A 60,948-nucleotide genomic window follows, 5' to 3' on the forward strand; every position below is an offset into this window, starting at 1 on the left:
AGATACATCTTGATTCTGAAAACAAGAATAAAGTGGTCATTTATATCTGTTTTGCCTCAATAAGTTATTGCTTAATTGACAAAATCTAGATCTCAGTCAGGGCTAGTTTCTTCATGAAGAAATCTGAGAGATTAAGGCATCCATGCTTACAAAATTCAAATTTTAAGGGAATAGATAGATTTCCATACAGTCTCCTTTTATATTCTGGAATCCTTAGTGTACTAAGTGATTCAACATATGAAAATGTATTTACACACAATTCTTTTGACAAGTCTGTCATGTCCAAGAGAATTTCCGTCTTCACTGAGCAGAAGGTCTATAGAAATCATAAATTGCTGATGTCTTATCACTGGTCACATCACTCACATCACATTTATTTACATTAGCCCTGGATTCCTCTTTCAGTTTAGCATTTCATTTTTCAGACTGTAAGATTCAGAAGGTAAAGAAAAAAATCCAGACTTTGTCATTTCCATGTGTCGTAGTAGATTCACCTAAAGTGATTACCTAAACTATATATTCTCAGCTTCACTGGCTTGGCTAGATGGTGTGTTTCTTTCCTCTATAGCCCGATAGTTTATTTTAGCAAACACTTGAGACTGCTCTAACATCCCGTAAATGAAGTGGATGAAGGCCAGGTTCTTCCTAGGTTAATGATTTTGAGATCACTATTTTTGAAACCTAGGCACTGTTTCAGCAAAGCGAAAAAAAAAAAAAATCAGCAGATGGGAGAGAGGGTCACTATCAGTGATTATGATGGAAATAAAACAATTTACAAAAAAAAAAAAGGACAGACCACATGGCTAAGTTTAGTTCTTCCCCATAGTTCAGTGGTAATAGATACAAAAGTGCATCAGGCCTGCCTGTTGCTTCAGAGAGTCTTTAGCAAAGGTAAATGGTAAAATGACATGATTATTTTCACGCTTTTCAATTTGGCAGTGTTTTACTTCTTTCACTTCAGTTCAGTTCAGTTCAATCACTCAGTCGTGTCCGACTCTTTGCGACCCCAGGGACTGCAGCTCACCAGGCCTCCTGAGATTACTCAAACTCATGTCCTTTGAGTCAGTGATGCCATCCAACCATCTCATCCTCTGTCATCCCCTTCTCCTCCCGCCTTCAATCTTTTCCAGCATCAGAGTCTTTTCCAATGAGTCAGTTCTTTGCATCAGGTGGCCAAAGTATTGGAGTTTCATCTTCAGCAACAGTCCTTCCAATGAATATTCAGGACTGATTTCCTTTAAGATGCACTGGTTTGGTCTCCTTGTAGTCCAAGGGACTCTCAAGAGTCTTTTCCAACACCACAGTTCAAAAGCTTCAATTCTTCGGCACTCAGCTTTCTTTATAGTCCAACTCTCACATCCATACATGACTACTGGAAAAACCAAAGCATTAACTAGATGGACCTTTGTTGGTAAAGTAATGTCTCTGCTTTTTAATATGCTGTCTAGGTTGGTCATAGCTTTACTTCCAAGAAGCAAGTGTCTTTTAATTTCATGGCTGCAGTCACTATCTGCAGTGATTTTGGAGACAAAGAAAATAGTCTCTCACTGTTTCCATTGTTTCCCCATCTATTTTTCATGAAGTGATGGGACCATATGCCATGATCTTAGTTTTCTGAATGTTGAATTTAAGCAAGCTTTTTCACTGTCCTCTTTCACTTTCATCAAGAGGCTCTTTAGTTCTTCTTCCCTTTCTGTCATAAGGGTGGTGTCATCTGCATATCTGAGGTTATTGATATTTTTCTTGGTAATCTTGATTCCAGCCTGTGCTTCATCCAGCTCAGTGTTTCTCATAACGTACTCTTCATATAAGTTAAATAAGCAGGGTGACAATATACAGCCTTGACATACTCCTTTTCCTATTTGGAACCAGTCTGTTGTTCCATGCCCAGTTTTGACTGTTGCTTCTTGACCTGCATACAGGTTTCTCAGAAGGCAGGTCAGGTGGTCTAGTATTCCTGTCTCTTTAAGAATTTTTTACAGTTTGTTGCAATCTACACAGTCAAAGGCTTTGGAACAGTCAATAAAGCAGAAATAGATGTTTTTCTGGAATTCTCTTGCTTTTTTGATGATCCAGCAGATGTTTGCAATTTGGCCTCTGATTCCTCTGCCTTTTCTAAACCCAGCTTGAACATCTGGAAGTTCACAGTTCATGTACTGTTGAAGCCTGGCTTGGAGAATTTTGAGCATTACTTTGTTAGTGTGTGAGATGAGTGCAATTGTGCAGTAGTATGAACATTCTTTGGCATTGCCTTTCTTTGGGATTGGAATGAAAACTGACCTTTTCCAGTCCTGTGGCCACTGCTGTGTTTTCCAAATTTGATGACATATTGAGTGCAGCACTTTCACACCATACTTTTAGGATTTGAAATAGCTCAACTGGAATTCCATCACCTCTACTAGCTTTGTTCGTAGTGACCCTTCCTAAGGCCCACTTGACTTCACATTCCAGGATGTCTGGCTCTAGGTGGGTGATCACACCATCATGGTTATTTGGGTCATGAAGATCTTTTTTTGTATAGTTCTGTGTATTCTTTCCATCTCTTCTTAATATCTTCTGCTTCTGTTAGGTCCATACCATTTCTGTCCTTTATTGTTTCCATCTTTGCATGAAATGTTCCCTTGGCATCTCTAATTTTCTTGAAGAGATCTCTAGTCTTTCCCATTCTATTGTTTTCCTCTATTTCTTTGCATTGATCACCGAGGAAGGCTTTCTTATTTCTCCTTGCTAATCTTTGCTCTGCATTCAAATGGGTATATCTTTCCTTTTCTCCTTTGCTTTTCACTTCTCTTCTTTTCACAGCTATTTGGAAGGCCTCCTCAGACAACCATTTTGCCTTTTTGCATTTCTTTTCCTTGGGGATGGTCTTGATCCCTGCGTCCTGTACAATGTCATTAACCTCCGTCCATAGTTCTTCAGGTGCTCTGTCTATCAGATCTGATCCCTTGAATCTGTCAGTTCTACTGTATAATCACAAGGGATTTGATTTAGGTCATAACTGAATGGTCTAGTTCTTACTAAGTGTTATTTTTATAGGATTAGAAGGCCTGCCTTTGAAATGAAGAGGGCCATATTATTGACTAAGTTTCATTTTATAGCATATGGTCACAAGTAATTTTAATTTTTGTTTTTGAGATTTGCAATTGTGTGAAGCATAGGAAGGCTTGATTTAAGTGGATCCAGTGTGACTACTCAAATTCAGCAAAGTATTTCTTGGGAGAGAAAATTCTTTTTAATAGCTATGATTTAAAACAGCTTACCTAAAAACAGTACCCACAGAGACATAGGTGTTTTTTTACAAAGACATTCTGGAAAGGTAATGAGAGTGTGTTTTAAAGAAAGTAAAATATGAAGGATTAATAGAGTACTCTGAACTGCTTTTCTTTTCATTGCACAGGTGTGGGAACAATAAGGACCCACTCTAGCTTCAGGTTTGCTCTCTCTTTTATCTTGATTATTGCTATCACCAGAGAGCTTTATCTTTCCAGCATCATGTACAAAAATCAAATTAAAAGACCCGAGGCAGAAGAGAGGTGAAGGATAGGTACATGAAATGGAATTGAGTATGGTTAAGGATAGCTAATAGGTATAATTTCATGAAGGAAAAACATTCTTTCCTTTCAAGCTTATGTTTGTTTTTGAACTTAGTATTCCAACACCTAAATTATTTTTGATGATTCTCAGAGCATGGTCTGAGAGAAATATTGTACTGGAGAGACCAGGAATATAGATTAAATGTCATGAAGAGTGGCCTCAAAAATTGCACCACATAATTATAAAGGCCTTTTTTATTGGCTAAAATCTTGAGGCAAGTATAGACTGGAAGTTAAGCTGATTCTCACAAATTTTGGACCTCAAAGATGACTGTCAATGTCAGCTTCACTTCCACTTTAGGGTAGGTAGGGTCAGTATAGGAGGAGTAGACCATTCCTTGGATACAAACCAATATTTCTTTATTGATGAGTTTTTTTTTATTGTTATTTTACATATGTCACAGCTGTACAGCATTATAATTCGACATCTGTATACACTACAGAGTGATCACCAGTGATTATCCATGGTTGTAGTTAGCTCCTTTCATGCACTTCACCCAACCACCCACCTGAAGCTGCCCCCTGCTCTGTTAACCACTAATCGGTTTTCTGTATCTTCATCTTTGTTTTTGTTCTATTTTGTTTGTGGTTGTCATTTCCAGATTCCATATGAATGAAACCATATGGTTTTTGTCTTTCTCCAACTGACATTTCACTTAACACAATAAATCCATCCGTGCTGTCAAAAAATGGCAGGATTTCATTGTTTTTCTAAGTCTCATTATTATTTTATTTTCTAAGTCTGATTATTATTTATTATTTTTATATATGCATATATATATATATATATATATATATACACACCATGTGTTATAGTATTTCATTGTATATATGAATCTTCTTCCATTCATCCCCAAATTTCTATATATTGACTTTGTATCCTGTGACTTTACTGAATTTACTTATTATTTCTAAGAGCTTTTTTTGTGAAATCTTTTAAGAGTTTCTATATGCTTTATATATGTTTTTATACTGACAGTTTTACTTCTTACTTTCCAACATGGATGCCTTTTATATCTTTTCCTTACCTAATTGCTATGGCTAGGACTTCCATTTGGAGAAGGCAATGGCACCTCACTCCAGTACTCTTGCCTGGAATATCCCATGGATGGAGGAGCCTGGTAGGCTGCAGTCCATGGGGTTGCTAAGAGTCGGACACAACTGAGCGACTTCACTTTCACTTTTCACTTTCACACATTGGAGAAAGAAATGGCAATCCACTCCAGTGTCCTTGCCTGGAGAATCCCAGGGACGGGGGAGCCTGGTGGGCTGTCATCTATGGGATCACACAGAGTCGGACACGACTGAAGTGATTTAGCAGCAGCAGCAGCAGGACTTCCATTACTATTAATATGTTTAATAACTGTGGCAAGAACAGACACCATTGTAGTTTTTCAGATATTACAAGAAGCATTTTCAGCTGTTCACCTTGAGTATGATGTTAGCAATGGCTTTGTCATATATGGCTCTCATTATGTTGAGGTACGTTCCCTCCATATACACGTGGTTGAGAGTTTTTATCACAGATGGATGTTGAATTTTGTCAAGTGACTTTTTTTGCATCTGTTGAGATTATCATCTAATTTTTATCCTTCATTTTGTTAATGTGATATGAAACTGAATGGTTTGCAGAGGTTGAATCATTCTTGCATCCCCGGAATAAATCCCACTTGATGTTGGTGTGTAACCTTTTAAGTAGTTTGGATTTGAATTGCTAATATTTTGTTGAGGATTTTTGTCTATGTCCATCAAGGTATTGACCTGTAATTTTCTTATTTTTGGTGTCTTTTGTCTCATTTTGCTATCAGGGTAAGGCTGGCTTTATAAAATACCTTTGGAAGTTATCCTTCTCTTTAATTTTTTGAAAGAGTTTGAAAAGGATAGGTATTAAATTTTCTTTAAATGGTTTTAAATGTCAGGGGCTTTTGTTTGTTGGAAGTTTATTATTTACTATTTCAATCACCTTATTAGTAATTGATCTATTTAGATTTTCTATTTCTTCATGATTCAGTCTTAGAAGATTTATGCTTCTAGGGATTTATGCAGTTTTTCTAGATTGTCCAATTTGTAGACGTATAATTGTTAATAGTAGTCTCTTTTGGTCCTCTGTATTTCTGTGGAATTAGTTATAACATACCTCTTTCATTTCTGATTTTATATATTTGAGCTCTATTTTTTTTTCTTGGTTAGTCTAGCTAACGGCCCTTAGTTTTAATGATCTTCTCTATTGTTTCATTTTTGTCCTTTACTTCATTATTTTCTTTCCTTCTACCAATTGAGCTTTTGATTTCTTTAATAGTAAAACTGGAATTCTGGGCTTCTGTTTTCTTTCCCAGATTTGAGAGGCTTTCAGTCACTATTTCTTCAAATACTTTCTATGGCCCCTTTTCTTTCTTTTCTTTCTTTTCCTTCTGGGACCCTTATGATTCCTTACGTTATTCTGCTTGATATTGTCCTAAAAGTCCCTTAAGTTATCTTCACTTTTTTAAATTCATTTTTTCATTTTTTAGCTCTGTTTGTGTGGGTTCTGTTGCTTTGCCTTTCAGCTCACTGATTCACTCTTTACCTCATTCAATCTACTATTGAACCTCCCCAGTATATTTTTCAGTTAGTTATATCTGTTTGGTATTTTCTTATATTTATGTCTTTGTTGAAGTTTGTACTGCGTTCATCTATTTTTCCAGAGTTCAGTGAGCATCTTTATAACCTTTACTTTGAACTCTTTATCAGGTATACTGCTTATTTCTATTTTGTTTAATTCTTTTTCTGCAGTTTTGTTTTTTTCTTTTGCTTGAAACGAGTTTCCCCGCGCTTCATTTTGCCTCCTTCTATGTACTTGTTTCTACATATTGGGTAAATCGGCTATGTATCTCGGTCTTCATGAAAGGAAATGCTCTATGGGGCTCAGAAGCATAGTCTTGCCTATGTGAGCTGCATGTGTCTCTTGTGGCCAGGCCATGATGCTGCCAGACGCTGGCGGGCAGAGTTGTGATTCAGCTGGCTAGGAGGCCCGGCTGAGGTGGTGGTGCTCTTGGTGAGGCACAACACGGGTCCTCACAGATTAGACTGTGACTTCCAAAATGGCACCCGCCAGTGCTGGCATTAGCAAAGCACTATGAAACCACAAAGAGGATGCCTGCCAGAATCTCAGTCCTCAGGGATCATCTCAACAGCTTCCTGCCCCTCCAACGGACACTTCAAGATTGGTAAGTGGATCCCCTTCACCAAGATCCCTGTGCTTTCCAATCTGGTGTTTTATTGCTGGCTTTTGGGTCAAGTGAGTCTATTCAAGAGCCCTTTAGGAGGGGATTCTTCATTCCCTATAATTCCATAGTTTTCCTTAACACAAAACTTATGGTTTTCTACAGCCAGGTGACTTGTTTCTCCTGTGCAGGATCTAAATGTTGGAGTACTTTATACGAAACTCATATCCCTTACTCCTCAGGGAAGATAATCATACCTTTGTAATCCTTCCTGGCCGTGGATTACTATGACTGAGATGTGATTTCCTTCTTGGTGTAACTATATCCTTGTCTCTGCTACTTGTCTTAGTACTGTCCTTTTGCCATTTGTTGTGGAGTGTCTGTTCATCCAACTTTCAGAGAGAATTATTCTATATTTAGTTGTAGAATAGATTTGTTATGTCGATGAGAGAAGATGACTTCAGGATCTTTCTTTGCCACCACTCAACCTCTCCTCTCAATTCTCCCACTGATAAATTTTCAACTACCTATATAAGCTTCACATTAAAACAGAATGATTTGGTGCAAAAGATGTCACAAAATTGAAAATGCTTAAGTTGTATGGATTGGGCTGTAGCTCTGAGTAGTTCAACATTTTTTTTAAAGAAATGATCCGAAACACTTGAGAAATATGCCTTCTTCCTGATTTCCATTCATTTATTTAAATATTTAAACCCAAATATTTATGCTTCATATCCTGACACAATCAAAGTTGCCTGTGCTGATGAAACTAAGTAATGGGTCTCAGAAGAACAAGGGAATAATATTCACACATTATCTTATTTTGAAATCATGTATCTCATATAAAAATTGTAGGAAGAGAACTCCCTATGTCCTTTATCTCTTAGATCATGCATATCTCAAACCCCAACTATCGACCACATAAAAAACTTCTAAATTCATGACGAAGAGCTGAAAGCATAAAGAATCTGTGGGCAATAGCCAATATTTTAAGTGTCTTCCCATCTATCTCAATGTAACTCCAGTATATTCTATTTCTAACACATCATCTTTCAGCCCACTTCTAATTGTCTCAAGGAAAATAATTTCAAAGCCTCCTTTAAGCATATAAGTCAATCAATTTTTTATGTATCTTCATAACAACAAAGCATTGCCAAGTTTTCCATTTGAATCAATTCCCATCCCTTGAAAAAGTAATTGTAGTGAAAAGTTCTGCCTTTGCTCTCTGAAATGCCTTTAGGAATGCTTTTATTTTCCATCTGCAAAGATGTCCTCCATTTTTCCTATAGAGTCACTTTCTAATCACGTTCCCTCGCATTCAGGAAATCCCATCTGTTTACGTTAGCAATGAACAGGCTAGGCAGAAAATGGAGAAAAAAAGTCGGAGGTGGGAATTAGAGTCTTGAAAACGTGTGAGAAATGCTCAGAAAAAAACACACATACATACACATATTTTAGCAGTTTCCTGGAAACAATGGAAATCCCTCCTCTTCTTAAAAAACCTCCCTTCCTCCCTCTGCTCTCCAATTCCCATCCAAAACCCAGTGTTTTAATAGCAGTAATGTTCCCAGAATGAAACAAAGTGTGTTTCAGAGGCAGCATGAGAGACTAAGAGCTGTGAACATACGTGCAATATGATGTGGTACTAAAATATAGGCCTTTTTAATTAGACCCTAAAACTGCTTTTTTAACACTATTTTTTGAAGTTAAAGAATTGTATGGCTTTCTGTCATATAGATTCATGCTACCACCAAGCTTTCTTTTTAATTAATACACAAATATAGGATACATAATAGGTTGCCCAGAGATGGCACATTTATCCTCCCTAATGAGAATTCCGTGTAAGGATGCTCACTTCTTGCCTAAGGCTATGCTGTTTTCAGTTCTTCATCCTTTAATTTCTGAATTAAATAGTTTACATTGGCTTTGTGATTAGGAAAAGGAGAAACACATTTTAGAAGGCTAAAAATCCACTTGGATGTGACATAGTTACAATTTCCTGTTAACACTAAGCCTTTAAAAATTTCTGGATGCATGACTTCTATCTTGCCAGCATTCACCCTCAACCCCGATTCCCAGAATAAAAATCTTTGGTTGAAAAGAATTAAATGGTAAAAATTCAAGCCACTGTAGCTGGCTAATGAGAAATACTGAACCAGAGGCCTGAAAAGAAGTTGGGAGAGAGCAATGATGGCAAACAAATGTCTGGACAGGGCAAACACTGGCTCATCAGGCCTTGAGCAATAACTAAGAGATGGGGCTTTTATTGAAGTTTCTCAGTTTGGTATTTTGCTAGATATAACAATGAACAAAAATAAACCATGCCATCAGACGCTGGACCATCAAGTGAATGAGATGAGACTGATGTAAATAACTGAAATACAAAGTAGGTCAAGGTTAGCCATGAGAGCGTCAAACTGTTAATGACAGGCAAATCTTCTTAGAAGTGGTGGGAAATCCAACTAGTGAAAAGGCTTAGCAAGACATGTGTTTCAAAATTGGGCTCCTAACATTAAAGAGAGCATTTTAATTTATGATTGAGGTTGTTGTTGTTTAGTATCTTTTCCCCTGTCCCCTGTTTGTGTGTCTGATGCAATATAGACCAGAGGATGAAGAAAGAGATCAGTGAGATGCAGGGAAAGGTGAAACTCAGGGATCCAGTAAAGTCAATGGAAACTGAGAGTTGAAAATAGAAGCTTAGGGCAGAAATCTAGTAGTCTGCAAAGAAAGAAGAAAATGAACATCTCCCTTTCTAATATTCCTCACTTTATGAGACTCAGGGTAGGGGTATCCTAGAGTCCTTTCATTCTGCACACACAGAGAAATGTCAATTGGGACCAAATATAACAAATAAAATACCTGTTTGTTACTGATGTATAAAAATATTAAGTTGTCCTATTTCTAGATGGAAATGTGTATGACATAAATTACTTATTGGCATGAGTTTATAAATTCTAATGATAAGGGGGTTCATATGAATAATTTGCATGAATTTGTATTAATATATATCTTGTTTTGTTTTATAAATAGTAATAGCGTATGTGGGTTATATAGAGGAAAGTCCATTCTTATAAAAAGATTGTATCTAAATTGATTGTACAATATCTAGTTAATATCTATCAATACCCTGTACAGAAAAGAACACTTTATTAGAAGGTTAAAAAAAAAAAAATCTATGTTCCAGTCCTGATTCTGTTCGTTAGAGACACCATGTTTTTAGAGAAAGTTCCAAAACTTTTATCTGAAAAATTAACCATAATGTCCATAACTCCTTTTTGTAGCAACTTTTGAAGACTGATAGAGATATTTTATGTTGAGGTGCCTTAAACATTTACACATTAATATTCAATTAAATAGAATCTTATGAATAGAAGCTTTGAAATGTTAAATTAATAACAATTTGAAATAAGCCTTTTACAACCCAGCAGTCTAGTCCTTTTATAACGTGAAAGACCTGATGTTTAAGAATTTCAAGGTAACAGAGTTTTCACATACCTTTGTTTCTTATTGGAGTTAGTTCATTGGCATATCTAGTGCAGACAAAACAACTGGGGTTTTCAACATAGTCATCTATATTGAAGCCATACAAGTTAAACATGATCCTTTTGAAAGTTTCTTTGGAATTGAATTATTTCAAACAGATATATGGGCCAAATATCATTGGATGTAGTTGATCACTTGATTTATAAATAATTCAAATATCACTGCTAGTTGTCTTGCATCATAAATGTAAATCTAGACACTTTCATCTCTACCTCATCTGCCTGTTTTCTAATCAGCACTGTTGTTTTACTTTGGAGTTGAATTTCTGGAGGTCCTTTCTAGATGCTGTACAATGGAACATTTGCTTATTTTGAAGTAATTTAACATTCTTTAAATGAGAAAATCTCAGATAATGAAGTAAATTTTAGTTAAATTTTCTTTAACTAAAAAAGCAATTAAATTGCTGTTAAAAGTACCTATAAAAATCCATTTTGATTCTATTTCATTAAAATTTCTTATATATTGTGTTATTCAAGGATTATATATCTTGTAGCATCTTGTTTGTAAACAGGTAGAATTGAAAATATATAGTTCTGTTTCAGTAGTATGTGGGTTCAGGTTATTCTCAGGAAATCTTTCTTTACTTTTTCAAACATTTGTTTAGGTAGCTTTCCAGAAAAAGCTTTCCAGTGGGGAGGATGGAAGGGAAATAATTGGAAAGTTATCTCACAACATCAAATCTAGGGAAAGCAGTTAGGTTTCAGAGAAGCCAAAGCAAGAACAGGAGAGCCTGCAGAAGCCAAGGATTCTCTCTAGATCTCATTTTGGACTTGCACAAGTTTTTAGTTTTACCTCTCTCTTCACTTCTTCTCCTTCTCTAAATAAATTGCTTTATTGATATATAAAGGTCATAAATGTACAGCAGAAGAAGTTTTCACAAAGTGAATTTATCAATGAAATCATCACCCAGATTGATAGCTAGAACAGTATCCATAGCCAAAAGACCTTTCCTGCCTCTCCTACTCATTAACTCTCTCCTGCCAAAAGATGAATTCTTACTATCATATATTAGTTCTACCTGTCCTTTAACTTCATATAACTGGAACTATACAATATGGCTTCCCTGCTGGTTCACACAGTAAAGAATCTGCCTGCAATGTGGGAGACCCAGTTTCAACTCCTGGGTCTGGAAGATACCCTGCAGCAGGGGATGGCAACTCACTCCAGTATGCTTGCCTGGAGAATTCTATGGACAGAGAAGCCTGGCAGGCTATAGTCCAAGGAGTTGCAAAGAGTCAGATACTACTGAGTGACTAACACTTTCACCTTCATTTTCATGTAATATGTAGTCTTTTATGCCTGTCCTCTGTCACCCATTGTAATTTTTATAAGAGTCATCCATAATGATTCATTTGTAGTTTCATTTGTTTTCAATGCTATGTAGAATTCTTTTGTGAAGTATGTCACAATTTATTCACTCTTTTTAATGAATAAGTGGTTAGAAGTGTGATTTGTTTTTCATTCTTGGCTATTTTTTATTTTTTTATTTTTTGTAGGTCAGACCCTTTTTTTTTCCCATTTATTTTTATTAGTTGGAGGTTAATTACTTTACATTATTACAGTAGTTTTTGTCATACATTGAAATGAATTAGCCATGGATTTACATGTACTCCCCATCCCAGTCCCCCCTCCCACCTCCCTCTCCACCCGATCCCTCTGGGTCTTCCCAGTGCACCAGGCCCAAGCACTTGTCTCATGCACCCAACCTGGGCTGGTGATCTGTTTCACCCTAGATAATATACATGTTTCAATGCTGTTCTCTTGAAACATCCCACCCTCGCCTTCTCCCAGAGTCCACAAGTCTGTTCTATACATCTGAGTCTCTTTTTCTGTTTTGCATATAGGGTTATCGTTACCATCTTTCTAAAGTCCATATATATGTGTTAGTATACTGTAATGGTCTTTATCTTTCTGGCTTACTTCGCTCTGTATAATGGGCTCCAGTTTCATCCATCTCATTAGAACTGATTCAAATGAATTCTTTTTAATGGCTGAGTAATATTCCATGGTGTATATGTACCACAGCTTCCTCATCCATTCGTCTGCTGATGGGCATCTGGGTTGCTTCCATGTCCTGGCTATTATAAACAGTGCTGCGATGAACATTGGGGTGCACGTGTCTCTTTCAGATCTGGTTTCCTTGGTGTGTATGCCCAGAAGTGGGATTGCTGGGTCATATGGCAGTTCTATTTCCAGCTTTTTAAGAAATCTCCACACTGTTTTCCAGGGTGGCTGTACTAATTTGCATTCCCACCAACAGTGTAAGAGGGTTCCCTTTTCTCCACACCCTCTCCAGCATTTATTACTTGTAGACTTTTGGATAGCAGCCATCCTGACTGGCGTATAATGGTACCTCATTGTGGTTTTGATTTGCATTTCTCTGATAATGAGTGATGTTGAGCATCTTTTCATGTGTTTGTTAGCCATCTGTATGTCTTCCTTGGAGAAATGTCTGTTTAGTTCTTTGGCCCATTTTTTGATTGGGTCATTTATTTTTCTGGAGTTGAGCTGGAGAAGTTGCTATCAATGTAATACACCACATTAACAAATTGAAAGATAAAAACCATATGATTATCTCAATAGATGCAGAAAAAGCCTTTGACAAAATTCAACATCCATTTATGATTAAAACTCTCCAGAAAGCAGGAATAGAAGGAACATACCTCAACATAATAAAAGCTATATATGACAAACCCACAGCAAGCATCACCCTCAATGGTAAAAAATTGAAAGCATTTCCCCTGAAATCAGGAACAAGACAAGGGTGCCCACTCTCACCACTACTATTCAACATAGTTTTGGAAGTGTTGGCCACAGCAATCAGGGCAGAAAAAGAAGTAAAAGGAATCCAGATAGGAAAAGAAGAAGTGAAACTCTCTCTGTTTGCAGATGACATGACCCTCTACATAGAAATCCCTAAAGACTCTACCAGAAAATTACTAGAGCTAATCAATGAATACAGTCAAGTTGCAGGATATAAAATTAACACACAGAAATCTCTTGCATTCCTATACACTAACAATGAGAAAACAGAAAGAGAAATTAAGGAAACAATACCATTCACCATTGCAACAAAAAGAATAAAATACTTAGGAGTATATCTACCTAAAGAAACAAAAGACCTATACATAGAAAACTATAAAACACTGATGAAAGAAATCAAAGAGGACACAAACAGATGGAGAAATATACCGTGTTCATGGATTGGAAGAATCAATATTGTCAAAATGGCTATACTACCCAAAGCAATCTATAGATTCAATGCAATCCCTATCAAGCTACCAACGGTATTTTTCACAGAACTAGAACAAATAATTTCACAATTTGTATGGAAATACAAAAAACCTCGAATAGCCAAAGTAATCCTGAGAAAGAAGAATGGAACTGGAGGAATCAACCTGCCTGACTTCAGACTCTACTACAAAGCCACAGTCATCAAGACAGTATGGTACTGGCACAAAGACAGAAATATAGATCAATGGAACAGAATAGAAATCCCAGAGATAAATCCACGAACCTATGGTCACCTTATCTTCGACAAAGGAGGCAAGGATATACAATGGAAAAAAGATAACCTCTTTAACAAGTGGTGCTGGGAAAACTGGTCAACCACCTGTAAAAGAATGAAACTAGAACACTTTCTAACACCATACACAAAAATAAACTCAAAATGGATTAAAGATCTAAATGTAAGACCAGAAACTATAAAACTCCTAGAGGAGAACATAGGCAAAACACTCTCCGACATAAATCACAGCAGGATCCTCTATGACCCACATCCCAGAATTTTAGAAATAAAAGCAAAAATAAACAAATGGGACCTAATGAAACTTAAAAGCTTTTGCACAACAAAGGAAACTGTAAGCAAGGTGAAAAGACAGCCCTCAGATTGGGAGAAAATAATAGCAAACGAAGCAACAGACAAAGGATTAATCTCAAAAATATACAAGCAACTCATTCTTGGCTATTTTTTAAAAGTGCTTCTAGGCAACAAAATAAAAAGTAAATAAATGTGACTGCATCAAAATGAAAAAAAACTTCTGCACAGCAAAGGATACCATCAACAAAACAAAAAGGCAACCTACAGAATAGAAGATATGTGTAAATGATATGTCTGATAAGGAGTTAATAATCAAAATATACAAAGTCATACAACTCAATATCAAAATAACAAAGAGCCTGCTTAAAAAATAGGCTGAGACATTATTGGCACATGACAAGTGCTCAATAAATATTTGTCCCATGACTGAAAAGATTGCAACAGTTTAATGACACTAAATCCAATAGTTAATCATTTCTACCTAACTATATAAATTATTATTAGGAAATTAGATATTTCAATATTGGACAGTCTTTGTCTAGCTCAATGTCAAATTGGTCAAATTGCTTATTTTATTGAAGATCATGAGTAGATCTTTCTTTATTGATAGATTCATTTTTTAAACTGTGATTCTCCGGGACCTTTCTGACATCATTAAAACTGGTTACCACACTCATCTTAAATTGCATTCTTTGTTCTCTTCTCTTGGAATACGCTATTGAGAGGGGCATAGTAAAGTTTGCATGTGTCAATGACACTCCCCCAAAATGTCATACTCTCAGTAGCAATGATAAAATGTGTGTGTGTTAGTCACTCAATTGTATCCGATTCTTTGCAATTCCACGGACTGCAGCCAGCCAGGCTCCTTTATCCATGGGATTCTCCAGGCCAGAATACTGGGGTGGGCTGCCATTCCCTTCTCCAGGGGATCTTCCCGATCCAGGGATCAAACCCAGGTCTCCTATGGTTCTTGCATTGGCAGGCAGATTCTTTATGGCCTAACCACCAGGGAAGTCCAATAATAAAATAAATGACAGTTAAAATATTGACAAAATATTGCAGCTGTGAAATTTTCTTGGAATTGACTCCACTTAAAGTTTTGAAACTGTTTTTTTAATATCTAGCAAATGGTGTCCACCACATAAGCTGACCTAATCATTGATATTTTCTTAACTCTTTACAGTGACAGATGGTTACTAGACTTATCACAGTGATCAATTCATAAGGTATATAAATGTCAAATAATTATGTTGTACACCTGAAACATACATGTCAACTATATTTTAATTAAAAACAAAAAAGAAAGTACTTCTATGCACTTACTTTAACTTGTCTCTGGTGTACATATTTGCGCTTTTCTGTTGGATGTATACCTGGGAGTAGGAATCCTTGATCTTAGATTATCAGCATGTTCAAGTTTAGTAGATATTACTAGACAAATCCCCAAAGTGGACATACCAACAATGTACGGATGCTCCAATTGCTCCACATCCTCCAATAAAGTAAATGTAAACTCAAACCACTGTAGGATGTTAAGATAATATAAAATTAAATTATAGTAGCACATATCCAGGAGGAAATTGAGTATATTAATCAAATTTTTTCAAATCTAGAATTTTCATTTAATTTCTTTTATCTAGATACCTTTTCTCAGCAGAAAGTCTCCCTCTTATCTATTTTTCGAGCATCTTAGTCACAGTTGTATTAAAATCTATGTTGGATAACTCCATTGTCTATATCACCGTGACTCTTTCTGTTGTCTGCACTTCCTCATAGTCCCATCACTTGGTATGCCTTATATATTTTGATTGTAGGGTGATTTTTTTAAAAAAGCGTTGAGAAGCTTTGAAAATGTGGCCTTTTCCACGACTGAATTTTATTTAGGTTCTTGCAGGATGTTAGAGCAAAATGAGACCCACCTTATCCAATCTCACTCTGAATTTATTTGGGACTGAATTTTAGTCTTTTTAAGGCTTGATCTATCTTGTTCATTTGTCTCAACAGAAGGTTGGGCTGTTTACTATGGTCTTTTGACTTTGGTAGGCTCCTAGCTGCAAATTTTACCTTCCAGCACAGTAACTATACTTAGGATTTCAGTCTTTTAGCAACTGTTTCCTGTTTAGTTCCCCAGACTCTCAGTCTGTTTGGTTTATGAATAACGAATGCTTCCGGGGAAGGGAGTGCATACTGCCAGGATTCCTTCTCTGTGCTTCCCTTCTCTTCAAAACATTATTCCCTCAAACTTGAGCTGCTTTGCTATCCCTGAATATCCAAACTTTTCTCTCCAGGTCCACCAGACTCCTGAAGGCTTATTCAGCTTCCATACCCCTTATTCAATGCTTTCTGCTTGATCTATTAGTGGGTCAGGCCATGCTGCCTATGAATCAGCAAATGGTTTGAGGCAAAAACAGTATGAAATGTCATGTTTAGTTCAATGAGTTTCTCTTCTCCCAGAGATGTTGACCCATTAGACACTGGCAGTTTTAATAGCTCAATAGCATTTCAAAGAGATTGCTCTTGTATTCTGCTCAGTCTTTGCAATTGTTTTTATTATGAAGATTGGTGTGTTTTAAGTTAATTCACCATAACCAGGAGAAGCAGAATTCTTCTCTTTAATTATCTCTTCTAGTGTATGCTGACTTTATTTATTATTTATTTGTTTATTTTTTGCTTTTTCTCAGTTTAGGCTGAAAATGGTCTCTCTGGAGCCTCATGACTTGCAAGTTCAATGCTCAGCAGACATTGACAGAACTTTTGTGTGTAAGTTTCAAATTTTCAAGATGAAATATAGTTGGTTGAGTGTTATAACTGATACTGGAGGGAGACAGGGAAAGATATTGTATGTGGGAGTATCATCTGGCTTATTATCTGAGTCACAGGGAAACAGAAAAAATTCTCTAAGAAGAAGTAATGGGATTTGAAGAAGGGAAAAGTGAGAGCAATAGTACTCAAAAGGAAGCAGAATCAAATGGAGAAGAAACGCAGATAGATATAACAAAAGTATGACTTGAAATCTCAAGTTGAAATCTCCAAGGCTCTATTTCCTGACAGGCTTTATGATTTACTTATTTTTTAAAGTGGGGAGCTTCCATGGGAGTCTTTCCAAACTACAATAGTTAAAAAAAAGAAAAAAGAAAAAAAAAAGATATGATGTACTTTATCTAGCTTTTTGTTACATTTCTGTGACACATTCAAAACATCCTGACTAAAACAAAATGATCAGTCTCTAGGTTGGTAAAATCATCTGACAAAATACAGGTTAAAAAACAGGAAGACAGTTTTTAACTCTCTCATACTTGTATTATCCGGTTCTGTTGATCTTCTTTGGTAGGTCCTTGATATTAGCACACAGCTATGCAGTGTGCTAATTTGTAGTATTTTGATTTTCTTTGCATTTCCTATTGGGGCTTCCGTGATGACTCAGATGGTAAGGAAAGTGCTTGCAATGTGGGAGACCTGGCTTTGATCCCTGGGTGGCTTAACATTCGTCTTGAGAAACAAGACTCTACAAGGTGGCCTTCTCATATTTTTTGAAAAGTGCTGGCTCTTTGCCACATCCACGTCATTATGCCTGTGCAGTCTGTGTTAGTTTGTGACACGTGCCTTCTGTGCCTTATTTCCCCAGCATGTATCCTTCATTCATGTAGAAATAGGTGAGGCCTTTCAAAAGCTGCTCAGCTGAAGGAATGCCATTTTATGTGGCTCCATTGGAAACAGAATCCTTCATTGAAAATGGGAGATCTGTATAACCCCATGACTGACCAATGGCTAGGATATTTTCGAAATGATAGAGTATGATGTACTGAGAATAGTTTGTAAAAGCCATGTAGCGTTTATCTGGTTCTCTTCCTCACTTGCTCTGCCATCACATGAGACTCCTTAAGAATCCCTGTGAAGAAGGATAGGTGTTCTTCTACTAATAACCAACAAGAGGGGCTTCTCTGGTGGTTCGGTGGTCAAGAATCGTTCGGCCAGTGCCGGAAACCTGGATTTGACCCCTGATCCAGGAGGATCCCACCTGCCGCAGAACAACTAAGCCTGTGTACCACGACTATGGAGCCTGTGCTCTAAAGCCAGTGAGCTGCAACTACCCAGCCCACGTGCCACAACCACTGAAGCCCATGTGACCGAGGGCCTGTGCCCCGCAAGAAGAGAAGCCACAAAAAACAGACGCCTGCACACCACGACTAGAGAGTGGCCTCCGCTTGCTGAATGTAGGGAAAAGCCCACACAGCTACAGAGACCCAGCACAGCCAAAAATAAATGAATACAATTTATTTTAAAAAGTAATAATCAATGAGAAACTGAGAGCTTTGCTGCCAGTAGCTCCACTAGAGGGTCTTCGAGGCCCAGTCAAGCCTTAGAAGTAAAGTCAATACAACCACAGACAGCCTCAACACCATTAGAGTTCTCAAACCATAATCACCCAGGGAAGTCACCTCAAATTTCTGATCAGCAGACACTGATATAACAAATGCTTATTGTTAAGTCACTCTCTTGGGGTTTGATTTGTTATTTAGCAATAGGTTATTAACATGGTTCCAGGAAGACCAGGGCCAGTGCAGTTGAAATACTGTGAGTGAAACATAGATGATAGACTAATTTAGAGGGAGGTTTGGAAGTAGCTGATACATGGAACTGCAGACTATGATAAGGAAACTTCAGCTGAATGTCATCAGAGTTTTAAGTGTAGCATTAACACACTGAGGAAAAAGAGAAATAAACCAAATTTAATTGTTCATTCATTTAGCAAATATTTGTTAAATGCACGTTTATGGCAGGTATTGAGCTAGGTACCTGTGATACAATGATGAACAAGATATGATATATAAAATGCCTCCTTTATAGAATTTTCATTTCACTGTTCATGGCAATAGCAAACTAAAAGCAAAATGGATACATTTAGATTGGTACAGATTGTGAAGTGTGAGTGGTAATAGAAGGATTAATAGTGTTAGTAATAGTGATAGTGTTGCTGGAAGGGGGACCCCTTCTAGGGCCTGAAGGTGGGCTCTTGTCTAGCACTCAGAAATGAATTGTCTGAGGAGACACACGTGCTGACAACACAAGAGATTTTATTGGGAAGGGGCACCTGGGCAGAGATCAGTATGGTAAGGGAACCCAGGAGGGCTGCTCTGCCACGTGGCTCATAGTCTTGGGTTTTGTGGTGTTGGGATTAGTTTCTGCGTTGTCTTTAGCCAAGCATTCTGACTCAGAGTTCTTCCAGGTGGTGCACGCTTTGTTCAGCCAAGATGGATGCCAGAGAGAAGGATTCTGGGAAGTGGTTGGACAAATGGTGTCACTTTTTGACCTTTCCTGAACTCTCCCAGTTGGTGGTGGCTTATTAGTTCCATGTTCCTTACCAGGACCTCCGGTCCTAAAACCTCATGCAAATGGTTACTATGGTGCCTGGCCAGGGTGGGTGGTTTCAGTCTGCATGCTTCGCCTAATAATAGGACAGGGTTGAAAGAAAGAAACTGCCCTGGGGTCAGGGAAGACAGCATGAAGGTGATAAAGTCCATACCTTTAGGAAAGTACGCAGTAGGCATGGAAAAGTGATGATAATCATCTTCAGACACATTGAAAATGTCTTCAGGTGGGAAAGGATTTGATAGAACAGAAAAGAATCTAGTACTATCAGAGCAGTTCAGGCCAAGATGGGTAAAAATAAGCTTGCAAAAAGAGGCAGGAGCTTCCCTGGTGTCTCAGACGGTAAAGAATCCGCCTGCAATGCGGGAAACCAGTGTTCTATTTCTCAGTTGGAAAGATCCCCTGGAGGAGGGCATGGTAACCTACTCCAGTATTCTTGCCTGGAGAATCCCATGGACAGAGGAGCCTGGTGAATTCTATACAGTCCATGTGGTCGCAAAGAGTCAGACACGACTAAGCACGTACACACATTGGATCATGTAAAGTCTCAGAACCGTAGAATGGCATTTGGACAAAACAATATTCTAAATGCAGGAAATAACCACTGGAAGTTTCTGAACAGATGAGTATTAAGATCTGATTTATATTTTAAGATTTATTTGATGCTATAGTTTTTTAAATATTTTATAGAAAATATAGATAATTTATAAGATACATAAAGTGTTCAAATTTGTATTTTGAGAGGTGACAGGAAAAAAGAAAAAAACACCAGATTCTTTAGTGACTTTTGCAACGCATCTGGCTAGAGAAAATCTGTCCTGAATTAGCCCAGTGGCAGTCTGTGTGAAGAGAAGTAGATGGATCTGGATGCAGGATGTAGTTTGGACCTAGCTGTTGGAATTGCTGCTTGATTAGGATGGGACAATGGGTTAGTGAATGCCACAGGCTCTTTGTCTTTACAATCTAATGACATGATTGTTTTCCTGTCTAACGAATTACATGCAAGTGTTTTAAACACTTTAAAAACTGAAAGCAAATGTAAATTATGTTTTCAATTGCTAAAAATTATAGTATCTCTTGAAATCACTAGCAAAATCAGAAACTACTCAATTAGTAGGCAATGCTAGTTCTTTGACCTTGCCTAAGGTATATGAGGGAGAAGGAAATAGCAACCCACTCCAGTGTTCTTGCCTGGAGAATCCCAAGGATGGGGGAGCCTGGTGGGCCACCGTCTGTGGGGTCGCACAGAGTCGGACACGACTGAAGCGACTTAGCAGCAGCAGCAAGGTATATGAGAAAACAAGGAGAAAGTATATATGATAATGTGCAATAATAAATTCTGCAGGTAGAAAATATCAGAAAGGTCTGATGGGGCAAATGTAATGAGAATGATTTTCTGATGTGGACCTCTGTTTATTTAGAAATTAGATGTTAAACTCCTTCTCTGTATGCACATGTGCATCTATTTATTGTGTATGTAGATACTTTATATGCTTTATAGGTGCTTTTATTTTTACTATGATCAGAAAATCTCATTGCTTTCCTGTCCACCTCTCATACTATTTTAATGTTGTATTTTATATTATCCTCAGTATGTTATTTACGCTTCAACTCCTTCCTCCCATTATTTTAAGGGGAAAAAAAAGAGTATGGGTAGTTTTTATTATATTTCTTAATCCATAATAATATTTCCTCCAAGAATAATATCTATATTGTCAATCAAATTACCTAGAGACTGCTGATAAATATTTGGAATATTAGATATCATGCTTCTTTCTAGGCATTTATTCAAGATCAACTATTCTTTTTTGACAGTTGTTCGAGTTGATTTCCATGACTCTGCCATGTGTTTGCACTTGAAATTTCTTATCTTTTTAGTGAAAGGCATTGCATATTAAGCCATATTGCATTTAAGGAGGCATGTGATAGTTGCTCAGTCATGCCTGACTCTTTGCAACCCCATGGACTGTAGCCTGCCAGGCTCCTCTGTCCATGGAATTCTCCAGGCAAGATTACTGGAGTGGGTTGCCATTTCCTTCTCCAGAGGATCTTCCCAACCCAGGGACCCTGCATTGCAGGAGAGTCTTTACCATCTGAGCTACCAGGGAAGCCTACTATTAAGAGACATTACTAAGTATAAGGAAGCATGGAGACTGCAAAGGTGTGTGCCCAGTTAAAAGTAAGTTGCCTTGTGATAAGACTTTTCTCCCAAGGCCATTCTTTATAGATTTTGTAAGGCAAAACATGAGGGAGAATCTCTACTTAGAAATCTGAAAGCAACCTGAAACTTGTAGTGTGAGATCACAGCCACCCTATCCTCATTTCCAATAAAAATTCATTCTGTATGGTTTTTCCCCTAAAGTGGTATTACTTTCACTGATTACATGATTTCTCTCTTCTTTTACTTTTTATTCCCCTCCTATTCTTGTTCACCCGTACCCTTCATGTTGCTACCTGTAACCCACAGACTGTCTTTTCATGAACTCAGTTACCATCTCCACACTCGTCCTAATCGCATTTTACTCTATTTTACTCTATTCTTTTTTCTTCTTCCTGTTGTCATACCTACAATCCAGTATGTGTATATACATTCTTATATGTGTCCATGTACAAAGGTATGCATGTGTATATATGTGTATATACCAGTGAGGCTATAAACAGACTGATTTCTCACACTTTCTTCTATCCCCTTACCTAATCATTGCTGTCCTCATTTTCTTTTTTAACTTCTCCTGGAGTGAGGCCATGCACCCAGCTATAGTACTCTTGTTTCTGAGTAACAGGTTTTTAAGGATGAGAACTCTACAGTCAGAAACATGAAGCTTCCAGCCCTGGAGATTGTTATTACCACCTGGGAATAGCAGAAGTTACTAGAGATGGATGAGAGGAGCAGGCTTTCTAGCAGCTCTCAGAGGAAATTGCTGAAGTACAAAATCATGCTTGGGGCTGAAATATACTCTCTGCAGATAAGAGCTGTTTGATTGGAGTTTCATTTTTTCTTGATGGTAAATGCACATTCAAGAGAATGTGATATATCATATGTGTGTGTGTGTGTGTGTTTGTGTGTCATACTTATATTTATATATATAGAAATTTGAAGAAAAATAAAAAATTTATTAACTATGGAGCCACAATCCAGTTTAAGAAATAGAATATGTCTGCTTCTTAAAAAATCCTTTTGTGCTCTATCTCAACATAACCTGCCTTCCCCTCTAGGGTAACCAATAGCCTAAATTTTGTACTTATAATCTCCTTACTTTTCTGCAAAATTTTATTACCTATAAATTTGCAAATGCTCTAAAGGGAAAAGCATTGCAAAATGTCATGTTGACCTAATGAGTTTCCTTCTCTTCGGGGTATTTGCCCTGAAAGCCTTTTTGTTTGGTTGACTCTTCTAGTAATTCTTGATAGGGAAGTTGGCTTAATAGGAGCTCGTCTATCAGTTCTAGATGAAGAATTATTTCCACATTTAACTAAAAGTATGAAAATTGCAGTGTGACGTGAAGACACCTGAATTGAGGCTTCTTGTTTGAGAGAACATGGTAAAATATTTAGAGGTTTTCTGGGGAGGAAGGAGAAAGAGCATTTTAGGCAGATGGAACCAGTCCAAGCGGTGGGTATATGGAATGACTGGATATCACTGGGGCTTGACAGAGAGTCTCCTTTTCCTGCCCTCCCCCCTTTCTTTAGAGTGCTGAGGCTTGCCAGCTCCAAGTCATCCTGAAAGCTTGAGTAATATCCCTTTCCCTATGAGGTGGAGAATCAAATCTGCATTTAAAAGGCCAAGATAAATAGCATATCAGTATAAGTTTCACTACTAGACTCTATTTTTAAAACTCCTTCCTTGCTAACTTTCTCTAATAGCCTTTCAGTGTTGTGTGGTTTGCTTCTAGGGCAGTTGTCATAGCTACATGCCTGAACTCACTCTACCAGGGTCTTGCTAGCTTACTAAGGATCTACTGTTTACCCATCACTTTTGCCTCAAGTTGCTCATCATCTAGTTATGGGCCCAAGATCTAAATATACAGAAAGTCATTTCACTTTAACCATGGCTCGCTCATTATGTCTGGGATGGCATGAATCCTTATGGTATAAGATGTATAAATGTGTGCATTTACACCAGGTGGAAAGTGGAAGTCGCTCAGTCATGTCCGACTTTTTCCAACCCATGGACTGTACAATCCATGGAATTCTCCAGGTCAGAATACTGGAGTGGGTAGGCTCTCCCTTCTCCAGGAGATCTTCCCAACCCAGGGATTGAACCCAGGTCTCCCGCATTGCGGGCGGATTCTTTACCAGCTGAGCCACAAGGGAAGCCCATTTATACCAGGAAATGTGTGTAAAAATTATCTGGATGTAATAACAAAAAACTAGGAACAGTAGAAATTTCTCTCAATGGAGAATAAATAAGCTATGATACAAACAGTCAGAGGAATGTTAAAAAGGCAAATTTAATTCCTTCTTTTTGAATATATCTACATGGGTGCATCGCAGAGACATAATGTTGACTGAGAAATAAGTATTGTTCCCTTTTGTATAACATATATACAGACATGTGTACTAATATTAAGATAGCAAGTTTTTGTAAAAAGGATAACATGGGCCTTTAAAAACACTTATATGCATTTTATTCTCATAATATCCATATGCGTTAGACTCTATCATCTTACCCACGTTTTCAGATGAGGAAACCAGCAAGTTTAATAACTTGCCTAAAGTAACACAGGTAGAAAGTGGCTGAGCTGACACCAGAATCTGTGCTCCTCAAGGCCATGCTGTGTTGCCTCATGAAAGCCTGACACTCTTCATTGGCAGAATAGTCACCAACTTCATAATAATTGTTACCTCTCAGGGTGAGGAAGGAGAATGGAATACATGGCAGGACTTTTATTCTATGAACAGCATATTATTTTCTGAAAAAAGATTAAAGGAGATCTATAGGAAATTTGACATGATATTAAAATTTGTTTTATCTCAAGTTTCTCATATTAATGTTTCCCCACTTTTCTGGTTCGTTAAAACATGCAATTAATTGATTTTTTTTTTTAAAAGATGAATTATAAAGGGACTTCATGTCTTATGAGACAAGTAACCATAATAGCAAAACCTATCTTGACACAGTGTTACTGCCATAATTAGCACAATACTTAGAGCACTTGAGTGTTTACAGAGCATCATTACCTCATACATAAACAGTCCTGGGTGGTGAGTAAGACAAGTGTTAAATTTTACACAAAAGCAAACTGATGCTGAGAGAGGGTAAGTAACCTGCTACATCCATGCAGTGATTGGTTGTTGATAAGTCTGGTTTTGTTGCCTAATCCCGTGAAGATAACATAAAAACAGCACTTCTCTCATTAAGAATAGTCCAGAAACACATTAGGCATGGTAAAGTGCTTGGGAGAAAGAAATCCAGTCAACAAGACCCTAACTCATTCCTTTTATGGCAAAAAACCATGATTCCTATCTCTTATTTATCAGAAATCATGAATTAAAGCTTGAGAAACAGCTCTGGGTTCTTTCCTTTCCCATCTCCCCGTCATGACGCCTCCATAACACAATGAGAGGAGGCATAGATGAGGCGACCTAGTCTTTACGAGTACTAGCACAACTCCAGTGCTTTCTTCTAGACCTGTGCTGTTCACATGTGGCTGTTGAAAACTTAAAAACGTGGTGGTGTGACTGAGAAGTTATAAATTCTACCTGATTTAAATTTTAAAACTGAAGCACTATAAAATATATTTTTCATAAAATGCTACTTTATTATTTTTAAGACAGGTCACTTTAACATTTTCTTTCTGTGAGATACTATTGTTGCCTTTTCATGTCCATGTCAGACTTACTTAACAGATAAACATATCAGATTTAATCAGATCTGTCAGTGTAAGTGGGTAGATTCAATTTGAATGACTTTTTTTTTAATGCTCAGGTGTAACATTGTGTTTCCTGTTTAAACATTTTATGCAAGCAGCACAAGTTACAGTGATACCTACAATGTACAGTTCATTTATTTCAGTATTAATATGAAAGTTTAATCTACCTACTATATTACAATTTTGTAAATTTCACTTCATAGTAATGTACTTCATAGAATTGTTTGCATCTGATTATATCATATATCTTAAATATTAAGTTTTTAGAATACTGTCATTCCCCTCAAAAAATTTTACTTTGAAAGTTTAATATAAAAAGCATTTTAGGGGCTTATCAAAGAGAGAAAACAAAAAAGATGCGATCTCAAGACCCGGCAGGTTCAAGACCCGTTCCTTGAACAGCTTTGGATGGTAGTAGAGTTACTTGGCGGAGAAGGCAATGGCACCCCACTCCAGTACTCTTGCCTGGAAAATCCCATGGATGGAGGAGCCTGGTAGGCTGCAGTCCATGGGATCGCTGAGTCGGACACGACTGAGCGACTTCACTTTCACTTTTCACTTTCACACATTGGAGAAGGAAATGGCAACCCACTCCAGTGTTCTTGCCTGGAGAATCCCAGGGATGGGGGAGCCTGGTGGGCTGCCATCTATGGGATCACATAGAGTCGGACATGACTGAAGTGACTTAGCAGCAGAGTTACTTGGACATAATAGGGCCAGAAATTCCCCACTTACATTCTAGGAAGGTAGGAGACCAAGTAGCTTTGCATATCATAAAAGTGGAAACTGGAAGTTTGGGAGTGACTCAGTATAACTTCAGAAAGGTGGGAAGAATCCATGACCCTGGATCTTTGTGGGAGGAAATAGCTGCCCCACTTTGTCCTAATGAAGCTGGGAGATGGGCCCTGTTCCCCACCTCTTAGCTGAGACTTAATGAAATTTTGTATGGCTGTACACACCACTTCCCTGTCTTTCACCCTTGTACATACTCAGAAGCCCAGAATTTCCAGATAGGCTCCTGTGCGCCTGCTTATCTCCCACCTAAATGAAAGCGATGCATGCTCAGTGGCTCTGATCACAGACTACCTCAACACTCTTCTGCCTCAACACTAGAAAGGATGCATGCAGCTCTGTGTGAGTGTGAGTATGCACATGAAGTAACCGTGGCTATCTACTGGACACTATGGACAGAGGGTGGGAGTGGTGGTAAGGCAATTCCTCTTCTCTGCTTTTCTTTCCTGAAGTGGGATAGGCCTAAACAAACAAGGAACAGAGGGAAGGTTTTAGCAAAGAGAAGAAGGGAAGAAGGACATACTCTTTACAGGCTTGGAGTATATCTTCAAGTAGTATGCATGTCATTCTCCAGCCACCAAATGGGAACTGGATTCAAACCTTGGGTCATGATCATTGATTCCTGGCTGAGGCCAGATCTCTCATTCTATGACAGTCCAGCTCTAAAGGAGATCATGGACAGAAACTTTCTCTTGAAAACAGTGATTTTTTTTTTTTTTTTTTTTGCACTTATAATTGTAGTCAGTGGCCTGTGGATATAGAATAGAGTAGGCGTTGGTTTGGTATATATGTGTTGGAGGAGGAAGGGGTTTGGGATGATGACTTATCGCCAATGGGTCGGTACCTTGGGGATGGGAATATTGATGTTGTTGTTGTTCAGTTGCTGAGTCATGTCAAACTCTTTGCAACCCCATGGACCATAGCAGGCCAGGCTCCTCTGTTCTCCACTGTCTCCCCGAGTTTGCTCAAATTCATGTCCATCAGTTTGATAGTGATTGTGATAGTGATGCTATCTAACCATCTCATCCTCTGCTGCCCCCTTCTCCTTTTGCCTTTTGCATCAGTTGGCCAAAGTATTGGAGCTTCAACTTCAGCATCAGTCCTTCCAATGAATATTCAGGGTTAATTTCCTTTCAGGATTGACTGGTTTGATCTCCTTGCAGTCCAAGAGTCCAAAACTAAAGAATCTCCTTCAACACCACAATTTAAAAGCATCAATTCTTCAGCACTCAGCCCTCTTTATGTTCTAACTTATATCTATACATGACTACTGGAAAAACCATAGCTTTGACTAGACGAACTTTTGTCAGCGAAATGATGTCTCTGCTTTTTAATACACTGTCTAGGTTTGTTATAGCTTTCCCCCCCAAGGAGAAAGCACCTTTTAATTTCTTGACTATAGTCACTGTTGGCAGTGATTTTGGAGTCCAGGAAAATAAAACCTGTCATTGATTCCATTTTTTCCTCTTCTATTTGCCATGAAATGATGGGACTAGATGCCATGATGTTAGTTTTTTGAATGTTGAGTTTCAAGCCAGATTTTTCATTCTTCCCTTTCACTTTCAAGAAGCTCTTTAGTTCTTCTTCACTTTTTGCCATTAGAGTGGTATATCTACACATCTGAGGTTGTTGATATTTCTCCTAGCAATCTTGATTCCAACTTGTGAGTCATTCTCTCTTGTGTTTCTCGTGATGTACTCTGCATATAAGTTAATTAAGCAGGGTGACAATACACAGCCTTGTCCTACTGCTTTCCCAATTTGGAACCAGTCAGTTGATCCATGTTCAGTTCTAACTGTTGCTTCTTGACCCACATACAAGTTTCTCAGGAGATAGGTAAATGTTCTCTGGTATTCCAATCTCTTTAAGAATTTTCCACAGTTTGTTGTGATCCACACAGTTATAGGCTTTAGCATAGTCAGTGAAGCAAATTAGATGATTTTGTGGAATTCCCTTGCTTTCTCCATGATCCAACAAGTGTTGGCAATTTGATCTCTGGTTCCTCCATCTCTTTGAAACCCAGATTGATTGTGGTGCTCTGGAGAAGGAAATGACAACCCACCCCAGTATTCTTGCCTGGAGAATTCTGTGGACAGAGGGGCCTCGTCGGCTATAATGCATGGGGTCGCAAAGAGTCGGACATGACTGAGCAACTAACACAGCACTACTTGACTGTGAGGTGCAGATTTTGTCCTTGATGGAAACAGTTTAACCATCAGAATAGGGTACCACATTGTCATTTTCACTGACTTGGCAGAGCCTTGGATATCTTCTCCAAGGACACCAACAATTATGCCCCAAGGGAAGACCTAAACCCTGTGCCAAGGATTCAAACCCATTGAAGCCTAAGTTGCAAAATTCCCCCACGAGTCCTCATCTTGAATAACTCCATGGCATCTGGATGAAAGCAGTTGAAGCCCAATTGGAACAGCTGTAAAGACTAATTTGAAGAGGTTGATAGAGAGAGGCAAAGGGGTGATGTGCTCAGGCACTGAGTCATGGCCAACACGTTGTGACCCCGTGGACTGTAACCTGCCAGTCTCCTCTATCCATGGAATTTACCAGGCACGAACACTGGAGTGGGTTGCCATTTCCTTCTCCAAAAGGGATGAAGGGTTCCGCATGAAAGCTGAAGTGAAGGCAGACACTAAAGCCACATGATTAACCACCACTGACTCGACTCTAGGCCAAAAGGGGTGGAGAGAGCAGGAGCAGTATAGTTCGGCCTGGCACCATCCTACTTTATTCATCCTGCCCTAGATCTCATGTTGCTGACCTAAAAAAGCAAACTTTAGCTACTAAAGAGAGTACACATAGCCTATAGTTCTGAAAGATGGTGTTTTGCTTTTTATAACATACTTAATAATATTGTACATCCATCATTTTATTTGGTTCTCTCAACTTAACTCCAGGTATGCTGAGTTACCTCATAAATGGAAAATCCAGGACTCTAAACCTCAGGGGATGTTCCTTTTCCATGAGCCCATGAACCAAGTCTATCTCACTGAGGGAGAGGTGCTGACTTAAGAGATCTGAGTGACTGGCATTCAGTCACACAGCAAGTCATATCTGGCTCCTAGCTCTTTTTTATCTTGAGAGACACATGGGAGGAGGCAGTCAGGATGCACATACACCAAGGTGACTAGGAAGTGACGTATCCAAAAATGCCCTGGCGGCACAGTTCAGGTAGGATCCCCCACCTTCTCTCTCCCTTTCACAGTTTCCCCTCCGACTTATGACTACAGAAGCCCCCAAAAGCAGGAGAGTTTTTTTTCTCCAATACAGAAAATTTCATCAAATATTTTGTGTAACACCAGTGATGCACAGCTCCAGAGTGCATTATTTATCCAGGTGTGTGTGTGTAGTTGATCAGTCATGTCTGACTCTTTGTGGCCCTGTGGACTGTAGACTTCCAGGCTTCTCTGTCCACGGGGATTTTCCATCAAGAATATTGGAGTGGGTTGTCATGCCCTCCTCCAAGGGATCTTCCCAGCTCAGGGATTGAACCCAGGTCTCCCATATTGCAGTTGCAATTCTTTACCATCTCAGCCACCAGGGAAGCCCAAGAATACTGGAGTGGGTAGCCTATCCCTTCTCCAGGGGATTTTCCTGATCCAGGAATCAAACCAGGGTCTCCTGCATTGCAGGCTGATTCTTTACTCGGTGAGCTATCAGGGAAGCCCATTTATCCAGGAGGTAACATCAAATAAGATAAGGATAGGGATTCTTGGAATCATATACTCTCAAGTCCTGAACACCTAATGTTAGGACAGCAGCTCAGATGCATGAATGGTCTGGTATCTTGGGGATGGAATGAACACAAAGTCCTTTGAGCCTAGCTGCTAAGACTACAGATTAATCTTCTAAGGCAGATTCTGTCTAGGTGAATTCTTATGGGAAACCTCAGTCTTGAGAGTTTCCATTAAGGACTGAAATAAGCTTTTCAAGCCTTGGAACAGAGGCCTAGAAGACTTTGTTATCTATTTGGGTGCCCAGTAGGATAACCCCTGGGAATGTGGTTATTAAGCATTTAAATTAACTATAATAAAATAAAGTTAAAAATTCAAATGCTGCCAGACTACCCACACTTCAGTTGCCCAGTAGCCACGTACGCTTGGTAGCTATCACATTAGTTACTGCAAATGTAGAGCATTTTCTTCCTCAAAAAATATTCTGTTGGAAAAAGAACTTCTGTTAGTCCTAGAACCCAGAATCTAAATTAGCCTCTTCTTTTTCTGTGGTCATCAGGACAGCTTTGGGTTTCATCGGGAAGACCAAGTGAGTAGGTGGGCAGGACTGAGTCCTTATAGACACCTGCCCTCCAGAGAAGGCAGAAATGGTCAGCCTGAGCAGCCGGTGCCTGAGACATTAGGACCGAAGGCCGGGGGTTTCTGGAGATCAGTTCTGGGGGTGGTGTTCATGAACAGGTGGTAACAAGTTCTGTAAGTTACAGAATCCTCTGTGGAAATAGCTTCTCTAACAGGTCTTCTGCCTTGGATTGTCACTGGAGAAAATGTCCAGTTGGGTGAAAAGAATCTTTTGATTATCTAGTGAGCACAAAAAAACCTGCTTATCTGAAGGCAGAATCGTGTAGATTGTCAAAATGTCTTTTCCATCCACAGAGGAGATACCTATCACCTGTTCTGTATGTCAAGAAGAAAAGAAGAGAGCCACATGAACTGCATATGCAGTCCATAAGTTAAGAGCACTTGACATTTTCTATAACACAGCCCCATGATATGAATCAGCCACTGTCCAGTAAATGGGTTATGCTCAACATTTGCATTCATTAGCTGAGCTGTCATAAAGACAGAGTGTTGGGATTGTTACTTCTAGTCCTCATTCTATGCAGTAGACACTTGGAAAACAGGTGAATGTTGCCCACGTAGCTCATAGCAGGTTTCTGCGGGTAAGCAGCCGTTGGCATCTTTCTTCTCTCTTACTGTGCTTTTCAATGAGTACTAAAGAATTGCTTTAGGAGCTGGAGGAAGCTGTCAGATCCCCTGTGAGATTAAATGAACAAGCGGAACAGAAGAGAAAGGCAAAAAGAGACCTACCTGCTGGTGCAGTGGCATCCTTGCTTTGACTCAGAGCTGTCAGGAAAAGAGGGATCTCCAGTGCCAGCAGTAAAAATTGGCTCCTCCTTCAGTCCTCAATGTTATGATTGTCTCAGAAAAGTATAGTTTCCCATGTAAACACATTGGAGAGGACACTTCACCAGAAGGAATTTGCTTTGTCTTCAAAATGCTTCTGATAATATGCCAATCCTTCTAAACAAATAAATTCTTCCTAGGAATTCTTCCCTCCTTACAGCTGCTTCAGTTACTGTTGGGGCCAATTTGTAGATGCGTATATCTCCTTCGGGATATTATTGCCTCCATGCACTCTACAGACCAAGACCCTCAAATGCCACTCTTAAGTCCCCCCAAAAACACTTTCCTGCTCAGGCCCAGCACGGGGGTCTGAAAGAGGATGACAGCATATGATTTTCTTGTAAATAATCAGATTCATTTTGGTGATATGGCACATCTTTGAAACCATGTATCACTCCTAGACACATGTTAACACTCTTCATTCTCCTTTGCTGACTCCTAGACACATGTTAACACTCCTCATTCTCCTTTGCTGGTCCTCCTCATCTGCTCTTTCTTAAAGTCTAAGTACTCCAGAAACCAGCTCTTAATTTCATCCAATCCCCCGACTTTAAGTCCCACACATAGATGCTGCTGCCACCCCAAATTCAAACCCACACTCCTTCAGTTCAGTTCCTTCTCGATTGTCAGTGATTCCTCCTTTCCGCTGAAGGCCAAAAGTCTTAGCGTAACTTTTGAATTATCTGATGAGGTGCTGGTAAATGCTCCACAGTCAACTATCCAGGAAAAAAATAAAATTACTTGTTGAGTTTGCTGATTTCCACTGTGTGGATATTCTCACCATGCCTAGAAGCCATTGATGTGACTTCACCGTGGGCCAAGGTAAGAAGCCATGGCACAGTCAGCTCTCCTCAGCTGGTGTAAGCTGGGCTCCACCACTAGGTTCCTGTCTCTTTCCCTCACATCCCACCTTCAATTCGGAAGTAAATTCAACTAGCACTGCTTGCAAGCCACATCCAGACTCCAACTCTTTTTAACCCCTGCTCTGCACCATTCATGTTCTAGCCACCATCGTTTTCACTTCAAGTTTTGCAGTAGCCTCTTAACTAACCTCCTTTGCCTCATGTGGTCTATTCTTAACTAGAGGAATCTTTTTAAAAGATGAATTATGTCACTCCTCTGTTTGGGACCTTCTAGTACTTTCTATCTCACCGGGCAATTTAAAAGCCATCAAACAGTAGTCCATTCCTGCTTTGTTTTTCTGTATTTACCTTACTGTTTTCTAACATGATAGTTCACTGTCTTATCACTTATTTGCCTGCTTTCCCATTCTAAAATGTAAGCTCTTTGGTGCTACAGATTCTTGTCTCTCGTGTCTGAAGCCCCAGCTCGTGTAAGAGTAACAGACGTATAGTGAGCATTCAGTAAACAGTTGTTGAATGAATGAGTGAATCTTACCTCTTCACTGCTTTGACCCCATTGTTCCTCATCTTGCTGTCCTAATTCCTGGGGCTTGCTTACTCTTGCCTGATTACTGACCCAAATGACTGTCCCTCACTGCTTCAGATCCCACATTTAACAAGTCAGGTCCTCACACCTCCCTACTTTGTACGTGCTCCAGCACTGCCTGTTTGGGTCTGCCTCATTGCCATCTACAACCTGGAGTAACACATGAATATTCCTCTTCGGCTGCCTTCCAACATCTTCATATTTTTAGAAGGTGAATGATCATGTAACCCATTTTCTCTTCTATACTTGGCACTATGAGGATCACTGAAAACATACTTTAGGTGAATAATTATACTTCTGTGTTAAGCAAGTATCCATCATCACTGATACAAGTTCATAAAAAGGCGATTAGTAGATGAGTAAATAATCAGAGTCTTGATAATTAACATGTATTGAACTTTTACTGTATATTGGACACTGTCTGCTTTATCTCTTTATAGCGACTTTCATATCCACTTTTGTTGACTTAGATCAAGAGTTTGAATTTCTAAAATAGCCTTTCAGTCATAATCCATGTTTTTACCTTTTTCCCTTCCGATACTATCATTCACAGTATAATCTCCCTGACTTTTAAAAGTGTTTTAAAATGCTCCTGACCCCTCTAACCATAATTAATAAAATCCAGATTCTTTATCCATATCCAGGGATAATACTTAATATCAGCAGGTGCTTACTGTTTCAAGTCTTGATGGAATGCTTTTCGTATAATTATCTTATTTAATGTCCTCAACAATCCAATGAGGCAGAAAAAGAGGTATGCAGAGGTTAAATGGTTTTTTCAGTGTCATGCATTTCATAAGTGGTGACACTGGGATTTGAACCCAGTCGCTTATTCTGCTGTCCTGTTTCCCCAATGAGTAAACTGGCAGAAAGTACTCCCTCAACTTCATTTCCTACTGTGCCCTCTGCCTATCAAGCTATACAACAGACATACAGACTCCTTTGCTGCTCCTGGAACACATAAAACTAAATTTCCTTTGTCAGTAAGGCTCTCCTGGACCACCCAATCTAAAGTGCAATCCCTGCTCATAACACCCTCTTCTTTACCCTCACAGGGATAGTCACACCTTAAGGGTTTACTTGCATATTCATCTTTGTCCACCTCATCTATTTTAATTCAAAACAGCCTACACCTAGAACTTTTCCACTTCTTAAACATCTGTAGAATCCATTTATGAACTTACTGTCATTAAATCTTCACTATAAACTCTGAGGAAGTGCCACTCTTCATTAAAAGAAATAGTGAATAATTGGCCATAGGTCAAAGAACCTATTCTTGGTGAAGCCTAGATTGCAACCCCAACCCTTTTGATTGCAGAGTACTAGCAAGCTATACTTCTTCCCTAGATGCTCAGGATTTGAGGACCCTAAACAAGGAGATTACTGAAGCAACTGGCAGATGGGCTTAATAATCTCCTCTATAATTATCTGCAAATTTGTAAACCTTGAAGTGAAAAATAAATCCTCCCTCCTCAGGTCTCTTTTTAGAATGATGACTGAATGACCTAAAGGAGCCTCATCCTGGGGGCTTGCATTGAGCAAGTCACAGGGCAAGGAGGCAGCTAATTGCTGAACTTGATTGCAACCGCTAATCACAGTCATAGGGAAAAAAAGTGTTGGGAATTAATTAGGCAAGGACCTTCCGAACAGCAGCAGGAAGCCTCTGAGTGACCTTTATTTACAGTCAGTTAAACAGAAGTGTGACTAAAAATGCCAGGGAGCAAATCAGATTATTAATATTGATTGCTTAAAGAAAATGAATAATTTAGAGGCCTAGTCAGAATAAATATCCAGTGACAGAGATGAAAGAGCGCAGCACACCACATTTCTAACATTCATCCGTCATGTGGCAGTGTCCCCTGCTCGGAAATTGAGAATTTTCACCCTCACAAAGCACAATTAGTTTCATGACCCAGCATGACTGCCACTAAGAACTGTTCTCATTCAGCCAAGTATGGGGAAAATCCAGGGTGTTGAACTAAAGCTTTTGTCAACACTTTGCATGGTAAACTAATTACAAGTTCATGGAAGGTTTGCTTTCTGATTTTTATCAATAAAACATCAGCCAGAAGAAGTTGGATTGCATTTTCTATGCTTACTGAGTAAAGTCCCATGCTTCCGTTTTTGATTACTGTATACATTGTATGGTGCATAGATGACAGAAATATTCAATGGGAAAGGCAAAGGTTTCAGATTGCTTATAAGTAAAGATTTTCAGAGGCTCTCTCCAACTTTTAATAAAAGTTGCCTTTCATAGGCTAGAGTCAGTTTTATACCATACCTCACCAGTGTCATGCCTCTGTCCTAACTCCATTTGATGATAAGACAGACTTGGAATATTTATTTTTAGCAACATCTTGAACAGGTACTTTTGAATTACATATTTTCTTGAAGCAGTGATTTTTTAGACTTTTATGCCATGTTGAAGGGTTTAAGTTGTACTTAAAGTTATGTTCTCTACCTGCAAATATTAATTAAATTTCCTGGTGGGGAGTTATTGCAATAATTATGTTTTAGGGAAGTAGATATTATTAGTTTTGCTGAAGTGGCAGTATTTCAGGACTACCACAGTGGTGGAGAATCCAGGCATATTCACTTTGGATAGGACTCAGAGAAATTAAGCTCTGAGGCTATCAGATTAATGTATCAAATCAACTAGCCATGTTCATGGTAGTCACAATTTCTATATGACAGTAAACATAATTTGTAAACCAACCAATAAAGCAAGTCAAATCATTCATTTTCTCTATCCAGTATAGGCATTAGTATTCATTTATGCCTATATTAATTTATGTCATTCATACCAAGTATGTGTAGGTTCAGTTGTTGAGTCATGTGTGACTCTTTGCAATCCCATGGACTGTAGTCCACCAGGCTTCTCCATGTCCATGGAATTTCCCAGGCAGAAATACTAGAGCAGGTTGTCATTTCCTACTCCAGGAGATCTTCCTGACCCAGGGATTGGACCGGAGTCTCTTGCGCTGGCAGGCAGATTCTTTGCCACTGCACCACCTGGGAAGTCTAAGTATAGATACTAGCATTATCACATACACATACACAAGGCATAGACACTGAGATGAAATGTTTTCCAGTTCTTAACAGTGAATAGAATTGAATTTTTTTCCCTCTTTTAAACACAGTTTGAAGTACATTCCCTTAGTACTCAGCTATAGAATGTCAAAATATATTGCCAGATCATCTCCCCAGGGGTTCCGTTGCCCTACAGTTGGGAAGGAACCAAATGCAAACCTCAGTGAGGCTGAGATAATTTCCCATGTGAATTATTGACTTACATTGCTCTCATTCTATTGCCTGTTAGACTTCAACAAATATTGCCCAACTGTTAGGTCTGACTGACCCTAGGTGAGACCCACGATTAGCCTACTTATGTTCTTGTGGTCAAAAAAAAAAAAAAAAAAAAAGGTACTAAAGTTTGGGAGATTACGCCAAGTATTGCTGACACCTTCCAATATGGCTGTTATTGATCTAAGCATTGATGGGATATTTGTCAAACATGAATGAATTCTCATTTCTCTGTTCACAGGACCGATGGTCCTATTCTAAAGGAATGTTTTTTTTTTTTTTCCCCTAGTAATAGGAATTACTGCTTTTGAACTGTTCTAGGGAACAATAAGAAAGTCATTCAGTTATGCATCTGTCTTGCTATATAGACTTTTTTCATGAAAATTTGCATTATTATAGCACTCCTTTTGGAGGGAGAAAAGGTCATGTGAAAATCAGGTTCCACAGCCCTCTATCATCGAGCACTGGTATACTAGCACCTCGTCGTTCAGTCACTAAGTTATGTCCGACTTTCTGTGACCCAGTGGACTGTGGCACACCAGCTTCCCTGTCCTTCACTGTCTCCCAGAGTATTCTTGCCTTGAGAACCCTATGAACAGTATACCAGTACTGCAGACTGATAATCCTCTGACGGTGACATTGTCCTTCACTTGGTATATTGCAGGTAGATAGAGGTTAGTAGAAGATATTTCTTTGCCCCACAAATTTGGAAAATATCATTATTTATAAGCTACTTGATACTATTTCTAGAATCCAGTATCTTCCTGACTGTTTTAAATTAGCTTGTTTTTTTTTAAACATGTGAAACTAATGTTCAAAAGAAAAGCATCAACAGAAAAAATGCAGATAGCATTCATTAAATGTGAGTATAACGTTTTAATCATATCTGATGTTAAAGTAATACAGTTTTTTTGAGGTGTGCTAAATGATTCAGGTGGTTGGCAGGTTGGTTACCACAAGTCATTAGATTGTGAGGGAATTTTGGGGGCTCTTGTTTGCATCTAGTTACTAGCACACTGAACGTGGCAATCTTTCCTCTCCAAAGCAATTTTCCCTTTTAGAAAACCAAACAGTGCAGTATTATGGCCTCTCCTTTAGATTCCAGAAGCCCACCTCGGATGGGACTAGACTGTGGGTACAAAGTAGAGCTCACCTGCTGATTCTTTTCCCATTTGAAGACAACAAAATGAATCTGGTTCTTTGGAAAGACAATACTGTGCAAATGTGCCTCTTTTAATATATGAAAGCTAACATTAAATACTTCATCTTATGGCATTCTGGTGCTGGGAAAGATTGAAGGCAGGGGGAAAAGGGGACAACGGAGGATGAGATGGTGGGATGGCATCACCGACTCAATGGACATGAGTTTGAGCAAGCTCCAGGAATTGGTGATGGACAGGGAAGCCTGGCATGCTGCAGTCCATGGGGGTCACAGAGTTGGACATGACTGAGCAACTGAACTGATGGCGTTTTGAGACTTCTTGCTTTTGCTACCTGAGGGTGTGATTTTCATGTTAATTGCGTGTCATTTGTAATGGGGAGGCCTGGCTTTACGTGCAGATGTGCCCCATTCTTTTCCATTATGGAAAGTAAATAATATGATTGTAATAATTCCTGGTATCGGATTATAAAAGCAGCATCTTTAGAATCTGCAAATGTGCTGTTTTTATTTTATCCCTTTGTTTATACACAGATTAAAACATGACCCCCATGGCTACAGCCTGTAATTAAATAGTGTTCTAAGGCTGTCACAGAGCAAGGGAGCGGTGCTTGAGTGACTTTGAAATAGAGTCAACACCTGAGGAATACATTTTCTCCTTTGTCTTTCCCTTGGCCTTGAATGTTTTGATAATGTTGAAAAGACACAATAAAAAATGTTATTATTTAATGAGCAAAGAAATGTAGCTAGTCACTACACTGCCTGCTGCAGGAAAGAAAGATTTTTCGATATTACTTGAAGGATCGCAGGGTTGGGGGTGGATATTTTCCATATAATTAATTTCATCTTAATTTGCTTGGTTTTCTGTAGATCATCAGATAGAAACTGCAATATGTTTCTTTGTCTCTTTTATCTCCCTGAAGTCTCAGCATAATTTAGAACTAGGGACAAGCGATTCTTTCGCACTTTACATGCAAGTCACAGTTTCCTTATTGGGTTCCAAAGGATCCCTGGTCTCCAAGCTCCAGTACACAGCTGCCGCTGCATATGTTCCTGCTGAAAACGAAAACTTGCTGAAATAATCATTCCCTGTGTTTTTCAAAGGCTGTGTTTAAAGTATTACTTGACACATCTCATTTCTTTAGGGAACTTGAGTTCATATCACAAAACAGCAGAGCCAATAAAACCCAAAGGTTTATTTTTTTGTAGTTAATATTGGATATTATGAACAATCTTAAGAATCACTAATAATCAAATGAATTTGGGCCTGAAGCATTATATGTACTTTAGTTTCTCGCATGCAAAACACAAAGATAAATTAACACAGTAGTGAATATAAAATGTGGGTACTTTTCCATGCACATTATTTAAAAATGTAAATTCTGATATACACACAAAACTAGTACCACTTTTGTTTGAAACTATTAAAGGCTTTATTAATTGTTTTTCTTCTATGATCTTGATGCTGATTATTTCCAGCGCTCTCTATAAGTAGCAAAAGTAGAAAATAATGTTTCCTTTGCTTTTCTAGCGTATAGGATCCGCACCAGTTACCTTAAATCACAGGATACATGAAATCCGCCATCTAAGTAGAGACACTTCCAAGCCTAGATGTCTGTGGACTTCTGGCTCCTTTATTACATATAAATAAGATAGTAAATAATATAGCTCCCACCCAATAATTTTCCAAAGTTAACATGGAGAAAGAATCATTTGGACATAGCCAGGATCTCCATTCATTTTAAAGTTAGGTTCCTATGGGAGAACATTATTTCTGAAAATAAAAACTTTTGTTATCAGCATCCCTGAGAGATGTAATTAAAAGTATAAGTAAATGGAAGTTAGCCTGGGCAGAATTCAGTGACAGCCCAAAAAGCAAATTAACATTTAGGACTTCCTACCTTTTTCTTTCAAGCAAATAAGAATAACAAGGTAATTTTCTCAAAAGCCCCAAGAATGTTTTGGGAGTTTTGTTTTACCCACCTTTCCCACTCCGCCCCCTCCATTCTGGATTGTCAAACAGAAATAGTAAACATTTCCAAATGTGGTTTTAATCCAATAATCATTACCAGATTGAATTTCAAAGAATTCTGAAGATTTTTGTTTTTATGTTTGAGAGAAAGAAAAAATAAGTTGCATTTGAATAATATTTCAGTGGTTTTGTAAATAATATTTATGTTTAAATTTAAATACAAAGTGTGGATAATTTAAGGTAATAATTTCAGTAATTACAGAGTCCCCTTTTAGCTAAGTCTTAATCAGCATGGAAGAAGATCTTTTTGTGGCTTTAATTCATTCAGATGATGTCAGCAGATTCTGAGGCAGGAAAATAGATATATGTTCCTTTGATGTTTTTCTTGGGAAAGTTGGAAGTGTATCCTGTGGGGAAGATACATTTCCCCTTGCCTGCTTAATAGCCCCTAGAGACACAGGAAGTGACCCATATAGCTATATTTGATTATTATACAGCCATTCAATTTTTGAATAATTCAGTGATTAATTTTTATTAATTAGAAAAGTTATAAGTATGGCCAATATAAAATAATTTGTAAAAATCCCTGTCATTAACTACTTAAAGGTGGGGTGAGGGGAAACTATTTATGACTTGAACCATTTAGTTCTTTTTAAATAAAACTTATACTGGTCAGATACTCTGCTATCAAAGTGGCCTTGACAATTCATGGGCACAGTGTTTATCCTGTTACAGTCCATTTTACGTCTATACTTGATTCTTAATAAATGTGTCTTCCTTGACCAAACCCACTGAAAATTAAAATGATTTCAAGTATGATGGTTACTAGGTTGAGCTGTATGGATTTTCATAAAATTCCTTTTAAAAATCTTTTGTTCACCTATCTTAATAAAAAATTCTAGTAAATAGTATAAACTCTAGAGAAGAACATGTTTAGAATACCACATATGGCAAGCTAGCACTATCTGGAATTAAATTTTGTGAACTTAATCATTCTGTATGAAGATTACACCTCAAAATACCTACACTCTCAAAACAATTTACAGATCAGGAACATTGTTCATCATTATTTAGTATATCTAAGAAAAAATACATTATGTAATATGCTTAATTACCCCCATTTGAAGTTGTGACAGAACTCTTTATAAAATTCTTTACAAATATCTTAATTTGAGAAAAAACATATGTTTTAAAAATATGAAACCTGTTGACTGATTTCTTATGTGGGAGTCTGCATAAGAAGTAACAGAGAATGGGATGTCGGTTCTGCCAATAAAAGAGGGGAGGACTGTAACTGTGAACTGACGGGGCTCTAGCCAGCAGACTGGACTGATCACTTGTGAGAAGCAAGAGACCACAAACCATGAATGACTTTAGACTTGCCAGACTAGATTTGAGTAGCCAAACAGAAAATGATTGTATGAACAGAAATAGGGGGAATGGGAATTTGGGGATACTATAATGAGTTCAGTTTTGAATCTTTTGAGTTTCACTGAACCTCCAGAACAGGATATTTAGATGAGAGATGGAAACAGCTGAATGTTTAAATGTTGAGGCTGGGGAAATAGCTGTGGGAGTCATCTATACCCATATCTATCTCTGTATTTGCTGATTGAAAATAAGAAATGAACACTGGATAAGAGAATGATTACCTATAACCCTGCTATCCAGAAATAATCAAATAATATTAATATAATAAGTAATTCATTCTTCAGTCTTTCCACTACACACATATACATACATAAACGTGTTTTTCATCCACTCACCTGCATGCGTAACTATTCTGTTCTGAAAACTTGTAAGCAGACAGCTACAGTGTTTTAGCATAACACTGTTACAAAGTCCTAGAGTTGACATGTCACGTTGTGACCAAATTGCAATAATAGTAACTAGGAGAAAAGAATAATAGACTGGGAGAGCACCTGATTAAGTGCTAGTAAATGAGTCTTTTTTAGCATAGCGTGTTTAAAAGAGGATTTGAATCCAAAAAAAAACCTTTTCAAAAGTACTGTATTTTAAGTCAACACATCAAATCAAAATTGTCTCACTAAATTCCTTCTGTCTTCCTAATGCTTGCTCCTCTTCAGTCTGAGACATGATTACAGCCAAGTTAATTAGCATAATCAAATAACTGTTTGGCAAATCTTTTATTACATTAAGAAAAAGAGCTTGCTCTAGGTTGGTCTACATCACAATTATGGCAGTCCTGTTTGAACCCATGATAATGGTTTTAGACATTACAGCCTCAAACTGCTGAGTTTCAGAAGTTCCAACCAAAACTGCAGTTCCCTGCAATGTCAGTGCAGGCACACAAGAAGGGGGAAAAAATTACTCAGGGAAGAAAATTATATATAAATCAAAAGTATGAAAAACATTGCCTTCATCTGTGCTTCAGTAACATAGTATAAAGCTACAAAGAACAATGGGTGTGTGCCTCTCAAGTCTCCAGTGAGAAAAACACGCAAAAGCTCACAGAGCTCAAATGTTTTTTTCAAAATGTCCGATTAGGAAAATCAATTAACTATGCATAAGTGGCCCTGTGGTGAAATTGGTTCATTTCGTTGGACTAGGAAGAAAAACTGTGAAAAATCCATTTTTTCTCTTGCTGTACCCTTCCACAAAGCTATGATGAATAGGAAGATGCCTTACAGTGTCTCAGTGTGGTTTACTCTCAGCTACCAGGTATGACGGCTCAAACTCTTTCTCACAGAATTCTGATTTTTACATAAAATCTGAGCAGGTTTTTACTTTTTAAGGTTAACATTGTGTGTTAGGATCCTGGTCTTCCAAGACTAGCTTTGAAATAGAATTTAAGCACTCCAAGTTATCCTTTCTGTAGAGATCTAGAATATAAATAGACCTAAATCTTTCTCTTTTTGGTTTCATTTTTCATACTAACAGTGGGTGAAGGGGCACACAGCAACAATGGCCAAAACAAGTGCAAATTATAGAGTTTCCAGAAATTTTCCAACTTTGTCTTGATGATTATCCCATATTCTGAGAGTCTTGCTGATATCTTTTGCTCCAGAGCATGAAGTTAATCAAATTTTACTTTTCTTCAATCCCTGGATTTCCCTAGATGATAAAGAACGTTTCATTATTTCAGATTGGTTCAGCATAAAGGTCTGATAAAACCTACTGGTGTGAGAATAGATGTGCATCCATAGGAAATTTATATAAGCCTGATTTTATGAGAGTGATTTGCATTTCTGTAGATTACCAGACTCTCTCATCAGATAAGTGTGCCTTCTATTCTCTAAATCTGAGGTCGTAGTAGGGTGTTTTCTCACCATAAAAGTTCTGCACTATCTAAACAGAAACTACAGTCTGGAGTTCTCAGATACTGCTTGGATCCCAATCCTCTCTCCATCAGATTACTGCCTGAGTGAGTTAATCTCTCTCTGCCTTCAGGTCTCTTCTATGAAAAGAGAGATCATATTACCTGCCTCATAGGGATGCAGTGAGAATTCAATAAGTTTATGAGATAAAATGGCCCACAACTGTGCCTTTCACATTGCAAGCACTGGTAATTACTATCATTGTGAGGATTTATTTTGTAATAAAGTTGGGTTAGGCCTACACTGGCATTGTGGTACAGAATTGTGTCCCCCACAAAATTTGTGTATTGAAATCCTAACCCTCAGAACCTCAGAATGTGCCTGTATTTGGAGATAGGGTCTTTAAAGAGATGAGCTAAAATGAGGTTGTTAGGGTAGACTTTAATCCAATATGACTGGTATCCTCCAAGAAGAAAAGGTTAGAGCACAGACATGAAAGGAAGACACGTGAGGACATAGGGAGAAGATGGACATCTATAGATTAGGAGAGAGAGGCCTCAGAAGAAACCAGCCCTACCAGCACTTTGATCTCCAACTTCTAACTTTAGAATAGTAAGTAAATGCTGGAAATGGTGCAGAGAAAGGGGAACCCTCTTACACTGTTGGTGGGAATGCAAACTAGTATAGCCAGTATAGAGAACAGTGTGGAGATTCCTTAAAAAACTGGAAATAGAATTGCCATATGACCCAGCAATCCCACTGCTGGGCATACACACCGAGGAAACCAGAATTGAAAGAGACACGTGCACCCCAGTGTTCATTGCAGCACTGTTTACAATAGCTAGGACTTGGAAGCAACCATTGGCAGATGATGGATAAGAAAGCTGTTGTACATATACACAATGGAATATTACTCAGCTATTAAAAAGAATGCATTTGAATCAGAATCAGTTCTAATGAGGTGGATGAAACTGGAGCCTATTATATAGAGTGAAGTAAGTCAGAAAGAAAAACACCAATACAGTATATTAATGCATATATATGGAATTTAGAAAGATGGTAATGATGACCCTATATGCGAGACAGCAAAAGAGACACAGATGTAAAGAACAGACTGTTGGACTCTGTGGGAGAAGGTGAGGGTGGGATGATTTGAGGGAATAGCATTGAAACATGTATATTATCATATGTGAGATAAATCGCCAGTCCAGGTTCGATGCATGAGACAGGGTGCTCAGGCTGGTGCACTGGGATGACCCAGAGGGATGGGATGGGGAGGGAGGTGGGAGGGGGGTTCAGGATGAGGAACACATGTCAGCCATGGCTGATTCATATCAATGTATGGAAAAACCCACTATGATATTGTAAAGTAATTAGCCTCCAATTAAAATAAATAAATTAATTTAAAAAAAAAACTTTCTCCTAACCTAACATCCATGGGAAACCTTCACAGGGATGATAGCATACCGTTGGTGAGCTTAGAGTTGATTATGAATAGTTACTTCTGTAATTCTGTTTGTGTGTGTGTGTGTGTTGTGACTCTATATTTGAGAACTACTTTTAACAGGACAGAAAACATTTCTGTTTTAAAACAATTGTGGACATCATGAAGCCATAGCCTTCATTTCCCTGAGTCTAGCTGGCAACTAATCTACTTTTCCACAGGTAACATATTGCCACCTGATTCTGAAAAGCGCCCGTCATTTCCACGACACCAGTGGAGGCCCTGGGTGGTGCGGCCAGCCAGCGAGGCCCTGCTGAGCACCCTGTGATGAAGACAACACCTGCTCAGAGGGATTCCTTTTCGTGGGTCGCCATTACCACTAGAAGTATGGTTCATGTCTGCTGCTGACTGGTCAAAGACATAGTGTCAGTTTTTTAATAACAAGCTGGGAGCCCTTGCAAGTCAAAGGAAGGGAGGGAGAAAGCAAAGCATGCCCAGTGTTATTTCAATAGGCAAGCTCCAAAGTCTTCTAAGGTTGACACTGCCTAATTAATGACGGCACCAAATGGAGCCAAAAGCGTGAAGTCTGCAAATGGCTAATAATGAGGGCTAGATAGATATACCCCACTTTCCATGCATGTTCATAGGGCTGGCTGCAGAATGTAATTGAGGTAAATGGGGTTTTCTGCTTGCTTCTTATTCTTTAATGCTGAGAGGGTGTTTGCTATTCTCTTCTCTTACCTCAAAGAACCTCAATTAATTATAGCAAGTTTTATACCTGATGGCATCACTGCTAGAATCCTTGACATAGAAACCCTTGAAGGACATTTTCAGGAGAGGGAGACACCCAGTCCTGTGCATATGTTCAGCCTACATTTATCTCTTTGCAGTTATAGCTGATCGACCCTAACTCTCTCTGGTATTGGGGAGGTGGGTTGTTGTTTCCAGCTCCTCATGCTTGTGAAAACCAAGGAGTTCCATTCTTTCTTTTAAATGCTTAAGTTCAAGTCATTTTTAACATGCCATGACCCTTTAATGAAAACAGCCAATAAGATAGGATCTGCAAAAGCGAGACATTTTAGGAACAAGGGATTTTTTTTCCCCCATGGTCTTTGTTTTCCCAGTCTTGAATTAATCACAGCTGTCTTTCACCAGCAAAGGTTATTTTTATCTAGCATGCTTTAAATTAAAAAACAACAACAACAACAAAGGGAGCAGTCTGATGTTCTTCAAGCTCCCATAACCTTCCACAGAATAGAGGGAAGCATTAGCTCTGGGCAGCTAAGAATACAGCTTTTAATTATATCTTCCCTGTGTTTACATGAACTTTAGTTTGCATTTCAGAAGCCTTATGGAAGGATTCCTGTGGCTGACCCAGGAGTAGTGGGGAATTTCTCCATCAAGTGAGTATTGATGAGCTGCAAAGTTCAGTGAACAGGAAAATTCTGCTCCTTTTATTGCCAATGTGACAGGTTACTTTATTACCATGCCTTTCACAGCAATTTAACAGTTACCCTGGTAACGGATTCAGTGAGGTAATGGGATCACAGGCATGAGAGCCGAGGCAGGCTGGCCTCGGAGCAGCCATCTGCTGGCTGCTGTTCCGAAGGCTGTCTTCCTGGAGGAACCCTGACAATCGCGGGGCCCGCATGGCAATGAGGCAGGTGAAACCGCAGGCCTGCCCTAGTTAGTTGTACTCTGGTGATTTGTCTTTCTAATTCTATTGAAATAATAATCAGGATTTGTTTCTGATTAATTAACTAACCTTTTGGTAAAAAGATTAGATAACGAAATTGCTGCCTATTCAGAGATAATGAGATTTTTATTACTCTGTCAAAAGAAAAAAAAGTACATTTATGTGTCACCAGCCGCTGTGTCAAGAGGAGGGGAAAAGAAAAGATCTGAGCCTTTGTTGGATATGTGTATTCCTCAATGGAGGAAGGGTGAACATCATTTGCCAGGAACGGTCTGACTGGAAGCCTATAGGAAGAGCTTTTAAAAGCACAAACAAAGTAATAAACACACTTAGGCCAATAGGCTTTGGGGGAGGGTGCTAATTTGTTTTAAAATGTCTCCTAATGGAAGAGAAATGCTTGGGAGTCTCAGGAACTTGCTTGTACTGTGTGGGTGTATTTATGTAAGTGTGAGAGTGTGAAGAAAGCAGTAAAATCTCCTTGCGAGGCTTTAAAATGACATCTGTAGACAGGCTGCTTTCCCCCTGCTCGGCAGATCCGTCTCCGGCTTGCAGTACATTTGTCTTCTGGCAGGAGTTGTGCTTGGACAATGGGAAGGGGAAATCAGCCGAGCTTAGCAGGCTGGGAGGTCACCTGTGACTGTCACAGGTAGGCTGCGTTAGGAAATGAATTATTCTAACTGGCTGAGTAAAAAGGGAAGCAGCCCTTCTCCCTACTTCACTCTAAGACACACAGCCAGTCGATTTAACCTTTTCTCTTAAGAAGTCACAGCTAAGTCCTTTGTTAGAAGAGACTTTCATTTTCTCACTCCTCTGTGGTTTCTTCAGTGTTGTGATATGAAATAAAAAAAAAAATCAACCAGACCAGGAAAAGTGCTTCCCTCCGAGAAAGAAATGCCAAATGAGCCAAACGGGCTGTGTGCGGCAGTCAGCATCACAGGGAACAAAGCGCAGTGTATTTCCAAATAGAATTTCACGGAGCTCCAATATTGTTTTAATTGCTAAAACCTGAGGAGGAAAACAGAGTGCCTGTCTCTTCCTGCGACGCTGTAAAACCGAGGAGCGGGGAGGAGGGCCAGGCGGTGGGCTGGGACCCAGCTGAGCATTTTGTTAAAGTGTATTTGTGTCACTGCCTTTTCACATTCAATGAGACACTCATGTTTCCTGTGACATCCTGTGGCCTTGGCTGCCTCAGTTTGTGTGTGTATGCACATGAAAAGATTTCAAGTTCTAAAAATGGAAATTTCTGTTCTAAATTTCATATGGTTCACAGACAAGTTGAAACAGATGGAAAGAAAAAAAAAAAACAGAGTAAAGGGGATCAGATGTAGACATTCCGGGCCTAGTTCTACTTCCCTGCCCTGGGGTCCCCACTCTCCAGCCCTCCTTTATTCTAAGCTCCGCCTGCACCCCAGTTGCCAGCTCACGGGCTCCATTTCAGATAGGAGATGCTTGACAAAGAAAGAGAAATAAGACGTTAGAAAGGAGAAGGCTGCTTTCTGAGTGGGGGTTTCTGATAGTTTGTTGCCAATAGCTTTTCACAGGAACTTGATCTTGTTGGCGCTGTACCAGCTGAAGGGAAAGAATGGGGCGGGGGCGGGGAGCCTTTGTCTTCAAACTCCCGGTGAAATATAGGGTTAATATTAGCAATTATTATTAAAATTAGCCAAATGTTATTAAATGATCTTTGTATAGAAGAATAAGTATAGTTTTCCCTTTGGCAGACAATGACATCTGCAGCTCTACATTTTCCTGAAATGACTACACTTAAAAACATTACTTCATTTTCATGGTATTTCTTTTGTGCCTAGGAGCAACCCTGTAATTGTTCACTTCAATTACAACATTACTATTTTAAACTGAAACCCATTTTATCTGCATGCCAGTTTTTTATTTGTTTTACCAACTATATCTATTTCCATTACTGCAAGGCTGATGGTTTGTCTCAAGAGGAAATCAAATCCATTAATTCAGAAATTTCAAGCCCGACTAGCTCTGCCATAAGCAGCATTTCTTATGCTAATAGCAAATGTGCTGAGACTGAAAGGAACTGACGTGGCCCTGTTTTTTATCATAACTTAAGCATTTATGTAAGAAGGCAAATCTAATAGTACTAGGAAACTGTAAGTGTTATTATATATAATTCACTTTCCTGAGATCTGGACAGGGCTCTGGTTTGTGTAGCCATGGTTTAAACTAGACTGCCATGAGACTTTAACTCACCTGACTTTTCCTATTTAGCCAACATGTGGCTTCACAACAGATACATCTAGTTTGAAACTAGAATTGTATGTGCATTTTTGTTATTTTTTATTCTCAACTTTTTTCTTTCCTCCTTAAAAGTGGGATTTTTGTCAATGCAGCAAAAAAATAATTTTGTATTCAGGCGATGTCTGAAACTTATCCCTGTAGCAGCACTAGCCTGAGACAAACCTGGCCCCATTCGGCTTCATTTTTAATGCACAGTGTTTGGGTCCTATCGCATGGTTTGTGTTCAGTTAGATAGCTTGACTCGATAAAATCTGACTCTGACCCAGAAAAAAAGAGAGAGAGATTGCTCCCGACTCCTGCTTAAGCTTTTGCAGGCACTGTGACCTGTTTATGTCAATGGTAAAGTGTAAGAGATTACTATCACAGAACCACATCATCTTCTGGGATCTAAAAAGTACAGAAAGCTCTCGAGGACCCTGGCCTGCCTTTGTTACCAGAAAGCCCTTCAGTGCTGTAAATCAGTTCTCATTGGGAGCTCTTATACACCAGCCGTCACCGATAAGCTTGGGAGAAGAAGACAAGGCTTTTAGGAACTGCTGAACCATGAAGCTGACCTGCTTAGGGTTTTGTTGTAGGCTATTAAATCCGGGATGGCCGTTTGAAGATGATTCCGCTTTCTTCTTCCCTTGGCCTGGTTAAGCAACTCTACCCCAGCTCATTATTTGGCTGATTAAAAAAATAAGAAACCGAGCAACCTGCTGTTTGAGAATACTACCTTCACACATCAATTTTAATGAGTGACTTATGCTGACGTAGTTTATGAGCTCAAGCAACTTGACACTCATTTTGCAGCTAAGAAAAGATTTACTAACTGTACATACTGCTCTGCTTTTGTTGGCATGGGTACCATGATTCTTTTCTCCAAAAACAAACCCAAAATCTTTTGTAAACATGCATTATTTGGTTAACACATTGTAAATGGATACCGGTTGTGCAGCACAAGCGCTCTCCACTATTATGTAAACAATTATTCACTGAAAGGCTTGCTTTAAATTGTAAATGAATATATTTCAGCTATAATGTTGCTTTCAGATCTGCCCAGTGGTATAAATCTGGTCATTTGTTTTTTTGCACTCTGCCTATTACTAACCAGTTAGAAATGTGCTGATTATTTGCACAAGCCTTTCACACTGCGAGTGCAGTTAAATTGCTGTTTTATTTTTCCTGTGTTTGATGAGTGTTAACAAGAGCGCCATTTGAGGAAACCCAAACAAAATAGAGCTCTTTAATTGGGGCTGGGGGTGTTTGGGAAAAGCCACCTGGTGGGTAATTCTACTGTTTAATGTTTAGAAGCTCACCCACCCCACGATAGGACTATGGCAAGATTAATTAAAGCAGATTGACAAAAATTCAGTGCCTTGCTCAAGCAACACAAATAGCTGACAAGATGGTGCATCCAGTTGTGGGGGAGTAGATTACCTGGTGCAGTATCTAATCCCAACTCTCTCTTTTCAATTCCTGCATCACCAAGCAACTCTGCATTTTGGTTAGGTGATTTGCATTCTATATCCCTCAAAGAAAGCACAATTTGAAGAGAAAATGATGTGGTGCTTTTGTTGGGCACATGCCTTGACTTTGACGCATCTGCCCAGGGCCTGATGAAAGTTCCAGGTGACTCAGAGAGCTTCGTCTTCTTTTTTTTCCCTAAACAGTCAATGATTCATTTTTAAAGTTCCCCCCACCCCTTGCAGTTTAATGGCATTCCAGTAATGTGCTGATCTGCAAAGCACTTTAGACAAAAGTATGATGACCTCAGATGGTCTCCTTGTTGTGAACCAGAACAATCATTGTAAGTTTAGTTCCATTTGTTGCAGGAAGGGGGACCTCTTCCAGGGCCCATGAGTGGGCTCTTGTCTAACACTCAGAAATGAATAGTCTGTGGAGACACACATGCTGACAAAGCAAAAGACTTTATTGGAAAGGGAAGTCTGGGCAGAGAGCAGTGGGATATGGTGATGCAGGAGAACTTCTCTGCAGCAAGGCTCACAGCCTTAGCTTTTATGGTAATGGGGTTATATTCTGAGTTGTCTCTGAACCAGTCATCTTGCTTGTGCCCAAATTTGATCTGACTCAGGGTCCTTTCTGGTTGTATGTTCATGTCTCAGTCAGGACCAGCTCAAAGGTTTCTGGGAGGTTGGCAAGACATATTATGGGCTGGCATCTCCTCTTTCCCTTTGTCCCCTCCCAAATTCTGACTGGCAGTAGCTTGTTAGTTTCATGTTCCTTATCAGGACCTCCTATTGTAAGATAACTCATGCAAGCAGTTATTATGCCTGGCCAGAGCGGGCAGTTTAGGACAATGCTTTCCTAATATGTTGATGGAACTACTAAACTATAGGCATTGCCTTAGGTAGTACCGATCTTAGATCAAGCCAGGATAATGGAAAATGTGCCAGGTTCTATCCCTGGATTTGTCCCTAACTAGCTCAGTGACTTTGGATACTCATTGTAACCTCTGTGAGCCTTCTCTATGGCATGGTAGGGCAACATATGTGAAAGTGAAAGTCATTCAGTTGTGTCTGACTCTTTGCAGCCCCATAGGCTATACAGTCCATGGAATTATTCTCCAGGCCAGAATACTGGAGTGGGTAGCCTTTCCCTTCTCCAGGGCATCTTCCCAACCCAGGGATCAAACCCAGGTTTCCAGCTGTAGAGGTGGATTCTTTACCAGCTGAGCCACAAGGGCAACATAACATGAGCATTTCTGTTCTTCCAAAACTCAAATTCTAAGATGTCTGGGACATATGATTCTAACTGCTTTGCTGCATCCATAATTTTAAATATGAGGGAGACTCAGTAGTAAAAATATATGGTATTTATTAGATTAAAAATATGAGGCTCTGTTTCCATTTTTTTTTCCATTTATTTTTATTAGTTGGAGGCTAATTACTTTACATCATTACAGTAGTTTTTGTCATACATTGAAATGAATTAGCCATGGATTTACATGTATTCCCCATCCCAGTCCCCCCTCCCACCTCCCTCTCCACCCGATCCCTCTGGGTCTTCCCAGTGCACCAGGCCCGAGCACTTGTCTCATGTATCCAACCTGGGCTGGTGATCTGTTTCACCCTAGATAATATACATGTTTCAATGCTGTTCTCTTGAAACATCCCACCCTCGCCTTCTCCCAGAGTCCACAAGTCTGTTCTATACATCTGAGTCTCTTTTTCTGTTTTGCATATAGGGTTATCGTTACCATCTTTCTAAATTCCATATATATGTGTTAGTATACTGTAATGGTCTTTATCTTTCTGGCTTACTTCGCTCTGTATAATGGGCTCCAGTTTCACCCATCTCATTAGAACTGATTCAAATGAATTCTTTTTAATAGCTGAGTAATATTCCATGGTGTATATGTACCACAGCTTCCTCATCCATTCGTCTGCTGATGGGCATCTAGGTTGCTTCCGTGTCCTGGCTATTATAAACAGTGCTGCGATGAACATTGGGGTGCACGTGTCTCTTTCAGATCTGGTTTCCTTGGTGTGAATGCCCAGAAGTGGGATTGCTGGGTCATATGGCAGTTCTATTTCCAGCTTTTTAAGAAATCTCCACACTGTTTTCCATAGTGGCTGTACTAATTTGCATTAGGGAAGCTTGTGACAGCGTTCTGGTGCGTGGAATTGGATTTCTTCTCTCTGGAGTGCAATGGAGTGTCCAGTAATGAGTTTTGCGATGGGTCTCTGTGTTAGGTGTGACTTTGGAGAGCCTGTATGTTGTTTCCATTTTGAACATTAAAAAGGAAATCTGTGGTTTCCTTGTTACTTCAAATTCCATAGAGCTTACGTAAAATAAGTACACTTTCTTTTGTATGCATTCTTGAAAGCCATAATTGCCTATACTATCTGTGAGTAAACCACATGAGCCATATATTTTAGGTCTAAAATAGTTTGTGCTTGTATTCTTTCCAATTTCATTAATAAAATTTCTTCTATTTTGATTAGAATTCAAGCTACCTTTTTCTTCCTGACATTCTATTTATTCAGATATTCAGTTTTACATATTAAATTCAATTTAGATGAAAGAATGAAAGTAATGTGCACATCAATATATACCTGTGAAAATAAAGATAAGAGGCTCTGCCATCTGAACTTTCTCTTCTCTAGATATTGATTCAAGTTATCACTCATGGCAAATTGGAAACATAAGACTTGAGTACAAAAAGCCCATTTAAGAACCATTATTATCAGCTTTATTATAATGGAAAATACAGGATTTACTCTGTTCTTTGCTGTGCTAAACACAGTTTTCTAAATAAGAAGTAGGCATGCTCCTGTAGCATTTCTCTTACCATCACTATGTGTTCTATGTGCATTTCCACAGAGGAAATGGGGTGATTTTTGAATGACACATATTTTAGTTAGAAAAATACTTTGAAATTTTTAAAGTGTATAATTTTTAGTTAGTACTGAATCCTGATACTTGGTTCATTTTAGATGTCAGACCAAATTCAAGTGATAGCAATACCTCCTTTCTTCAGCTTTCCCATCTGCCATGCCTTTTATTCAGTGCTCCCTAGAAAAAATAGATATTTCATTACACTCTACTCTTTTCTTTATCCACTTTTGACCCTGTCTAGGCAGATGACAGGCTGTCAAAATTTTACTTTTCAAATGTCCACTTTATAACTCAGTATCTAGGAATACCCTATTTAAAAGAGGGGACCATTTATTTCAGGTCAAATCTGTAGAGTATTGATAAAGTCAGCTTGGAACTGATATGTTCACAGAGAAGCTTACTGTGGCTTTCTTAAAATATTGAGGAGGGAAAGGTGTTTCTACTGAGGTCTTAGCTATTTAGACAAAGACAGACTTGGTCTGCAAATTCTTTTTTATCACATAAATGTTCATATTTGTTGCAATAAATTGTCACCTAAATATCTGAAAGAGTTCAAGTAAGTTATTCCATTATCATACTGAATGAGTTCAAAAAATTCAAATATTCTAATAGACAGTCAGCTATCCCTGAGTTGAGACTTTCCTGGTATTGTACAGTAACCAATAATCTTGTTGGAAATCATTCTGTACCATATTCCTGAGCAGGCAGAATTCCCTTGTCATGACTATATCTTAGAGAATGTCCAGCTACTTAAAAAGTTTTTAAGAAAAAGTTTATGCAGACTTGATTGATATATTTCCTTTTAATGATTTAACTTCTAATCACTTTGAAGGTAGGGAGTTTACCCTACTTGTTTTTCTAATCTAAGGCCTCACATTTAGTCACTGTGCAGCAAATGTCTGTTGACCTAAATAATTTTGGCATCCTGAGCATTCAGTGTTCCCATAAGGTGGTAAATACAAGTCAACTAATCATCAATATATATAAGCTACATGTATAGGAAATGTTCATTCCTACTTACAGAATGTCCTGTTAGTGAATTTACTTGAGCCTAGACACAGTTACAGAGCCTAAAATGTCATTCATTTTGCAAAAATGAAGACTTCTCAAAATTACAGTTTGAATAATCCACCTGTTGGAGTTAAATCAGTATGACAGGGGAAGGAAGGAAAATTATAAGCCACAAGGAAAGAAAATGAATCTTGGCAGTTAGGAGAGTTCTAGTCTTAAAAATGTCTTTTTGCTATTATGTAGAGTGTGCTTTTCTGCATAAACTTATACAAGAGTTTGTAGCTGCATCTTGTGCTTTTAGGCTTGTTGGTTATGAGGACTTAAAATTTAAAGATCACTCATTTAAATAGCCCAGGGGTGAGAACAGGTTAGTAGCCATCATCCTGTATTATTTCACTCTTCTTAAATATGCATGTACTACTTTTTGTAAAAACAGTAAAGCTGTTTTGGAAAACTGAATGTGCCATTCTGCAAATGCTCCATGACACCAAGTCCAGACAAAAGGAATCAGGGGAGTCTACCCTGCAGGTCGAGCTACAGCTCTGCTGAGCCTGAAGCACAAGGGAATGAAATCTGGAGAAAGGAAACAAAATTCATTTCTGGCAAAGAGAAGGGCATGTGTGGTCCAATTGCTTTGAGCCTAAATCATACCACATTAGAATGCCTTTCCTGAATATAGTCCACATGTTATTTATATTTCATAGAAACTTAATTACTAATTTAAGAAAATTCTTTATTTTTGCCTTCAAAAAACTATTTAATTTTTTAAATGAAAATTTGAGATTTATAATAAAACAAATCATAAGCCAGCTATTGAATAACTCAATTTGACCTCGTTAATTTTAACTTCCAAAGATTTTCAGTCTTGTTTATTTGTTCATCTATTCAGTAAAATTGTATTGAATCTATGGAAACCTTCTCCAGGAACTGAACTCGTTACTGAGGATACTGGCGTGGGGGGAAAAAAGTGGCCCCATGTTCTCATGATGCTTATAGATTTTTGAAGCCATCTCCTCAGTCATAATGAAAAGTGAATGGCTCTAGAAGAAAATCTCCAGGAAGTGGATGCTCAATTATTACTATTTTTTGACTGCATAACAAATTACCACAAAACTTAGTGTCTTAAAAACAACAGTAATCATTTATTATCTCACAGTTTCTTTGGGTCAGAAGTTTGTAGAGCAGCTTTTCTGAGCTGTTCTGTTTCAGGATCTCTCACAGATTCCAGTCAGATGTCAGCTAGCCTGCAACCTTCTGAAAGTTAAAGAAGGCTATACGATCTGCTTCCCAGTTCTCTCAGACGCATGCTGTTGGTGGGAGGCCTCAGCTCCTGTCACTGTGATTCTCCACATAGAAGCTTAAGTGACCTCACAACACAGCACTGGTTTCCCCCAGAGCAAATGATCCAAGGGGCCAGGTTAGAATCTATGATTTGTTTTATAACCTAGCCTCAGAAAACACATGATCTCACTGCAGTATTCTACTGACAAGCCTTGATTCATTGTGGGAAGGGACCTCACTAGGACGTGAATAGCCAGAGGTAAAAACCTTTGAGGGCCACCTTGGAGGCTGCTACCGCAATTATTAAACCTCTGTTTAGAAAACCTCCACACCTCTGAATCTAGTTTGTGACATAGTCATCATTTCAGAAATTCTCATTTAGTTTACCTATAAGTTCAAGTTAACTGCTTTTTTACTTAGAATAAGTAAGTTATAAGGAATACATTTTCAGGGAATATTGGCCTTTCTGTCTGTTTCTTTTCAATTAAATGATCATCCCCAGTACCTGGAAACTCTTATTCTTTATCAGAGAACCAGTGATCTGGAGAGAGCTTTCTCTCCATTCTTTATGAGGCATAAGGGCTCCAGTAAAGAGTTGGCACATTTATATGAACCATGATATATTCTCAAGTATTCAAAATTCTAACTCATCCAGGAATCATTTCAATTCTTTCATCTGTTTTATATACTGAAATTCTGAGTATGATTTCAATTTTTCAAAATTTCTGTTGCAAAAAAAAAAAGTTTAAAGCACTGATCTAACTCAAACACAAGAATTCTTTTCACAATCTCCCTTACAGATGGTCAATGGGTAGCTGGACTACTTTACATGAAGGAGGTTCATTTCCTCATGGGAAACAGTAAATTCATATTCAGCAGAAAGCCAAAATCAGCTCGTTGAAACTTCAACCCATGAATTTTAACTCTGCCTTCTGGAGCAGTGTAAAACAAGTTGGCCTTCTTTACTGCATGACAACCCTTCCTGTAGCTAGCTGTCACCTCTTGCCCTTATAAACAAGTAATAAATTAACTTTACCTTGATATTCTAACTATACATCATTATTAAATCCCCTGAGGCCATAATCTGTTTACCCAGTTTCAGGACCTCATCATTTCTTTAAAGATATTCTTTAATTCAAAAGTTTTATTCTTTCTCCTTAGTCCAAATTAGTGAGATTTTACTAAATGCAAAAGCAAATACTTATTAGAGTTCTCAGCGATTGTGAATTTAATTTAATGACCCTCTGGAAATCTGAAGCTTAACTGAAGCAAATTCCTTTTCTGCATTCACATCTATTTCCCCACAGAAGGTTTTAAAAATCAGATTGCAAATCCTAGCTGTTACTGCTGTCTGTCTGGTTGACAGGTATTCCTTGGGTTTACTTGGAATCAGATGAGATTACATAATCCCCAAAGTCCTATTTTCTCTCTTGCCTAAGGCCTTCCTGTTGTTAATTAGGTATAAGGAGAGGCACAGAATTAACTCTTTCAGGAACAATGTTTACTTTCCTCTCATTAGTTGCACTGCAGCAATAATGATGTAATAACATCCTTCCCTGTTGAGATTGCCATATTTCAAAGTAATTCTTAAGTGTACCAGAGAGAGTTTGTAGATCTAATTGTCAGCCAGAGAGCTACCAAAGAAGGATCCGAGATTTTCTGAGTTTGCTCATTACCATTATTCTTAGAGATTAACTACTTTGGAAAGATCGCCTCATTGGTTGTGGCAGGCTTGTTGTCTTTTCTCTGACCTTAAATGATAAAAATGACTATTTTTGATAGCAATACTTCCCTGTGGTGCTGGGAGTATTACCTCCTTTGCCCTCATGCCACACAGAAAGATTTTTCTCTTTCTCTGTATTCCTCAACAATAAAGATGTTTAATTCAGGCTTTCTGGAGAGTGTTATCAATGCCAGTAGCTTACTCGGTCATTGTACACAATGATAGCAATTACTACGTTTTTTAAAGTGCACTGTTATACAGAAATCTTCAAAATAATGTTGGGAAAGTAGCATCTTTATTTACATTATACAAACAGTGTTTTGGAACTACTAAAGCCAGTGATTTATACAGGGTCGAGAACAAAGCAAACATGCTTCATCTCTACATATTTATTCCCTGTGAAATTTCTCCTAGAATTATGCAGGTTGAGACAAAACTAGAGAAACTGTAGTCTTCAAGAGGGAAAGAGATGGCTCTGCCAGACAGAACCAAGTGAAATCAATCTCACCTCAGATGTGAGTGTTCTGAGTTTGAGAAATAATTGCAAAGTTTTGTTGAAACAAGCTATTCATTAAATATAGAGACTCATGCTATTTTGGTAGGTTGGAAAGCTAGGCTGTAAGAATTTTGACAATTAATTTAAGACTTTTGAGATTAGTCAGAGAAGGGAGATAAAAACTAAAACCTGATTCTCATTGCTACTTATTACATCTTTCTTTAAGTCATTAATTTTAAAGTCACTAATGAAGAAGTTTTCTTTCATCATAATAAGAACACACCAAGTGACACACACGATTCATTTCCAGGAAAAACAGAGAAACCTTTGTGAATGTCTTCTGCTTGCAGCTAAACTGAGCAATTTGGGCCTATTTCCACGTTAGGAGAAATTGACTTCAAGAGAGTAAAGGGGTCTTTTTTACTTTTCTCCAGGTTGTACCTGAAAAGGAAATCTATGAAAGTAATAGGAATAAAATAATGCCATATGAGTTTTCCTACTGTTAAAATTAACTAAACTCAAAACTTAGATTTAAAGATAATGTCTACTCAAAAAGTTTATTATGTCGTTATTTCAAGACTTTATGATCTTGAATCTACACACACAGCTGCCAAAGAGAAAAAGAGACAGTGCTAAGTACTCTAAATAAATAATGTTTAGATTATCAATAAAAATATATTTAAAATGCTTAAAGCATTATGATATGCAAAATTGTCCCATGTCATATTATCCAAGTCTTAGAGGAATGGTTATGAAGTTACTAAAATTATATGTTATCTCTAGTTTACAGATGACTAAACTAAAACAGAAAGTTAATGACTATAATGGATTTAGATTACAGGGCAATTAATGACTCATTTTGTGTACCTACCATTTTCCTCTCTGAATCCCCCAGGATTCTGTAGCACACTATTATGAAGAAGAGTAAAACTCCCTGACTGCAGTATCTGTAGTTCTATTTCCACTTATTATACATACTATAATAAATCACAGTAAGGTTGATAAATGGGTACCATGAATTTATCAACCAAACCAGGGCAGTTTTGAAGGTGAAAGGCAATGTTGCTAATAACTATGTTGAGACCCTATGTGTTGACTCTGAGTAGAGTTTAGAGAACTTGAACACACAACATTTTGCGTGTAGTTTTTTCAGTTTTATTTGTTCTGTTTTGCCACAAGAGTGAGAATCCTTTTCTTATGTCCATGTGGATGTTTGTTTGTTTCTTGCCTGGATAACTGGTGATTAAGGAGTATAGTTTTCTTCTTAACCAGAATGGAATGTTTGTTCCCTGTTCATGTCTTTGTATCTCTGAGAGTATTATGCAACATAGTCAGCCATATTTAGGTAAACAATATAAAAGAAAAATTAAGGAGAAAACTTTTTATCTTCAGAGGTTTTCTAGGATATATATATATATATATATATATGCATGAGTGTATATATATATGTATTTGGACATATATTTTTTTCTTTTTACAAAGATAGATGAGAGTAATAGAAATGACTAATACTGAGTACTTTTTTTAAACATTTAGATGTTTCATGAATATTTTCAGTACTCACTAAAATTTAACTTTGTATTACTAAGAGTTATAATCTCAGATGAAATAGTTCAGTGCTTGCATTGCTAGATTTTAAGTTTTATTTCTCAATAGCAATTACTCAATCAAAATTAGTTGTCTCTTAATAAGGAATTTTAATATGCTATATTAAAATTTTTATCACTAACATATTTGTATTTATTTCTATTAACTTCTGTTATGTTTTTCTCTTATTCTATTTTGCTTCTTATTATTTTGCTGGTTAACATGTACCTTTCCTGATTACATTTTTGGTTGGTCACATTTTTTTGGTCCTAATTTTTTTTCAAATAGATAATTCTACTAATATTTCACTAGTAAGTTCCATGTATTAGTAACACAAGGATTTTGAGATAAATTTGCCTAAACATCATCAAAGTGAATCAGTTAACTGTAATAGTCAGCCTTGCTTTGATGACAAATAACCTCCAGACCTTAGTGTTTTACCACAAAAAGCTCAGTTCTCTCTTATGTTTCATGTTATCTCTGAAGGTTGCAGACTAAATGTGCTTTACTGTGTTTATCTTGTTCATTTCAGAATCTGGACTGAAGGAGCAATCCCTTTTTAGGACCTGCCATTCTTTTGGTGAACAGAATAAATAAATGCATACATACATACAAAGAACTAAGGCACTCAAAGCTTTCAAAACTTGATTGGACATAGTATGTTTCACATCTGCTCACCTCCCATTGGCCAAAACATGTCACATGTCCCTGATATCAAGGGGATTGGGATGTATGCTTCTCAAGTAAAATAGTTCTTCAGGTCACATGGCAACAGAGAGGGTAGAAAACAATTGAAAATGATGTCACAATTTACTACTGTAACTCTAGCCTGTTGTCTGATAAGACAAGACCAACATGTACTGATCTCATCCAGGTGCTGGGGATTCTACAAGGAACAAAACTATCCTTGAATCAATGAAACATGTTCAGGGTGACTTTCCTACTTCACTACTCTTCTGATTTTATATTGAAATTAAAAGGAATGTGCAGTAAAATTTCCCAAACTCTCACTACCCTTTTTGCAAAGTAGCCTGTTGCTATGCTATGAATTTGATATCCTGTCAAATCTCTCTGGGAATAGAAACAATTCAAATTTCCTTCTATTTCTGTTGTCAACTTTACTTTCTGAGGTGAAAATTTATCCTTTTACATGTTTCAGGTATATCTTCATTCTGTGTTGGCTTTTCTCCTCTTCCTGTGATTGATCTATAGTAAAGACTGCAGAGATCTTCCTCAGTTCTAGTAAATATCACTGTTTTTCAGGAAAGGAATATGTGTTCAGTCTACAGGTCATTTTCAGCTATAGCAAATAACTAAGAAAGGGCTATGTGTGTGAGACCAGTGAACATATTGTTGATTTGGTTTTATTTTAAAGATACATGGGGAGCTTATATTTTGTATACAGGTAATTCTTATATATTGTGAAAGTTATTTAGACTCCTGCTCTGTTTCTTGCTGTAACCACAAAGCCAACCGTGTAACTTCCCTGAGGAAAAGTTGCCATATTATTTCAAGAACTTATCTCTCCATTTATTCTGAGGACAAACATCAGAGTCAGTGCATTATGCATTGGGTCAAGCCCAGTGATTCACAATCCTTTAAATAATACTCAGAGTTTTTCTCAGAGTCCTCTCCTGCTGCTTCTGATCTGAAGAATACTCAGGGTACAGCTGAGACCAAGAGGGTGCATACAAGATGATTGAGGATCTACCGTAAATATAAAGTTTAAGTAGATGCTAAAACAGTAATCAGGAAAAATAATATTCTAGTGTACTCTTTTAAAAGGATCAAAAATAAACAAAAATCTAGGATGGATAAAATACCAAACCGTAAATGAAGACAGGATCATTCATAATTCCATGCTACACTGGAGTGTGAGGCTAAAGGAAAAATGAATCATACTGATATTTTTTAGCAATGTAATTTTGGCATTAATTTTTATTTTTAAAAATATTATTCCTTCTAATTACTGAGTTTTGAGCACCCCTCAAATTCTGCAACTTTTCAAAAGGCAATTTCCTCATTTGTCTTATTCATATCACCCTAGTCATGATTCTGACTCAGAGCCATTCTGGGGAAGCATACCATTTCAGCGAGTCTATGTTATACTTGTATTATGTGAGCAGTTCTTTGGTTCTATTGGGTTAAGTTTTTAAAAAAATCTCATCTATCATCTTTAGAGCTTTTACAACTTTCCCAATATTATTGTCTACTGATGGATATTTTCCACCACACTGCTTTAGATTTACTCTACTTTTTGTTTTTGAGGGTTTTTTCCCCAATATAATTGTAGAAGAGTGTAAAGGTAAACTTATGTGTGTATATGTACTCAGCCATCTTGAAGCAAAAGCTGTCAGCAGATATAAAAGCAAGAGAAAAATAATGGTAAATTCATGTGACAAGGGAAATAGGTAAAATGGATGCCATACCCAAGTAAAGACATAATGGCCACTGATTCCCCTTCAAAAATAATGAAAGAATTTTAGCTGCACATATTTTAGAGTTTGGAATTGAAAGATTTGAAAAGTAGGGAGACAACTCAGTTTCCATGTTCTGTGAAGTCTCCAAAGTATATAAATACAGAGTCATTGGA

The 60,948-nt window shown here is 38.1% G+C and overlaps 2 long non-coding RNA genes across 2 annotated transcripts; one reads left to right on the top strand and one right to left on the bottom strand.

The window, feature by feature from the left end:
* Window positions 1–16,693: 16,693 nt before the first annotated feature.
* LOC110127778 (uncharacterized) lies at window positions 16,694–44,665 on the top strand. Its single transcript, XR_002310932.2, has 2 exons — window positions 16,694–16,919; window positions 44,174–44,665. It is a non-coding gene; the product is annotated as an uncharacterized lncRNA (long non-coding RNA).
* Window positions 44,666–49,843: 5,178 nt separating this feature from the next.
* On the bottom strand, window positions 49,844–59,122 carry LOC110127777 (uncharacterized). Its single transcript, XR_002310930.2, has 3 exons — window positions 59,034–59,122; window positions 52,387–52,434; window positions 49,844–50,042 (listed from the first exon to the last, which is right to left on the bottom strand). It is a non-coding gene; the product is annotated as an uncharacterized lncRNA (long non-coding RNA).
* Window positions 59,123–60,948: the final 1,826 nt, after the last annotated feature.

The sequence above is a fragment of the Odocoileus virginianus genome, chromosome 3, assembly GCF_023699985.2.
Source record: "Odocoileus virginianus isolate 20LAN1187 ecotype Illinois chromosome 3, Ovbor_1.2, whole genome shotgun sequence".
NCBI lineage: Eukaryota > Metazoa > Chordata > Mammalia > Artiodactyla > Cervidae > Odocoileus > Odocoileus virginianus.